The sequence below is a fragment of the Gavia stellata genome, chromosome 3 (assembly GCF_030936135.1).
Source record: "Gavia stellata isolate bGavSte3 chromosome 3, bGavSte3.hap2, whole genome shotgun sequence".
NCBI classification, from domain to species: domain Eukaryota; kingdom Metazoa; phylum Chordata; class Aves; order Gaviiformes; family Gaviidae; genus Gavia; species Gavia stellata.
Window position 1 is genome coordinate 34,198,241 of NC_082596.1, and position 72,089 is coordinate 34,270,329.

Consider the following 72,089-nt stretch of genomic DNA (forward strand, 5'->3'; position numbering starts at 1 on the left):
AAGCTGTTCCCAGAATGAAAGAATATCCCCTAAGCATGTTCCCCTAAAAGAAGTTTTAAGGAAGTTAACAGTCAAACATTCCCAAACCCCATAGAAGGTCTTCAACTTCGTCTTAAAAGAGAGAATTTTTGAGACTTTATTCTTACTAAGCACTTTCTGCATTTACAGTTTTACCTCATTTAGCCTAATTTCTTAGAGGCATCTCTGTTTAAATGTTGTCATATCAAGCCCAATACTGAACTAACAAGCACATACAAATAAATGTTCTGCAAACTAAAAAAAAAAAAAAACAAAAAACCCCGAACAAGTTAATATTTAGTCAAACTACCAACAGTTTTCCACAGTAGCTCTAAATCGGTAATTATGTTGACCTGAAAAAAAGGAGAGCCTATTTAATATGCATACACACAAATAATTATTCACACTGCATTTGATTTACATACGTACAAAAGAACTACTTCCCACTTTCAAAAGTGGCTCAACACTTATGGTATTTTAACTGCCCTAATTACTGTTGAGAGAACATAATTAGAAGCACTGATCACATTGTCAACAGCTAACCAGTTGCAGCCCTGTCTGGGGGCCTGATCCTGCTCCGGTTGAAGTCAGTGGGGGCTAGCACTGACTGCAGGAGGAGGCCGGGGCCCTTCTTGCCACCTGAATCTACTGGAATCCAAATGTGTTAAACCACCTGAGTACGCTGATGCAGCCACGCCGAAAGCCCCGCTCCTCACATGCCTGTATCAATTTCTATTTCGGGAAGCTCTCTTTATTTTCAAAGCCGAACGAAGAGAGTAATTTTTTCCCCAGCAAGGTTTCTAGACCACTTAAACACTTAGCACTGAGTCAGTATTCATAACTTTTTCCAAAAGAGAAATAGTTTAATAATTAAAACAGATATTGACTAAAGGCCGCTTCCTTGAATACCAAACTTTATTAGATTATTATGCATTGACGCCTGATTTCCATTGGCAACTTTGAAAATAGCTCCTTCCCTCCCTGCCAGCCCCCCTCCTCCCTCTTTCTTTCCCCCAGGCAAAGTGCTGGGAATCCTCGATACCCAATAGTCAATATTTGGTTTGCCTGTCATGTTCCTGGAGCTCTCCTCCCTACAAACCTGTGTTTCTCATCCTTCCGCTGCACTACTCCCATACATATTACTTCACATGACGATGGAAACTCGGGGCATCTTAGCAAGTTGCTGAAATCTGAGCTTCTGCTTGTTTTCTCAAGTCTTGGACAAACATAACTTTAGGGAGAGCTGAACATAGGCATAAAGAAAGAGGAGCCTGCATTTTCATCTTCCTTTCATCTCAGTCATTCAGTCAACCATTCAGTGCCCTATTCAACAGAGCTTTTCATTATGCAAAAAAATGCTAATCCTTTTCCGATGCTTTCACACTTGTATAAACCCCCATTCCTTCGACTGAAAAGCAATTATATCAGTTTACCTTTCTGTCAAAAACAGGATTAATATTCCAATACCAGAATCTCCTTTATTTTCCTATCTTTTGCTTTAGGAAACTAGAGCTTATTAGTGGAGGTATTCCTTAGAGCAAGAATACATTATTTTAAATATGATTATTTTAGCCAAAGCAAGAGGGGGGAGGGGGAGGGAGAGAAAAAACTCCAGTTGCTGCGGAAACTCTTTTCAGTGACAGAACTGACCTTCCCTTTGCAGAGGCCTGAATAGAATGAGCCTCACTCTGGTCTATTAATCAGAAACAAATTATGAAAGAATGTGGCTGGACTGGTTGACACTATCCTGTCTTGGGAGACTCAGTAACAGCCTAGTAACAATGTCCTCTTCATGGGTAATGAACAGCCATGACAAATGGGGCAGAGAAACTATTTATTTGCATATGCAAATTCTCACACAAGGGAAACATGTACAAACAAGTGTCATTGTAAGGTGGATTAGGCAAACAACGCTTTCTTTTTAGGACATTCTGCAGCCCAGAACATTAGTCAGCACAATTAAACCAGTCTCCATGGAGACTAATGAAATTTCACCATGGTATGAGTTAAATTAGATAGCTAGTTATGTGTTTTCACAATCCAACTTGAAATCCATTATTGTTTCAGAACAATACAGCAATTGTGCCTGGCTGATCTTTGCCAGCTCAACAAGCTCCTAAGTTGACAATTTGCATATGTTAATATAATTAAGCACTAATTACATGAAACTTGTACATATTCACATGCACTTTCCCTGGGCGCTTCTCAGTTTGAACCTTGGCCAAGTCTTTAACCCTTTGAATGAATTTGGAGCAGCAAAGCTCTGCCTTCTGGGTACAGCCCCAAGGCAGATGCAGAAAAGCTCTTCATTTGTAAACACAAAGCTTAACCTGGCTTCTCATATTTCTATCAACAAGGTTAGAAAACATTTTTGTACACGTTGGGGTAGGAGAAAGGGCCGGGGGGCGGGGGGGGGAAGCTGCATTGGAAGTTCTTTAGAGACCCAGCTCTGGTACCCTTTTTGCATATGAAAACACAAATATTTACCCACATAACAGGTCAGGAACACATGTATTGCCATTGTCACAGGTTCTTCAAGACCCAAATTGTCAAAAACTAGACTGGGTTTTACGCCAGTGCTCTCAGAACCACAAAAATGGGAACGAGAAAAGGAAAAAAGAGCAAGCAGTAACTAATGAGCTTTACATAAATATATGCAGAGGCAATTAAGCAGTGTTAATTACTATGACAGCAGTTAATTGAATATAATTAGATATTTTAAGCTACTGACTAAGGCATAGTTAAGATTAATTTTATTGAGATTAATTGTAAATAAGAATAGATTAACTCTGTGTTTTGACAGGCATAAAAAGTAGTTCTGCAAATTAACTAGGAGAGGAGAAACTAGCACAAAAATCATATATTATTTTAATGTCACACCTCAGAATCATCTGCTCAATAAACATGACTTTTCAAACCCAAACAGACAGGAATCTTGAAGAAAAACAAACAGCTTGCAGAGATTAAAGAGCCTTTTGTCCTTTTTCATGTGCATTTCTTTTAGCAGACTAAATTAAGCGAGTCTGGTGTACGTTTTTAGGAAGGAACATTTCACACTGAATGGAAAAAATGTTCTATCACATATGAAATTCATGCAGCTGTGCGGAACTTGGTCCAGATGGTCTAAGACTATAAAACAACACTAAATGATAGACAGTAGGGCCTTCCCAAGATTATGTGATAAAGTCACAACCTCATATTTTGACCTAAATTTTCTGTCACGTATTGTTTCCTTCCAGATCAGATAGCTCCATTTTAATTTTTCACTGATCATGAATATTCAATGGAAACTCTTAATAAACATTGCTGATAAACATCTGAGCAGAAATCATAAAATATTTACAAAACGCCCCTTAGCTTCATTAAAACAATGCTGAATCCGAAGTGCAGAAAACAGTGCCCTGGCTCTCCCCACAAAACTAAACTGTTCACACCACTCAGCTTAAATAGGTAGAAATGCCTGGTTTTAAATATTCTTCAAAGAAAATGCAAAACACACTCTACCAGCAGATTAATTCATGCATGCTGTTTAAGAAAATTAACAACAAGGCTGAAGAATGCTGAACAAATCACTAATAAGAAAGGAGCTTCAATTGATTTTGAAATAAATCAATAGGTGATTAACACAATATTTTTAAAGCAGTAGAATGTATGTATATTATATAAACATATATATTATATTTTCAATACCTTTTTAGCTCTTAATCGAACAAGGGCTTTACAACAGTGAGCATGTCCCTATATTGACTATCAACTTCTTTGGAATGCCTTTAGTCTTTTATAACGAAAATCCAAAAACGGTCTGTGAAACAAGGCTACGACAAGCCATTCTGCAGTGAAAGATTTTAAATCATCCAGCCTCTTCTAATAGACTTGAGACTTATTGAGGTAGAAACCATAAAAAATGAAGAAGGGAAATTTAATCCCTGAAATATTGATTTGCACATTAATATCATATAGGCAGAGGGCAATTTGGCTTCATGGAAATGACACATTGTCGACCCTTGGTGAAGTCAGAGCCAATCTAACTGCTGAACATGTCTGAATCTCAAGAGTTATTAAGGGCTTCCCTTCTTGCCTTTATGACTTTTCTTCAGCCTACCAATGCAATCTTAAATGTATTATCTTTAAGAAATAATTGTAAAACCTCAGGGGTTTTCCAGTTAATGGAAGGGAGGCTAAACCACATCAGATTCTGAAATGCAACATTAAACCCTTGCAATCAACAAAACCACCTCAATTCTCATCCATCCAGTGCAGGATCTAATATTGTTATTAGAGATAATCAAATTTCATTGTGTAAATTTAGGCTCATGGTCAGAATGGAAGCAGTAAATTCTGCAATATTAAACAGTGATTTTTCTCGGCCCCCTTTATACGTTCTTTGCTGGTGCACCATCTTCACAAATAAACCTAAACTACTCAAAAATTGAGGAACAAAACCATCTCCCTGTTCTGAAAGATGCACGCAATGCCATTTATCATCTACACAGCTTTCCTTCAGTTTTAACTTGATCTAGCGGATAAGTTTCATTTTAGAGAATAATAAAGCAGTATCACTGCATAAACCAAAGAGCAGGTACTGTTACTGTGACTTACACAGATGGTTTACCTGACCTTTCTTTGTTCCTTGGGTAGGTTTCACTTTTGCAGATTTACGACTTTTCCCTCTATATTTCATTGACCCTCTATGTTCATTACCATAAAAATGAAAACTATTGAATACATGTTTATGTTGACGAAGTCCAACAAGCCCACGACTAAAGGATAAAGAGATGCTACAATGCACTGCGTGGATCTCTAGATCGTACACTATAAATATTCAAGCACAGATAGCACGAATAACTGAATAATCCTAGTGAGCCCCAGCTCTGGAGCCAGGTGCAAGAGGTTAAAACAGCTGGCTAGCCATCTTTTATTCTGTGTGCCTTCCTACCGGCTGAAACCGCAAACCCTGAAAACTAGCAGATAGATATTCCCTCTAGGTTGATTGTCTGATTTTTTTCATTTCAACCAGTTTAGTAGGATCCCCCGGTCGAGAAAAGAGAGAAACTCCTTAAATACAGTCAGTTGAATAGGAAGTGGAGCAACGATGATTAAGGCTCTCCCCCCACACACCCCCCAACCTTCAACCCCCCGTTTGTTTCCACAGTCTTCTTTGTGCACCTTCCCATCCAAATGTTTGTATTCCTTGTTTCAAAGAAAAGCACTCCGGATCGTTCTGTCAGTTTTGCCAGTAAATATAAAGTAAAACAAGTGTTGATGGCACTGAGAGTGTTACATACCCAGGCTGTGTTTTTGCATTGCTCTCAATGGAAGCGATCGATGCCCATGTCACAGTCGCGTCCCAATCGCAGCCAAGTCTCTGCCTCAATCTAACCAACAACAGGCAGGGCTGCAAAGGCTTCTCACTACCTCTTCCATCCATCCACCACCAAACTAAAAATATAATGCTACATATGATCTTTTTAAACACTCCACCACCGCTCCTAAGGATCGAGCCACTGCAAATCCAGGGGAAACACAATTGGAAAAAAAAAAATACACCATCAAAAAAAAAAAAACAACCCTCACAGCAACCACCCCAAAAGCACTCGAGCCCTCTCTTTCCACTCTCTTTCTCGACCTCCTCCTGCCAACTACATAATCCTTGATTAAAAACGGAACAAGGCTAATAGAAAGAAAAATTTAAAAAAAATAGGAGGACGGAATGGAGCCGAGGAAATGCAACTGTCAGAAAACGGGATGGTCAGACTTCCTGAGTGAACCTGCCTGTGTCTGGCTTAATGTAAATCCACCATCTTCAGCCTGGCAAGTTGTCTTTTGGTTGGGCTTTTTTTTTTTTTTTTTTTTTTTTTGGTGGGGAGGGGGTGTTATGTTTGCGATCTCTGCCTTGGTACCTAAGGAGGAAGAGGAGGAGGAGGGTGTGTTATTGAATGGTGGCTAAAGCCTCCTCGGGACGGCGCTGAGGTGAAACAGGCTGAACCCGACTGATGTGCCTCCTCTCTCGGTTGGACCCAGTGCCCTAAGCAGCCGATGAGAGACCCCCGGCCGCCCGGCTCGCAGGTAACAAAAGAAATACCAACCCGTGCATTTTCTGCTGCCGCTGCTGGAGAGGCTGGGGGGGGGGGGGCGTTGGGGGGGGAAGAAGATGCAGGAAGGGAGGAGTGGAGGGGAACCGCTGTAAGTTGGCATCGGATGGGGGGAAAGTTTATTAGCATTTTTGCAGGAAATTTCATGTAAGGCAAGAGGGGGAAGCAGGGACGCGTCTGCCATTAGCCGCCGTGATGGGAAGGGATGCACTTGATTCTGGCACGAGCAGTTAGATAGAGCAGGAACCGAACTGCCTTCTCGCTGTTTATGAGCTTTTTTTTTTTTTTGGTTGGCTGGGTTTTTTGCGGTTTTTTTTTTTTTAACACCTTAGTCCTCGGTTCAAAAAAAGAATAGACGCCTGTCCCGCAAAACAACCGCCTCCCCCCCCCCCCCCCCCCCCTTTTAAAAATCTGGGAAAGGCTGCCCGCGAGGAGCCTTTCCTACGGCGCGGAGCGGCTCGACCCGGCCCGGCCCGGCCCGGCGCGGCGGGGATGCCGGGGGCTCTGCCGGCGCCCGGCCGGCAGCCGCCCGCAGGCAGCGGCAGCCGCGCATCCCCCCCGACGGGGCCGCGCCGAGCCGCGCCGCGCTGAGCCGAGCCGAGCCGGGCCGGGCCGGGCCGGGCCGCCTCCCCGCGCCGCGCGGCGAAACTGACAGCGAGGCAGGGCGCGCTCCTAACGGGCTCCTCTTCCTCCTGCTGCCAGAGACGGCAGCCAGCAGCGCGGTCCCCCTGCGCGCACACACACACACATACACACACCCGCACAGCCACCCCTGCCTCTGCTCCTGAGAAACCTACCTGCAAAATAAAAAAAAAAGGGGGGGGGAGAGGGGAAAAAGCACCCCACACCTTCTCCTGTACACACGCACGCAGTCAGGGTCCCCATTGCCCTGCTGGCACCCCCCCCCCCCCCCCCGCCCGAAAGCGAAAGTTTGGGAGGCCGAGGGGGGTGGAGATGGGGAGGAGAGGGAAGGAGGGTGGGAGAGAGGAATGCGCCTTCAAAAAGCACCTCAAAGTTTTGGGGGGACCGAGCTGCGAAACAAGAGTGCGAGCTCTGAAGGGGCTGGCAAGCGATGACTTCTGACAGCCGTAACGTCTTTCCTAATCTGACAGTGTTCCCCCCCTCCCCGAGCTCCCTACAGAAAAAGAGCGAAATAAAAAGTGGGGGGCACCCCCCGAACCTCTTCTGCAAACTGAGCAGGGTCCTCCACTTAATCCGAAAGTTACAGCCCGAAAGAGAAAAAAACCCCAACCCACAGCCCCAAACCAAAACAAAAAAAAATACACAAACAAAACGTAACCCCCGGAATAAAAGAGAAAGGGAGAGAGAGAAAGAAAGAAGGGAGAGAGAAAAAGCAGCCCCTCCTTCCCAAATGAGAGCAAATACTGTACCTAAAAATGGGGAAACAGGCAGAAAAAGGGGGGAGAGAGAGAGGGGAGAGATACATGGGATCTGGGGATGTGAGTGTGTGTGTGTATGTGAGAGAGAGAGAAAGAGGCACAGAGAGAGGGAGAGAGAGAGAGAGAGCGAGAGCGAAATATCAAAGATTGTGCAAGATCAGCCTGGAAAGATAATCGATACTCGACCTAAATTTAACACAAACTACTCAATAAAAGTTAAAGAAAAAACTTACTTTCCATTTCCCCTCGCAGTTCCTACTGGATCTTCGCCTCTTTTTTTTGTTTTGCTTTATTTACTTAACAGCTGATCACATCCAAGTAAACGAGAGAAGGTTCATTAAAAAAATAATAAAAAAAAATAATCCTCCAACTTTATTGGGTGAAAATAAAAATGATTGAGCAAGAAGTGGGGGGCATGGAGCGGTCCTTTGGGGTCCGGGAGTTGTTAAAGCATGTGCCGACCGCGGTCTCGCTGTTTGGTTGTGAAGGGGTTGGGAAAAGGAGGAAAGGAAATGAAAATCCGATATGTCTTTATTCTGCTAATTATTATCGTTTTAGCCCTGTTTAAAAAAATGGCTGATTAAGTTGAGTGCGCATGTCTTTGTGTGTCTATTCCCGATATGCACTCTGGGAATGAGAGAGAGAGAGAGAGAGAGGAGAGAGAGAGGAGAGAGAGCGAGAGAGAGGGAGAGAGAGGGAGAGGGAGAGGAGAGGGAAGAGGAGAGGGAGAGGTGTAATTAGTGAGGTGATCAACATTCTCCGGGCTGCAAATGACGCGCAGCCCCGGAGCCGGGGAAGCCGGAGCTGCCGCGGCTGCCGGGGGCTCGCCGGGGCTGCGGGAGCCACAGAGCCAGCCCAGAGAAGAAGGGGCAGCAGCACGGAGCTCATGGATACAAACACGAGTCTGCAAACTTCATTAGTAACACAGACACACACGCACAGGCACACAAAGTAGATGGCTAGGGAAAATTAAAAAAAAAAAAAAAAAAAAAAAAAAGAGGAGAGGGGGCGGCAGACTTGCTCTTTTAACTGTTCGGGAACTTAAAAGAAACGGGTCCAAATTAATTATTCCATCAGGGGGATATTTCTTTCTGTCCGTCTGTCTTTCTGACTTTCTTTCTCTTCCCTTTTTTCTCTTTTAATGGGGATTTAATGAAAAATATATGTTTGCAATGGGATAAGGAATGTACGACACCTCTGTTAAAGGAGAGATAATATATCTTAAGATAGGGAATAACTGCCCACACAGAGATAAAGGTGGATTTATTTACACATGCACATACACACACATGCACGCGCTCACATCCTATATCGTATTTACACATATGCACATACATTCCACATACACACAGTCACACAAAACATAACACACTTTATTTGGTGGCTGCCATGTAATTGCTTGGAGAAATCAACAAAGTAAAAAGCAAAGCCTTCCGGAATATACAGTATCAACTGTAAACAGCCTTATCAAAATGAAGTAAATATCAGCCCAGGGAAAGAGTCTCTTTGCATACAATACAGGTTTCATGCATATACATGCATCGCCTTCCACTTTCCCTACATGTATTGATATTTTATTAATATTTTATCTACTATATTTTACCAGACACATTTCATTCTTGGGGGGGGGGGGGGGGGGGATTATTATGATGAAAACTAGGGTAAAATGTACAGATGTCATTATAAATCGGAATCTTCTACAAATATTTTCCTGTGTGGGATTTAAGAAGATTGCTTCTCATTTGAAAATCTAATTATCTTAACCTAATACTGCAGATGTGAATATGACTGACACTTTCATTAAAAGATAATTAACTAAAACTAGGAATAGACATACTTTAAAACCCCCCCTACTGAAGATAAAAACATGACTATTCAAAGAGCATCCGAATACACCGCAGAAACACGTGCAGATTTTTGATAATGCTATTCCAGAAATGGTTATACCAGAAATGGTCACTAAGTCACAGTTACATGCAAGAGATATTTACAGTACCAAGGACCCCGCGCAGGTGAACCGTAACCTTAGAGCTGACATGCCTTTGAAGTTCGTGATTCCTGCGATACACGTCAAAACCTTGTCTTAGGCCTTAAACACCAAAAACCAGCAGGAAGGTTTTATCACAGCCTTCCATTAAAAGGGCGCACGCACAACATCAAACCAGCAGAAAACTGGATGGCAGAAATATGCACCTCTCTGGGCCCGAAACCTTCTACTCCAGGAGAACATTTTGCAAGTACTGGAACTAACGCTAATAGGAAAATCCCCACCTGATGATGAATTAAGGCTGCCCTTAAGGAAGCACAGGCCAGTGTCAGGGAACTGAGTTGCTAAAAGCAGATGTTTAAGGTCAGAATGAAGGTCCTGATAGTTTTGGAGGGGGGGAAAAAAAAAGTCTTCGGAAAGGAGAGGAAAAAAAAGACAAGTAAAAAAATCGCCAGCCTGAAGGTACAGCTATGCCAAAAATCGGAGCCTGCCAATAAAGCGGGGAACATAGAAGAAGCCCTAACCCAATCCAGAGAAACCTTACTTCAAACTTCAGGAAAATGTCCAAGACTCAAACTTAAGGAAAAGTCAGGGGCACTTGAGGGTTCGTGAGAGCAACTTTATTCTTTTTTCAAACCTCACCTAAGCATTACACCAGCTCATCAATGAAAAAAAAAGTGAGCATATGTATGCAGATTTCCACAGGCACTGCACCCTGTGAATGAAGGTAATAAGGAAACTAGTGATACTCTGCACCGTTGTTTACAAGGTGGAAAAAAAAATGCAAACAAAGAGTGAAAATGAAATCCCTGAAACACGTTTACAGTTATCAGATTGAGGGGGTATGATGGAAAGAGGGCTTTTAGGCTTAAATTGTAGACGAAACGGGACTCTGAGCTAGAAGGATGCATTGTCCATTCAAGTGCATGCCTGAAGGATGGTAACACATTTCCGAAGACTGAAGACAATTAAATACAATGTGATGAAGAAACACCTGAGAACAATACATCTATTTCAAATTCAAGTGAAGAAACACGTATACTTAATGTCACAGAAGAATAAGGAAACGAAGATAATTTAGTTTTAAAGGCGTCCCCCCGCACCTCCCCCACCACCTCCTTTATTCCTGGTGCTTTTTTCCTGGTGAAACATCAATATCATTAATGTCATTAATGTCAAAACACCAAACGTCAGAACAGTCAGGTCATTCTTTTCTGGCTGTAGATTTTTTCCCCTTCTCTCTTCTTGGAGGGGGATATAGGTTTATGGTGTTCTTGAGTTACAGCTAAAGGAACAAAGGAGGGGGGGGGGGGGGGGGATAGAGGCAGGAATTGCGAGAGGAGAGTCCACATTTTTCAGGGTTTCTTCTGCCACTGTTTACTGCCCTTCCTAACGTTTTAAATCTCCTCTCTCTCTCTCTCTCTTTCTCTCTCCCTAAAAATAGTAGCTACCGGGGGTGGGGGTGTAGGGGAAAAAAAGGCACTACGGGATGTTAACAGTTTAGAAGAAACCCGGGGATCGCCACGTAGCTAGGAAAAATCGAAGAAGGTTAATTCCGGGAGGCAGCAGCAGCAGGTTTGTGGGATGTGATAAGAGCGGAGCGCGGCGCGGGCTGGGGGAGGCAGGAGGACCCGGGGCCGGCCGGCGCGGCTGCGGTGCGGCTGCGGTGCGGCTGCGGCTGCGGTGCGAGCCGGCGGGCGGCGGGCGGGCTCCCCGGCGGCGCGGCCCGGCCCGGCCCGGCCCGGCTCCCACTCCCGCTCCCCTCTCTCCTCCCTCTCTCGCTCAGCTGATCGCCCCCGAAGACTCTCGCCTAACCTCTCAGCTCCTCTCCTCTGGTCTCGGCGGACCCCCCGCCCACCTCCTCCGAACTTCTCCTGCAGGCACCGTTACACATTTTGGGATTTTTTCGAGCCTCCTGTTGAAACCACAAAAAGCTCTTGATAGTGACGTTACATTGCAAAGAGAGGGAAGGGAAAAAAAAAATAAAAACCCCGCAGCCTTTTCTGTCCTCCACCACCTCCAGCCTCAGCCCCAAGGAGAACTTATTGGCCTGGGCGAGACGGATCTGGTGGGGGCCAGAGCCCGAGACTGACCATTCTTCAATAGACAAAGAAATCCCAGCCCAAACCGGGCTCTGTTACACCACGTCTCTCCGCCAAGCTCATTTCACTCCCTAAATCTGCGCTGCGGACACACAGGGGCACAAGGATCTGCATAATTACAGCCACAGCCGCTCCCCTTTTTAATAAACCGACATAATTCCCTAATAAACGTCCCCTTCCCCCACCTTGTCCTCTCCCCAGACCCCAACCCAAGGGAAAGGGGATCCGCGTCTTTTTACTGCGTTCCCTAAGTCTATAGATGAGCTCAGTTTGAAACGAGGTATTACAAGATTTCAGTGTTACAGACCCTTTATCTGAGCTACAGACACTTTCAGATCCCCAGCCCCCACCTCCTCTCCTTTTTGTTGTCTCTTCTTCTCCCGGGGGCTATTTGACAAAGGCAGTGTGTTAACTAACATTTTTGTTTAACTCAGCAACTTCTTTTCAAAACATACTTAAACCTGATAGCAATCTCTTGTACTTTTTTTTTTTCCTCGAGATGAAATTGACTCTGAACCCAAAGCGTTTAGCTATTATAAATTATTTCTTTCTATGCAGGTATCACGTATACGAATCTATTGTTAATTTACAACGCCCCCCCCCCCCATCAAACACATTCCAGTACACACTAAAAAGGGCTGGGGGGGGGGGGGGGGGGTGGGGGGGGGGGAGAGAGAGGAAGGGAAACAACAAAAATCTCCGATCTGATTCCTGGAAAGTTTTGTTCGAAAAAGAAATAAAACAACAATAACATATTGCATTTCAATTCCGCCCTCACTGCCCCAGATTTGGCATTCACCTACTGAAAGTGCGTCTAACAAGCAGTGACCTAAGAGAAAAATCACAGCCGAATAGTATAGACATCTCGCTGAGATTTTGAGCTAAATAGTGCCGTTCCCGATTGGCTTTTTTTGTTGTTGCTGTTATTTTTGCTGGAGCCGCACAAAAACGCGCACCCGGACGTTACTATAAATAAAAGCCTTCCAGGTCTAAGTCTGCTGCCGGCGTTTCCTCCGGAGCCTTAACAGCCCTTTTTCAGCTCCTTTCTTGGGCAGATCGCGGGGATTAAATGCCCTGAACCTGAGCTCCTGGCCTTGGATGGGAAGGGAAAGAAAAAGGGAGAGGGAGAGAGAGAAAGGAGAGGGTGAAGGAGCCAGGCGCCCTCTGGGCTTTCAGAGGTCAGCGCTTTGACAGTGCTCTGACCTCCCTCCCCTCCCGGCAACCACCCCAGTGTTTATAAACAAAAACAGTCAGGACTAGCCCCAAACAATAGCAATTCACCAACTTCACAGGCACTTCACTAGCTCTTATGCAAATCAAGGAAAACGACCGCTTACCACCGCTCTCCCCCCCCATCCCCTCCAGAAAGCCCAAGAGCATATTTCCAGCAGTGATATATCCAAGGGAAAAATTTTACATTCTATCCTGGAAAAGGACAAAAAGGGACTTCAGAAATAAAACGGTTCTGGTAGAAAGACAGACAAAAAGGGAGAAAAAGCCAATAAAACTACCGATCTGACTGCAGAAAGAGGAAAGTTATGAAATATTTATACCTAAATCCAACAATCCACACTGCCAATAAACCAGGAATCTTTGTTGTGTAGACAATATGCTAAACTACCTCTGCGACAAACAGCTATTATAAAGCAACCAGGAAAAGTTATTTTCGCCCAAGGAGCCAAGTTTTCAAAGAAAACGTGTGGATTTTACAGCTAAATAAAAGCCACCACCTCTGTGTTATCCGTAAAAACTACACATAAATTAAAAGCACCGTTAAAAGGAAAAAAAAACCTTCCAGCAAGCAAGCAGCACATCTGATCTGACTTACAAAAAAGTATAATTAAAACCATCTTTAATTACAAAAAGCAGCAAGCGAAAGCTAAATGAATCAATGCTTTCTCCCCAAAATGTTGTCCGCCAAGGTATAGAAATGATAGTTCTATAGTCCTGCATTAAAGCGTAACTGAAACTCCACAGTTCAGGAATTGATTACGCGATAAGGAAAAAAAAAAAAAACGTAAAAGAAAAAAAAAAGAAAGGTCCTAATGATTTTCAAACTTTTGTTTAAAAATGATGACGATCAGAAAAGGTTGGAGGAAAAGTTAAAGGAAATATACCTCAAGAGAAAAAAGACCATCTCCTTTTCTTCTTTGTCTATCAGTCTCCAGTTAAAGCATATGGAAAATGTTTTCAAAATGCCTAGATTTGGCACATTGTCATTGCAAAGAGAGGAGCGCAGTGATGCTGTTATAGAAAATGGGAAATAAATTCAGGATTGGGTGCTGCCTCCTTCAATGCGGATTTATCTAAGTTTAATTTAATATTCCGCAATCACTGTATGATCGCATATAATTCACCAAGATTTTTAAGAGCTTTGCCTAAATATGTTGACCACAGGCACAAAGTCATTTAATCAGATTATTTCCTTCTTTTATTTGTGTTTATTTTTCTCATTAGAAACACTTTAAATTGCAATTGTAAATAATAGAAATGATGGAATATTAGGTTTGGGGTGAACAAACGCTCAGAGAAGGCATTAGCTTTATTAAAATCATTCTGAACGTAAAATCAAAAAGCACAAAATGGTTGTTTGTAAAACACTAAACCTTTAATCGATTTATTGGCATTCCGATCGATTAGATAAACGGAAATCTATAGTAAACATAAAAGCATTTAAAATATTTTTCTCTCATTTATAAACAAAACTTTTCTTTTCAGTAGAAAAAAAATGATTATCAAACGACTAACAGGAAATTCTTCAGATATCAAATTACGATAATAAAATTATTTCCACATGGAAAGGGATAATGACAATGATGATAGTAATTATAATAATGAATAATTCAACAGCCCTTTGACATATATGGAAGAGTCTGGTTCAAAAACAGCTTTTGAAGGGGGCTACTTTTAGGGGATTTTTTAAATAAAATTGAATTTTGAGGCTGGAATGCTTAGATCAAGTGACAGTTTAGGTGCAAGTGCGAAAGTTGCGTTAATTTTTTCCTGCATTTTTCAGACGGGAGAGTTCACGTTGACATCGCCCTTTAAATTAAGTTACCACTTATTAGCAGGAAATAAGTATGTAGATATAGACGCTACCCCTGAAATTGTGGGGGAAAAAATTGTGTCTTCGCGCCAGGGCGATGGGGATGGGAACCCTTTACCTTATAATTTAAACGATTTGCCTAGCTCGCAGTGTACCTTCCAGATTACAGAAAAATTCTGCAAGCAATAATGTATTTGACCATTTAAGTGAAAGAACACAATTTGTTTAGGGGTGGAGGGTGGGGAACTGCAAGCCGGAGAAATGCAGCAATCAGAGCTTGTGGCATTCTGGCTGCGCGAAGAGGAAGTGTTGCTGTAACGGGTATTATGTTTATTTGATAAAGAAAATCAATGAAAGTGGCTGTAAAGTAGTTAGTGAGGCGTGTGTTTGGGACTCGGGTTGAATAGTGACTCCAGCGGGCTGGTCGATGAGCTCTAAGAGCTCTGGAAATCTAACCTAACCCTCAGAGTGAGCTCTCTCTCACTCAGTGCTGCACCTTCCCTAGGCTGGGAGACTTCGGTCCTTGTCTCCTCCCTCTGCCTCCTTCCTTCTCTCCCCACATCCCTCCCTCTGTCCCTCCTTCCTTCTCTCCTTCTAGTTTTCCGCTCCTGCCTTCCTTCTTCCCATCCGCTCCAACCATTCCCTCTCCCTCTGCCAGGTTTATTTGCTCTCCCTAATCTATCCCATTCTCTCTCACTTTCATTCTCTCTTCCCATCTCTGCCGTAGCTGTTTCCTCCCTGTCCAGCTGGTCCTCTAAGTTTTCCTGTACTCCTGGAGCCTTCCTCCCCCTTTAATTCTCTTCCTCTCCTCTCAGGTCTCTCTATTCCTAAGTTTTCTTCCAGCCTCTTTCGTATCTGTCTTCACCAGCCAAATTTATCTCTTCTTTTGGATTGGTTCCTCCGGACATGTGCTATATTAGTAATTATCCCTACTCATTTCCCTTTCACACACCCATGACGAAGACATGAGCGCACCACTCTCTTTCCTCAGTTGGGATATTTTAAACATTGGCTAATCTTCAGTGGTGCTTTATTTTAGACCTTCTGCAGCTATTTCCCCCTTTTCTCACGCTAATCTTCATTCCCTCTAAATTACAACAGAAATGTTTCTCCTCCTCCTTTTCATTTCCTACTTTACAATTTCCTTTGGGGTTTCTAAATAGTAGTATGTCCTTTGCATTTCCCTACCCCCATGTCTTTCGCTGTTTCTCTCCAGCTATTTTATTTACCCGGTTGCTAGAGGAATATTTCTTTCCTTAACAAGTTTATCTCCCTGTCTTTCAGCCCCAGCCTATAAAAAAGAAGGAGGGCGAAAAAAAAAAAAAAAAGAAAAAAAAAGTTGAGCTTGTGGCTCTTTTCTGCGAAGTAACTTGGTTTCAAACTTCTGGTTTGGATTATGTGTCATTATCTATTTTCCCTTATCGCATCCCCCGTTGCCCTCCCCACCCCCTCTTCGCTAATAACATCTTTAGTGTGGTCAATGTTAAATATGGCAGATCTCTGAAAAATGCTTCCTCTCCAGCTCTCTGCTGGAATTCATTACCCGCCCCGCTCTTCCCACCGCGCGGTGTCTGCGGGGCCCGGCGCGACCCGGTGCGCGGAGCCCCGCGGGAGCCCCGCGGAACCCCCGCACCGCCGCTGCAGCCGCTGCGGCCGCGGGGATGCGCAGCGGCCGCTTTCCGCTGCCGCCCCCCCCGTCCGCAGCCGCCGGGCAGCGCCCCCGAGCCGCGGAGCCAGCGCTATGGCAACTCCGGCGACCGCGCGGGGACCGGCCGCGGGCGCTGCGCTCCCGCGGGGCCCCGCCGCCCGGCGCGGAGGAGCAGCGACGCCTCCGGCGGGGGCCCGGGGCAGGCAACCCGCGGGGCGGGGGGGGGGGCGGGGGCCGAGGGGACCGTCCCCCCCGCGGGCCCGGCAGGTGCGAGGGCTCCGCGCTGGGAGCAGCGCGTCCCCCGCCGCTCCGCGCTGAAGGACGCAAACCCCCACCGCACTGCGCGTCCTCCGCTGGCGAAGGCAGCATCCCCTCCGCGGAGAGGAGGTCAGCTTTCCCAGCTGGTCTACCTGCCCTCGTTTGTCTGGGGGGGGGGCAGAAGGTGGGGTTTGGGGTCTGCTGCTTCTTACTTCCCCCCCCCCCCCCCCCCTTTTTTTTTCCTTCCTTTCTTTTTTTTTGGCCTTTTTCCTTATTGTGCCCTGATTGTCTGGAGTGGGATCTAGATGAGGCATCCCCCCGGCGAAGTCACTCGTGTGCTGCTGGCTGTGACACATGCTATGTGTGTCGCCTTTGTATGGTCCTGGTTGGGCCACATGCACTTAGCCTGCAGGATTTGCTTTTCGCGTGTGTAGTGAGTGCTGGAATAAAAAAGCATTTCAAAGGGTACCACTAGAGTTGACGTTTCAGGCCTGCTCTGGATTTTGAATAAACCTTAACGCGAGGAAATGATTGTTCCAGGTTAAATGGCCCTACCCTGTCCTTTGTTTCATTATTTGGGTTCTCCTGTTTTGTTCTTGGGACACTTCTTTTTAAGAAGCTGGAGGAAGAAATCTACTTTATTAATTTCATCCATGTTGACTGAAACATTTTCACTGTTTTACATATGGCTGGAGTTATGTTTAGACTTACTTTTTCTCTATAGGTTACACACACGAAGTGAATGGAATGGGCCCAATCCTGCCAGTCCCTTCTTGAGTGAGTAAACGTAGATCTGGCCCATTGTCAGAAACTCTCGCTATCGTCAGGGCCTCCGTTTGAAGTCTGATAAAATGGCTTTACCTGCTGTTCCAGGCACCTATAAGGCTACCCAATACAAATGTTGTCACCTAGCTCATATAATTCTGGTTTGCTAAAAGCATACTATATGTTTTTTGAACTAAGAGTCTAATAGCTATAACTTTCTGCTTTGCTTAAATGTGCTTCAGGGAGGAATGATAGCTTTTACTTTAAACATTTCACAGTACTGACGCAGGCACAAATGGAAATGAATATTTTAGACAGTTTCAGACAAAATACAAACCACAAATAAGGCAAACAATATAATCCAAAAGACTTATTAACTAAAACCCAATGTAGAAGTGTACATTTTACAAATATTTTCCCAGGAACTTAGACTGTTAAATTCTGTCAATATCTCCATCACCCCTGAAATTATTGCTCACCTATATCCACAGTGACCCCAAATTGTCAGAGAGAAAGCCTGCCAGTTGTAAATCCACACGGGGCTACAACAGGATTGCAATTTATTATAAAGCAGAAATGTTACTGAAGGGAAAATTGGTGCCTATTCCCAAGTCCGCACCTGAAAGGAGCACACTTTCCAGAAATAAAGATCTTACAGAGGATTGTTTAACATTTCTTGTGAGATAACATCATCATATTAGGTAGATTGCATTTATTCTGAATTCTTTTTAACCCACTATGAATGCTTTCTAAAAAAATTATTTAAAAATAAAAGGCACCACTGAAATTCAGCAGCACCTTGAAAAAAATAAAATATATACTTAACGTTGCAGAATTATGCATGACAGTACATTATAGATATATTTTTCCCTTCTTTCTCCAAAATGATCTAGCTTGGAATAATATTCTTGCTTCCCTCTGAAATTATTTTAATGAGTGCAGAAATATTTTTGATATAATTTAAAAAAGGAAATGAAGGATTACTATAAAACTAAATTTCAAAGTTTGTTTTAATACTCTGAAAGACAGATATGGAATATATGTATTTTGGGGGAGATCTTGTATACCATGTGGAAAGAGCTTGTTTTAAACAAGTGTGTAAGTACATTCCTTCAGATGACATTGTGCACACTGTAGTTAGAGACACAGGATTTTTGATCTTTTGATCTACTTATTTTTAACAGAAAATGATTGTAATGTAAGATATGCATAAACAAATTCAAAGAGAATCTGAAATTTATTCATAAAGATAAAATCAATTTAAAAATCTAAATGCTGTTGATTATGAAGAATTGTTTGTAAAACACCTAATTCTAAAAAGGTGATCACATGATTTTTTTAATATTTACTCCCTAAATAAACTTGTGAATCTAAAAAGATGCCAACCTGCATACACAATATGGACAACTTTCCCCTTTCAGTTCATTTCTGGTGTCAGTAATAATAATGAACACAGGAGACATATACCACTTTTTTGTCCTAAAACTCCGTTAAAATTAACTCTTCACAGAGACAGCCTTAGAAATTAGAAGTACCCTAGGATTCAGTATTTCTACCAAATAATTATTTTAACACCGAATATATGTGCCATTTTCCTTTCTTTTTCAGTAGATGGTTGTGAGTATTGACTGATAAGATAATCATCATTAAAAAGAAGGAACTAAAAACTAAAACATGCTGTAAGGCAACAAATTGATATTTTTACATTTATGCTAAAACATTTGGATTTTCTTTTAATAGGAAGCCTTCATAAATTATTAAATTGCACCTGATCCAGTTAATAATGAAGTTAACTACTGGCAGGTAAAACGCTGTTTTCTGTGTAAGATTTATCCTTTAGCCCCGCGGACACTTCATATCCCCGATCCACGTTTCTTTTGTTAACATAACATTATTCAAACTTTTATTTTGGGACTATTGTAATATGTAAAACATACGTGTCTGTGTGTGTGCATGCACAAACACACAGAAACAATAGATCTGTCCCTTTTTCACACAAAAATATTTGTGTGTAGCTATATATTTAGGTGCATACGAAGGTCTGCTCAGTTTTTGGATTTGGTACAGTAATTAAGGTAGCAGGATTCAGATATGGTTTAACGCTGAACTTTCAGAATTTAACGTTAGAGTTCCTGGTTCATCTACAACAGGATGGATACTGTGTTTATAGAGTTCATTCTTGACCTTACCTGAGTAAGTACTTTAAGTTAAAGTATGAGATGCACCTAGAGGGGTAATACATTGAGTTTAATAGGAAGACAGTTAATAACCTTTTTTCATCCTCATGCACTATCAATCATGGCTGTCACCAGTCTGCTGAATCAAAGCAAAAGTGTTCTTCACAGATGACTGATTAGAAACGCAAAATCACAAGATCCATCTTCATGGTCACTTTTATTATAGTCATTTTTAAACTGACAGCAACCTGCTCAGTTTCAGCAGACTGGGCATCACAAATAGTGTCACTCAGTGCAGCTAAGCATGAGAAGATGTTGGCTGGATTATACTTAAAAATAATTAGGCCCAAAGCCTTTTGTGGAAGCAAGAAAAAGGATTTTCTTGGTTCCAGCCCCATCTTTTCAACACCAGCAGTAGCCCACGTTTTTACAGTGAGTTACTATTGGAAAATATTTTCATTCTTCCACTTCTAGTGAATTAATCAGTTTTAGGTGGCCCTTGGATACTTTTTAAAAACAGTAGCTTTGCTGGTAATGTGACCAGTCAGTTTTGATAGAATCATTCTTAAGCATAGGCTTAACATTACATACTGCTGTTTGTATAGCGCAGTGATGAACTGTTGGTTTCCAGCCTTCTGAGGAATATTGCAAAAGCTAATTACCTTGTTAACTAGATTTGTTTCAATAACATTGTCTCCTCTTCAAATAAACTAGTGAACAGTTCAACAGTTTAAGGTTATTTATAAACTAAATAGGCTCCAGCAAATTTAAAATCAAAATGGTATAGGCGAGACATAGAGGGAGAGAGAGGGAGAGAGGGAACACTGACTCTGCAAGTTGTGCTCTGTTCTGGTGTGTTTCCGAAACACAGTGAAATCTAATATAAGAAAAGGTATTCAGTAACGTTGAAAAATAAAACTTTTTTTTTTTTTTTGGTAGAAATATGGTAAATTTTGAATTTACATTGTGTCTTACAGTCTTTAAGCTTTGTACATACTAAGATAAATTGCATAAATTGCTATTGACTCCAAAGGGTGTTTTCCCTGTGTGAAAACTGTAGGATTGGTTCCTTAATGTAAATAAAAGCCTTTCACTCTACTTAACGCTGCTTAACATGGGTAAGAAGATAATAGATTCTGATTTGGAATTTTGATTCAAGGGTTGATGGAGTGAGAAGACAACCAAGACTAATTTTTAAATTAGGTGGACGCTAAATAGGCCTCCCTCAAAACTCTTCAAAACCTTTTCCCCTTTTTAAAATTTAAATTCCACTTCATCTTGTGGACACAAAATAACATATTACACCAGCTGAGCATCATTTTAGAATTATCTTTAGAATTCCAGTGAAATGGTGCATCTGGTTTGCCACTTAACTTTAAACCCCAAAAGGTAGTCTTATTAGTAAGCCTGATTTGTGGGGCTGTGATTCCGTTAATATGGCTCAAAGGACTTTAAGCACTGTATATGTAAAACTTTCCTTTAAAACGCGCTTGCTTACTACAAGTGACTTCAGTGGGCTGCAGTATCGGATCTTTCTTGCAGCGCCCCTTGTAATGCCCCTTCCCACCCTCCTCTCTCAAACTGGAGGGCAGGACTTTGGTCAAGTAGGGATCTATCTTTCAAAAGGCAATGCTGGTCATTTCCACTCTCAGACCTTACTCTGACTTTTCTCACTAGGCTATACACACACACTCTCTCAGTGGTGATGAAATGAGGTATATGCAAACAAATTCTCTCATAAACACACGCATACACAAAAAGCATGCTACATACGTGTTTTTAAAACTATACATGAGTTGGCACACAACCACTGGTTCCTGGATAGTTATGCTGACGTATTTATCCCAAGCTAGTCATGCCAGGAGAATATCTTTAATTAAAGTATCTTCTTTAATAGTTTTATAAAATTGCCATGTACTGTGTAAACTGCTGTGAGCCTGAAGAAGGAAAGCAGGAAGCAAAGTAGGCAGTTTTATGTCCAGTTGAGATTCACATGCTCTGTAAACAGTGTGATTTTTTTTTTCCCCAGTTAATGCTTATCTTAAGGATATAATTAGCATTTGATAATATGGTCCCATGTAGAGACTCCATGTTTGTTAAAGTGGTTTTAACGTGCATCTCTATTTTCTGATGAAAAATTGATACACTAATGCTGACTGACATCTGTCTAAAAATCAAAGAGGCTAAGTATGTCTGAATTTGAATTTATGAGCATTAATCAAAAGCTAATCAAGCAGAGAAACTAACAATGTCTTCTGATAAATAACAATCATATTTTAATAATGATGCTTTTGGGGGCAAGATGATGTTATTTGATTATTTTTTTTTTCCATTAGGTATTTTTAATAATATATTCGCAACATAAATAGCTAAGAAAACTTGGCTGTAAATTATTCATGTGCACCTTTGTGTGTAGTGGGACCTATTTTAAAGAAAACCTGAGATCTGAAAGTATAAATATCTGCATTAAAGAAATGAAATAATACATTTGTTTGGGCTACAAATACTTTCAAGTTTCAAATAGAAAAGTTGTCCTTTCTCCCAAATATTAAATAGTACTAATCTACTTCCTAGGAATTTTTTCCAAGCCCAGTTACCATTTTAAGACAGTATGGAAAAGGTGACCAGTATAGCTTAACTTAAGCGCATAGTAAATCCACGTATCTCTAATAATGAGCATAAATAGGATGAGCAATGGTGAGAAATTTTGTGGGTTTTTTTTCCTGTCACAATGAAGGTAAACACAGGTAATAATAATTAAAAATATTTGTAGTTCCTTAAGAAAACAGCTATATTGACCTGACTTTGTAAACTTTTAGAATGTATATGTTGTTTTACTGTACATGCTGTATCTTCCTAAAAATGCTGTATTGCTCATTTTGTGCTTATTTTCTATATCATTACACTTTCTTACACAGAATATATATTAGATATTGGTATATAACACAGAGTTAACTTTAAAAGACTAGGATTTTTCGAAATAAACTTCGAATTAACCATATGCCCAACTACAGTTCTGTCAATTCTTGTAAGACATGACTGAAGTAAGTACTAACATACTATCGGTTCATACTACCTTTTCACAGGAAATGTTACAGTAGAACTATTATAACATATTTAAGTACTGAATGAGTATAAACATTTTGTAAGATTTCCCAAGATATGATTTATGTAATAAATAAGTAAAAGAATTTTCATCTACTTTAGTAATTACTACTGTAATTGGAAGAGAATAATAGCTAAAGGCTAGGTACATGCACAGAAGACAGCAGCTGAAAGACAGAGCAACTTTTTTTTTTAAATAAGCAGATCTACCCAAGTAAATGGACCAAACAGTATCTGGAAGATTTCTCTTTCCAAGTCCACTTAGCCTAAACATATTTAGACCCATGGAAAAGAGCTCTCAAATCCTTCAACAGCAAACACAGAGCAGCAGACACAAACAGTAGGAATTCCCATACCACACCTGCCTTTTTGCTGCCTGAATATGCAGCTATTTCTTCCCTCCCTGCATTTTTTTCCTTTTGTTTCTGAAATGTTCCTTGTAGAAGCTTAGAGAAGGGAAAAGGCTTTTCTGTGAGCATCAGGTTGCGATAAATGTGTGTATGTGAGTGAGAGAGAGTGTGTGTGTGTGCATATGAAGATGTATTAGCAAGGCTAGACTGATCATCTTTCAGCATCTCTCTCCTACCTGCGGTTCAGAACCTCAGCTACCACTCACTGAGCTTTAAAGGGAAAAAAGCAGGGAGCAGAGGTCATGCAAAATGCTTCTATTTTTATATGCAAATTACCAACATTTAGAATAAAGCCTATTGCCCAATATCAATATTCCCAGTGGCTAACTAGTTACATAATTTTTACCTTCCCTCGAAAGCATTTAGTTGTGTCTTGGTAAGTCCAGACAACTGCCCATCAAGACTAAGAAAGGATTCTGCATTTTTCCTTTTGCATTTTCCAAAATATCGATCACAAATTATACAGCAGGGATTTCTGTTTTGTTGTCTTGTGGGTTTTGGGGTTTTTTTGTCTTTATACTCCCAGACCTCTTTTTTGCCTCCTGCAAAAGATAATAGTCATGAACTCTTGCAGGTTGTCTATGCATTTTTGCTTTATAAAGGCAACACATTACAGGAAAGGTATAAACATTTCCTTGCCAAATGCAGCAAGACCAGGTACTTTTCTTCAAAAAATTAGGAATGACACCTATTTTTATCCTGCTGCCGAAGGATGCATATGGAAATTGTAATATAAACATCATGGATATGCTAAATGCACTAAAACATGTGAGTCTAATACAGATTGAAAACAACAGAAGAGCTATCATTTCTCAAATAACAGATTCAGGGATAAGCACATACACCTTGTTTTTCTTCCATCTTTTACAAGTAGTCTACATTATAGTTTAGATCATAGTCTGGTAGACTATGAAAATATTATTTTCATATAAATGTCCAACTAGGGTTTTAGAGCCCTGAGGTGGAATGCAAAAGGGGTAAAAAAATTCCCCAAATTTCCTTGTCCTGATGATAAAAGAATAGTTTAGGTGCTACAAGTTTGAGTTTTTTTAATATTTGGTCTTTCTTTGTAGTTTTTATTCTAACTTAACTGTATTTAGTCCCTGTTTTCATCTTTATAAAGCACTAGGTTTTCCTTCTTTGTAAGCTATTCTCCCATAGTGCATCTTAGTTTAATTCATTTTTAGCAAAAGAAACACCCAGGTTCAATCTGGAGACCTCCTTCCAACATAATTTAGCTAGACCTTTTCTTAGTAAAGGTTTTCTGGTTTTCATTTTCACTTCATATTCTCAAATAAAAGATCCTTTGTTGTCTACCATTTGATTGGACTTAATGAAAAACACTCCATTTTAACTTAACAGTATTTCCCTTTGAATTTATTATATTTAAGGACACTGTCAAAAATCAAGCATTTAATCTCAGGTTTTTATACTTAAAATTATATTACTATCATATGGTTCAATGAGGTGATGTAAAAAGTATATTGAATATATTTCAAAAAGAAAAGTGAAAAACTAGCCTCATTTTAATATGAAACTAAATACTATGGCTAATGTGCAGATTGGGTATGGTAGTTGACTTTAAAGACTAACATGTGACAGGGTGCCAACAGCTGAATTGTGCAGTATTGACTAAATGAGGTTCACTGATTTGTATTGAGGCTAATATCTTCTTTAAACAATTCCGTGTAAATTGTGCGTATAAAGTCATTGGAAGCTATTTCTCAGGACAGCCTCGCTGGCTAGCTACCTGCTGGAGTGAGGAAGATAATCAATAGAAAGAAATAGAGTTGAGCATGAGACTAGGAAGCTTCAGAGCAGTTAGTGCTGATAAAAGTAGATGATGTCAATATTTGGGAATAACACAACTCTAGGATAACAGACAAAAGAGAAGTGCATATGTTGTAGAGTGTTCAAACAGGGGCAGAATTAATGCATAAGTGGCAGATGTTGCCCCAGGCTGCAAAAGACATTATTTATTCCAGGTATTGTTAAATTCCTAATGAAACACCGCTTGCTTAATATAGTATATTAAAATTATATCTAGCAATGAGAGAGTCAGAATACTTTTTACATGAGTAGACATTCTCAGATATAAAGAAGCTGGTGCACTCTATTGATACAGAGCATTTTCCACACGTCTCCTTGACCTCATAAGAAAGAGCCTCTGTCAGAAATGAATACTGCAGAGACAGTGCTCAGTGCTCTCTAGTTAAATGAATACTTAGCACTAATGTTTAAAATATTAACAAAACCAAAAAAAACCGACATAGTTTGGCAGAAATCAATTCTTTACTTGTAAAGATGTAGACATTCTCGAGTCCACCCTCTTCCCCCCCTTTTTTGTGTTTAAAGATTATTGAAACAAAAAATTCCCAATGCTGATTCAGGATTATAATATGGTGAATGCTTTTAGCTGTGGTGTCCTTATTGGTAGTGAAATATTGGTATATTTTTGCTAATTTAATAGTAGAAATCAGTTTTCCTCTTGCTGTCAGGCGATGAATTTTTGTTCTTCTATGCTGATCTTTCTGTTGATGTATTATGACATAGTCTGTCAACATGAACAGATATGTGAAAGGGAGATTGGGTGACTGAGACATACAACCTGAATATGGCTCCTCTTGAATTTTAAGCATATTATCATGTTTGGATACAGTCAGTAGAAATGTAGGATTTTTTTTTTTCCTCTAAAGAAAGCTATTATTTTGATGTAATTTAAGCAAAAGCAAAACAGGTGGACTATGACAAGGTCCTAAAAGCAGAATGAATGAGGTAACTCAAAAACATATGCATGAGAGCTTAAAAAGCTTTCACGTCTAACTTAATAGCCCTTTAAAACTAGCATTTGCAAAGGGCAAAAGTTTTTGTGTAAGAAGAACTGATCCAGGCTTATCTGATTATTAAATATTGCTATCATTTTTAAAAAAATTAAATAATTCCACAAGCTTTACATGGTTTTGTTGTCACAGATGTTTTTATTGTTTGGTGTTAGATATCTGGATTATATCAAGTAGGTGATTACTATGTCAGCTAAAGAGGTCAAGTTCCATACTTTTTATTTCAAACCATCATAAAGAAACCTTTCTATAATGACACACATGTCTATACTGTAGATCTCTCCATACTCGCTTTAAAAAAAGCTTCTATCTGACACATGGCTTAACAAGAAAGTATTTCATATTTTGGTAGTTAATACATCGTCAATATTCATGTATAAGAGAAATACTTGTGTACTGAAATAATTAACTTTCCCACAGATTTAATCACTAAATATAAAATTTATAGCACTAAAAGTTGTTATTATTAGATTGATGTGCCATAAAAGCCGCCTTACACATTCTTTTTTGGATTGCTGTTCTTTAGTTGTCATATGTGCCATCTCCTGTCTTAAAATTACAGGAATATATAAAATTCCTGTTTAATACTTAGCTCTAAAGAAATCTTCATCTCAAATAAAGCATGCATTTTGATTTGGGACATAGTAAAAAAATCTTTAAAGATATATACATCAACTAATTTGTTAATCTTGTGCCACTTTTAGCATTTGTCACACATATAGACCAGGAAATTGGCTCCATCTCATTCTAGCTCTGTGTTGAATTAAAAACCTCTACTGCAAAGAAGAGCATGATGTGGGGAAAGAATAAATTTAGTTCTTTCTTTAGTAATGCACATATATTTCCATACATTTCACATCCTAAGGGAGCCTGTGAACGCATTCAATAAATACAAAACTGTAATTCCAGGAAAGGGGAATTTTTATATTATAAATTTCACGTAGTACCTTATTCTTAAAAGATCTGAAATTATAAATGTCATTATGTTTTTATTCTTTTATAAAATACAGGATATAGAAAAAAATGAAGGCATTGAATTTTAGGGTCATTGGTATTTCTGAGAGTATTAGATGGTTTAAAACAAAAAAAAAAAAAATTCAACAATGGCACTTGAAAATTGAGAAAATATTAGCTATGCCCAGCCAAACTAGTTCTGCCTTACATATCCTAAAATCAAAATCATATATGTAAGCATGTATATGGAATGATTGCCTATCTTCACCTTATATATTAAGGTCAGTGAAAAGAGCAGTTTATGGATAAAGGGCAATAATAAAGAGGTAGCCTTTAAACATGATTAGTTGGTGTCTATTAAAGATGTGTTAAAATGAAATATATACTCCAGGTGAAGGAAATTACTAACTCCTACTAGGATGATAGACTTGCTATATGTGTATTTCACTATACTTTTAAAGTATTTGTGAATTTGACTGCATTCTGAGGAGACAGAGCAGTGTGGTAGATTTATGAGGGTCTGATGGAAACAGGGCTAGGAAAGATTATGGCATACTTGTTTAGAAAAACTGAGAACTGAAGGTTCCTGATTTACACTGACATATATCTAGATGAAACTATAGTTTGCAAATGGCCTAGAGGAGCTATCTTTTATTAAGCGCTTGATGGGTACAGAAATATACATATCTATTCTAAAACAGTCCAGGAATACTGATGCTGTATTTGCAAATACACTTTTAACATTTTTAGATTTTCTTAAATCTTTTCATCTTTATGGTCACCTCACCCAATCCTGTTCTGATCGCCCGTGCCTACTGAACAAGCCATATGGTTAGAGAAGTTTTGTTGCATTACTTTGAATTCTTGGGATAAGCGGTATGATGAAATGCTCTCTGCACTGCAGGACTAGGAGAGATCAAATTGTAAATTAGGCACTTTTTACCTTTTTCAACAGCCTACCAACATACTTGACACATTCTACACCTTCCCAGTTAGAAAAGGGAAAGGGTGTTATAATTCCCAACTTTCACAATTAATGCATTTCCAAAGGCTTTCAACTTTGATACTATGTCGTGATGCCATTACATAAGTTTATTTTGAAATTAGACAAGGAGTAACAGATAAGGCATGCAAGCACTGTAAGATTTCTTGCAAAAAAAGCCAGAAAGACCGGTACGTTCCCTACTCAGGTCAACTTCGCATGTTTTATTCCAACTGATACAAGGTAGATGACTTGTCTAGGGTGGGGGAGCAGGCTGGCTTTGCACTATTATTTTCGGTACATTAACTTCCTCTTTCTTTAGGAGCTGTTACTGTTTAATCTTATTTTAAATCATTATTATCATAGTAAAAATCTGTATTAGTCAGTACAACTCCACTTTCATAATTCACATTTTATTAATGCAATTAAAATTGGTATTTACTGATGTTTCAGGAACAAAATTATGAATTTAATATCAATTTAACAATGGATGATGTCATGCATTCTAGTTCTGTCAGCATATTTTCAAGCCAGGTGAATGCATTATACAAATATTAGGCAATATTTTACATAATAATCTTCCTATTAGGTGGGAAGTTTTGTCAGGCTCATAGGTACACTTGGTCACCAATTACATATAGAAAATGTTTTTTTTCCACACGTAGATGTGGAAACAGGATTAAAATATCAACACTTTTAAAGATTTCACTGGCTTCTGGTAATAACATAATAAGCACTATCTGTTAGTGTAAACTTTTGGTTGGCAACAGAGAAAACAAAGTTTATGATCAGACAACTATTTATACTTTCATTATGAATAGATGTTCCATGTATTGATAACTTTGCCAAAGGCTTTCTGGGTTATAATTTTATATGAAGACTTGTACACCTGTGATAAGCAACATGCATCGAGCAATTTTTGTCACTAGCTAGCATAGTTTTCTTAAATCATTAACTCATCAGATCAGGGCAGGGCTGCCTGGATCTTTCTGGATGTTTGGATAGTGCCTAGCATAATATAATGTGTACTAGAATACAAGGAAATAATTGGCACTTGTTAGTTATAAGCAGCACTTGTTAGCATAGGCTTTCTAGCATGCCAACAAGCAATTAACCTCAGCATCAGTCAATCACCTTTTCCTAGTTAACTCACATTATACTTTGAGGACAGCTGCCATCTTCTTGTGGAAAAATACGTGTAACTATGCCCCTAACTGTCATGTGAGTTTTAGACCAGTGTAACTTTACTCTATTCAAAAGAGTTAGAGCTTTCTAAATAGGAGGGTAATCAAGAAAATTATTTTTCTTCCATGACTGTAAATTAGGAGTAAGTGCACTCAATTAATTGGAACTACGTCTGTGTAAAACTGTAGCACTGAAATCGGAATCAATATTTTCTTTCTGTACCTAAGAGGTGAAAGGGTAGTGCAGTACATAAGTCAATCAAAGTAATGTTGTTGCTTAGCAATGTAAATGCAAAAGAGCAGATTGTTGGTGCCAAGAGATTTGCACCCATGCATTGCACCTGTCAGTGAAAGGGAGGTTGCACTGCCACTGCAGTGCAGTGTGGAATTAATGCCCTAATTAGATACTTCTTCATCTCTATTAGATATGCCTGACAAGACAATATGGTGAGGTTATTTATCAGGTCATCATTGCTATGGGTGGCAGGAGTAGCTGGTTTTGTCCTTTTTCATTCTGTTTTTCTAAGATGGAGTAAATACTTTCAGTCCATTTTTGATAGGAATAGACGACCAGAAGAGACTTTATGTGTGTTATTTGTGTAGATCAGATAGGTTGATGGTGGGTTAATGCAACTGTGTTTTCCCATTTCCCTACATGTAAGAGTGATTTTCATGGAAGAAAGGTATGGATGAACTGAACTGTGATTTAAAGCAGTTAATTTTATTTCAATAGTGGGGAGCAACTTCCATAAATGACAACTTTTTTCTTTTGATAATTCAAGTGAAATACAGAGATGACACCTGTATGAAGCATTATTTTTAGAAAGAGGGACTGGGACACTTCTTCCCTGACTATTAAAATGACGTATAAATATAATTTCTTTTATTTTTTCTGTGAGTTTTGTGACTTGTGCCTTGGTGTGTGACTGCGATGTGCATTTTTTGTTGACAGATGCGAATGAGGTATAGAGAGTACTAAATAAAAGTGTGCCTGGTCCAAGTAGGGAGCAATATGCAGGATAACTTAGGGAAAAAAGAAAGGGAAAAAAAAAAGTGGATTCACTGTAAACTTGTTTCTTCCTGGTCAGTCCATTTGGGAATAAATAGGTCACCATGGAGTGTTTTTATTGTGAGTGATGGAAACAAAAAAGGAGAAAGTTGAGGCCTGTAAGGTGTTTTCACACTGGTCTTAAAAGTTTTACATACGTAATTCCGAATAAATAAATCTTTCAATTATGAATTGGAGTCTATCCAGCAAAGGTACGAAAACCACAAAATAGGAGTTTCTTTTTTGTTTCACAGAAGTTCAGTTATTATTGCTTAAAATCCTCCATCTTTCACAGTCAGAAATTCTTTTGGGAATGTTTAAAGAATGGACTTCTTAGTGGATTTTTTGGGGTGTTCTTTTCAAATCACTGTGGAAATAAACCTGAGGCATATTCTGATCTCAAGTCACTTCACACTGGATTAAGTCATCCTGTAAAGTTCTTATTACTAGTTGGGCATTACCTTAGTGATGTCAGTCACTTCTCAAATATAAAATCATCTATTTGTGAAACAGTCCTATGAAAGCAAGATATGACTATGTTTAATCTGATCCTTGCTAATATGTTTTCTTCCAACTATATCTGTGGTAGCTAAAAATTACAATTTTCATCCTGCCCTAAGCTTCTGGCCACTTTTCTTTGTACCAGAATTTACATTCCCTGAGCTGCTCATGAGTGCAATCCCTAGCCTCTTTGCTGAGTTACTGTTTAAATTAGTTGGGTTCACCCTGATTGAGTTGGGTTAGAGAGTGACTATATGAGCAGCTTCACTCGCAGCTTTGGAGGAGCAGCAACCTCCATCTGGGGTGTGACATTTAACTAGAACAGACTGAAACGGCTTCCTTTGCAGCTAGCACAGTTACGGTCAGAAAGCATAGTTAAGCTATAAGAATATGAAGCACTCCCCCATGCCAATGCAGAAATAGAAGAAGATACTGTACTTACTGCAGAATAATGATACAACTTTTTTTGTCTTTTTAAAATGTTAATTAAACTCCATGGTGCAAATGCAGTAGAATAGGAAGGTATATGAAGCTCGTTGCTGTGTATAACTATTACATGCCTCAAGATAGCAAATTTGTTTGGGTTTTATTTCTGCTTAAACTATTAAGCACACTATTCAAAACAGTTCTTGAAGGGAAACTGGATTATTTGGGTTAAAATATTTTTCAGTAGTGTGATTAATTATGTAAGAACATGAAGAAAATTGAGAGGAAGTAGAACCACGTGAAGCAGAAGGGAGTGTCCTCAGTGGTAAAGACAAGGAGAGAAAATGTTGTGTTTTGGTATAAAACATGTTTCCCGGTAGTACCTCTGCTGAAATCAGCATTATGGAGGAGATCTATGATGATCTTTAGTTATATAAACTCATAATGCAAACTTGTAGTGTGTTGTGAGCCTGGCAAATTTGTTAACTTTGTTTTTTTAGACTAACTCATGCTTTTACTCACATTTAAAGATGGTTGATATACAGACAGAATAGGATAGTTCTTTCTTTTTTCTGCCTCAATAACAGTTCTATTGCATTTTTGCCTAGGGAGCTGGAGAGTAGTCTTGGTCATTTAACTTGTATCTTCAGCATGTCCATGCAGTGCAACACATTTTTGCCTCTTGGTTATTAAGACTGGCCATAAAAATCCATTTTAAATGGTGACTTAAGAAATGCATCCTTGTCAATAAACATGAATTTGTAGCCTTAGTCATCTTTGATGGTTGCATATGGTTGCATAACATAAAATGGTATTAATTATTCAGTCTAAGTGCTCTATTCTGATTTTTTTGTACTTATACACACGTTTTCTTTTCCTAGGTACCTTTTTAATACTGAAATGGGCAATTTCATACTGAAATTGCCATTGGACAAGGTACAGAAAGGAGCTGGTGACCTGCGATGGGACGAGAGACCTTGCTTACCAGGATTTGCTCACGGTTATGCTTCTGGCAACTGACATTTCCATTTTAGTCAAAGCTTCTACATCTGTGTCATCAGACAAAGCCCCATGAGTGGTGGCAGAGCAAACTGTAGCCTTCATTTTCAAGTTCAAAGAGAAAAAAATATTTACATGTCTAAAATCCAGAACCTGCTGTTCAGAGGTCACTCTTTGTTATCCACTGCTTTAAACCATTAAGGTTTCCAAAAGCTCTATAAAGAAATGGGACATAGTTTGGGGCAGAAAAGTCTTATTGTTTTCATTCTGTTTAGTTTCTTTTTTATGGTATCATCTGATTATTGTCCTACTAGAGAAACATGGAAGATAGGATGTTTCTGTCATTGATTACAATGAATGACTACTTAAAGGGACTGTGAGAGATTGCAAGATAAATCTCTGACCCTCCTTAAGATTGCTATAATCTGAAGAAGAATGTCTTCTGATTAGTTAGGATATCAGAGTTTATTTTGCAAGAAAAATTATTGATACATGCGATGACTACTCCTTTACTGTTCTATCACACTTCCAGCTCAGTATTTCTTATATTCTTTTGGTTATGAATTTAGGCAAATGTTTAGATATGTGTTTTAATGTTGCACTGGCTTTTTTTCTCCTGTTTTAGACATGTTTTCCTGAATCAGATCCTTGATTTTAGTGACAATTAGTACAATTTCCAGAAACGTATTGTCATCAGTAAGAGTGCTGTGTACCAATATGTGTGAATATAGATGTTAAGGGGGAGCACAAATAATGACTTTTTTTTTTCCATTCACAGAGGAAAGACTAAGGTGTCAAGGTTATTCAACAGAAATTAATAAATGCAGACTGGAAAGTTCTTCATTTTCCAAACTGCAAGGCGATCTCAGAAACAATAAGGTTAACATAAAAACAAAAACCTAAAGAAATTGCTTAATTTTAATAAATAACAATTATTATAATAATTACAAAAATTATTAAAATAATTGGAATGAAAAAAAGTGCCTTTCATAATGAAGAAAATCTTCAGGCAGGGAAAAAAAGAGTTTTCTGACACAGTGTTTAGGGTGCACTGAAAGAGTCGTTTGGGGGGCTGTTCTTTGCTACTATTGCAAAAGTGTGTAGGGCATTTAGTTTGTGAGAGTTGCCCTATCTGTAAACAGAAGATGATATTGTCCACTTCTGTCTAGTTTTGTGCAATCTTTAGATGTTTCACAGTGTGACAGAAAAGTGTTTTTCAGTGTACTTAAAAATTGCCTGTTGGACTTCATGCTTTCGAGATAAAAGACAGTTTGGGCTACACATCCTGTAAGAGCTGGTTCCTTGAGGTGGTGGTGGCAACTTCAAGTTTTTGTGCTGTGTTGTAATATGCAGGTCTCTGGAGACTGATAGAAGGGAGGGTGCTGTGAATAAAAAAGCCCCCTTTAGGTGATCCCATGATCAGCAGAATTCTGTCATCCTCACAAAAACATACTTAGCATTAGCATGGACCATATTTCTTATTTCAGCTACTAAACTTTCAGGGACATGTTTGTCTGGCTAAAATCTCAAGGCTGTTTCTTAAAAGATATCACTAGAAGACCCTTTACCTTTAAACCAATTCAGATTGGGTCATACCACAGCATGAAAAGTAATATGCAAATGTCATGGCTTTTCCCATTAAATAAGGAGGCTGATTTCATTAGTATTTCTTGAAAGAACAAGACAAAAAAAGACTTGGATTATTGTGAATCTCCTGTAGAGAATTCTGGTGACAGAACTGTCACCATACGGTTGTACGTATTTTGTGCTACATGAAAGGAAATTAGCCGGAAATTAGTGGAACTTGTAGAAAACCTATATAAAAGTAAAATATAACAAGCAAACAGTCTCTCCACAGATTATGCTGGCAGTACTGATGATGTCTACTCTGACAATAGGCCTGGAGTGAGCTCAGCGTGGTGTGTCTTCTGACTCCTGCTCCGTGTTGCCATCTTTTAGCTCTTCTCAAGACTGAGCTGTTGGGTCTGCCGACAGCCTGGATTGCTTAACCGATCCGTCTTAGCAACATGTGATCTCAGGGCTGTCCTAGGACGTGTGTCATATTGCCAGAAAGGCGAGTGGCTGGTGGTCACTGCAGAGCTATGTAAGGCGACTGTGTGAACCTGAGATTTCTTCTCTTGCATATCCTAAACTACGCCCTCGGCTTCACCCTGAGTGTAGCGTTATGCTCTCACAACCTGCCTTGAAATGTGTTCTGGCCTGGAACAGAGGTCCAAGTTTATAAGGTCAGAGTCAAAAAAAAATTTGCATTCCTGTTTGAAACTTTCAGCATTTGGGGTAGGAAAGACGATTAACCAATCAAATACAGAACCAAAATGGCTTATCAAAACATCAAAATTAGGAATGCAACGTTTTGTTTTTTTGATTATCAATCAAGTGACAAAGGTGTCGTCTCTTACCTGCTGCTTTGCCAGTGGTAGGCGCCAGCTCACAGCTGAAGTGCAGGTGTGTGAAATGCCTGTCATATCACTGACACATGCTCACCAGATGCCACCAAAGGTATCAGGCCCTACTGAAAAATAAGAAACCATAATTACTATATGATGCAAAGGGATGTGTTAGGAGTGTTGGTAAATTAAAGATTAAAATAGAGATTAACCCTTGAGAATAACCTTTCATTTATTATCTGTCTTTAATTACATCCGGAGTGGTTTAAATATATAAGGGCATCTTTTGGGCTTATGTTTTAATTGTGAAAATGGCTAATTCGTGTATAGTTTATTCATGTTGCTATTTCATGTTACTTTAATTGCAGTACTTATGTAAGTTCAGGAAGCAGAATTTAATTCCATCTGGTGATTACTTATTTACTTACATTAATACTACAGTCAGAAAACACAATTAAAAAAAATAACTACTGAAAACTTGATTGAACATACTAGAGAAATTAATGTGACTAAATGTGTCCATATGGAGCCTGAAAATTTCAACACAGTTCAAAAAATTAGTGTAGAAAACAAAGAGGGAGTTACAAATGCTGATTTCCCCAAGAAACCTATTTTTCCTACTATTTCAACTGGCTTATATATCAAGAGTAGATGTATAGAAAACCGCTTTTGAAGATATTTAAATTTTATTATTTTTTTGAATTCATGTATTGTATGCACTTACTGAGATTGAAGCTGTTTACTTTTACTCCACGGTGAATCTCTAACTCAAGTCAAATACTCAGGGAGACCTAGTATGTTAACTTGGCGATCAAAAAATATGTTTCCACTTGGTCATATTAGGTCCGGCAGTAAAATATTTTCAGACTTAAACAGACGCATGACTCACCTGAGGAAGAGGTATGTTAAACTGTTCACAAGCTTGGCACTTTCCAGATCATGAGTCCTATCATTCTGATATCTTTAAAATCCACTAAGGTGACCTACAGACCATTACCCTCTAGCAGATAATTACTCAGGAGCCTCTCCTAAACCAACAGCAAGCCTCCAAGTGGACCTCTATACAGTGTGACATGACCATCCTGTCTCCTGTCCCAGACATAGAAGCCATTTTGAATTCTTAATAATGTAGTTTACCTCTAATATACTGAAATTCAGAGTGACTTATACTGGCACAATGTATCAGATTACATCACAAAAAAGTGGTTCTGCTGTATCGTTACGGATGTTTAGACTATGCAAACGACAGGTTGCAATGCTATTCTTTTAAAACTCTGGTGGTATGTGAATGTGCACATGTGCACAGCAGATCACTAGTTATTGCAGTAAAGGCAGTGTCTGCTTCTGCTATATATTTTCCCAACTGATATGCTCTTTTTTTTTTGAGGTTGTCATATGGTATAACACTTTTACTAGTTGACTCCTCCCACTTTTCTTCAAACCACATCCTGATTTTTGGCCTCAGAAACCAAACATATGCACAACTTGCAGAACAACACATGATATTGTTTCTGTATAACATCATACCAGCTGGGATATAAATTCTTACAGACAATTTTATGCGAATGAAAAATACCTACATTAAGACATTTTCCATAGTTATGCAATACATACCACAGTAGAGCATATGGTCTAGAGTCAGAGATCCTCACTTAGAACTATACCAAAAGCCCCAAGTCAGGCCTCAGATCTTCAGACAATGTAATTTTTAATAGATCATTCTAATTTCTCTCTATTTTGTTTCTTCTTTTTTCTATTCTGTTTTGGATTTCTGGAATTGAACATCAGCTAGTTTGCTGGTATGTCGAAGACCCTTAATTTTTATCTATCATTTGATTTATTGGGTGTTGAGTCCAATAAAATTATTATTTAACTAAAGAACAGTTAATATTTGGTGAAATTCTAACTTGCATCATGATTTGATGATATACCAATAGGAAGAATTAATCATTTTCGGGCAATTTATTTCAACATTTATTTTCATTATTAGAAAATGGTTTTGTTTCTGATTTTTCAGTCTTTAGGTTCCAGATTTTTTTTCCCCTTTTGGGGGGTGTTGTGGGGGGTGGGGTGGTTGTTATGTTGTTGTCCCTTCAGGATAAAGAGTCTTTGCACATGAGGGTTTTCTCATGATCATAAACTTTAACCAAGTCACCCTCAGCCCTCCTTTTTGATAATCAAACAGATTGAGCTTATACTTTCACAGCAAATAATTTTCTCCTGCTCTCAAATTAATTTTGAATGTAATTTTGTGAACTCTCCATTTTTTTCCATCATTCCCATTAAAATATGGACAGCAGATCTATGGGAACTATTCCAACAATTGCATCAGGATTCAAAGATTACATTAACTCTGTTCATGCAGGTTCACAGTGGGAGCTCATGTTGAGTTGCTGGTCCACTATGGCTCATAAATCCTTGCAGAGTCAAGGCATTCCAAGGCACTGTACCCCATTTTTTTGGGTGAAATTCCTTTGTATTGATGTAAAACTTTACATTCATCTCTCCTAAAATGCTCATTTTTTCAATGGGTCTAGTTCGTCAAGAGTTCTCTTCCTTGATCTCATCATTATGTACTACTCAAGTAATCTTTCTGTCATCCTCACATCCTTAACATGGTAATTTCAATATGCACCTCCAGATCACTGCTGGGAATACTGAATAGCATTGGGCCTAGTGCTGATCCCTGCTGGGTACCATTAGAAAAAATTCAGTAATAATTTTCTTTTCAAGGTATCTTTTTATGATCTGCTGAATGTTGATGCTATGTAGTAGATCTTTTTTTCTTAATAAAAATATCATGCAGCATTACAAACTTTCATTATTATTATCAATTAAATCAACAGAAGATAAGCACCCCATAGACAGGTGAAAAAAATTGGTTGACCATGTAGCAAACAAAATTTCCAGGATTAATATTCTTCAATTCTCTCTGCACATGTCACTTCATTTCACCTTTTCAAGACATTTCATATAAAAATAATACTGTTCCAGAACTGGAGGGATTCTGATTTGCCTGACGTATCTCTCTCAAAATGTGTAGGGGCCTTCTGAATTTATTGCAATCACCTTTGGGAAGCTTACAGAATTGATGCCAGACGCTGGTACATGCAGTTTCTTCAGTTGTTCTTAACACATTTTGCTAACAGTTTATCTCTCAGATTGGGTAATGCATGCTTTAGAATCTGCCGTAAAACATAAAATTCATAAAATTGGAAAAAAGATTCTTAACTAATTCTTAATCTGTGCTTCGGCAGACATACCTTGTATTCATTTCTGTCTGTAAAAGAGACAGCGTTGCATCTGTTATGTTGACGGATAAAGGTACATCCACAATCCTCTCAAAACTTTACTAATGTCATAGCTCCCCTCCTTCCCACCCCCCAGTATTTAAGGGAATTTGGTAATGTGCTTGAAAGGTGTTTGAGTTTTTCCAAGTAAAGGGGAAGAAGGGGATGAGCTTTGAGAGGAGGGGACTAATTTGAAATGTCTCCCCTTCTTTTCTTGGACCCTTCTCCCTTCGAAGAAAGTTCTGGTGAAGTTTGTTAAAAAGAAGTTTCCAAGCAGTTTATTCTTTTTAAAACAAATCTAAGGCTTTTGGATTTATTGGACTTTTCTGTCTTTGTATAGTTTGAATATCACAGCTAATAGCACAGTAATAATTACATGTCATTCTCTTTATCCTCTTTGTGCACTGCCAATCGGCAAAGGTGTCTCATTTCACACATCATTTGTGACGTCCTATGGTAATACCATGTATTTTGGGGAATAGCTCTTGAATGTAGTCATTAATCTCCATTTTGAGATTTGTAGTTCCAGATTCTGGACCCAATTCTGTAATTATTCGAAGCACAGAGTTCTTGCTGAAGTCAATGGGCTAGCAAGACTATGCTCAGATCCCAAGAGTTACAGGTAACTTTAAACTCAGCTACAGGACTGTAGGATTTCCCAGTCCTACAGCTGGGCTGCACTGGCCATAGCCCAGCATAGGGAGGCAAGCTACTCTATTTGTCTGCAATCAATGACCCATAGGGTCACTGCAACAGGTGGGAACTGGGGTTCACGGGGTATTCTGGACAGCCTTCCCACATTGTGGAGTGAAAGAAAGCTATTCTGACAGTCCTATTCCATTCAAGACAGCTAGCACAAAGGAACACTGTTAATTCTTACTGAGGCAAAGCAGCCTCAAGTCAACAGCGATCCAGACCCAACTTCAACGCAGAGACAGCTTGTGAAATTGAAAAACAGGAATGAAACAAAAAGTACTATACGTGTCTGAGAAATCTTATCAACCTTGGCAGAGATATTTATTGCTCACTGATGACTGAGAATCCCGTCTTGCCCAGGGACTAGTTGTGAGTTACTAATGGAGTAAAAATGTGGGGTGAGCAGAGAATGACAGTCTATGGCTGATTACTCTGATGTCACGCTTTGGGAATGGCAGCCAGAAATGTGCAACTCATTCTGCCTTTAGAATCAAAGGCACCTAATTACAATCTCATTTTGTTAAAATACAGCACTAATGACTTGCTTGTGCAGTAGCTGGATACCATATCAACTGCCATATAAGCTAAGTTTTTCCATTTTAACAGTCCTAGTTACAGTATCTGACTGCCTGTGCATAAACATTCACCAGTTGGTGCTGTGTGTCACTAGGGAGGAGAGATGCAGCAGTTTCCACTAGGCAGTGAAAGTGAGAGGAGTCACTGGCAGATAAACTTTGTGCTAAGATGTCCTACATCACTTTAGAAGAGCTGTTTTGAGTCATTCATAAAAACCGGTCTTTTAAAAATCCAACCATGCATGCTCAGGTCAAATTATTTTGTGGCACATCAACAGAGGTTAAGCTCTGTTCTCTCTTGTAACGTCCTCCTCCCAGTTTTTTTTAATTTTTGTAATCTGTCTCTGTTTGCTGGTACTCAGCTGTTTGTAACTTTGAATTCTTTTTATACCTAGGTTGCTTCTGTATGTTTGATACAAGTTATACATTGTCGTCCAAAACTTTATTGCCAAATGTATATATACACATTTTCAGAGCTCTCACTACTTGCAAAATCTTATTTTCTGTTAAGGGTTACTTCTATTATCTTCCAAGTACCCTGCTGACAGCAGATGTGTTGTTAAATATCAAGGCTACCTTGTTTTGTTCCCTACGTATGCCTTTCCTTCAACAGATCCCAAATTAAGCACGTGCATGGGTGACATGCATTGACATTTGCTATTATTTGATCTTATTCCATGAAATCCTCTTCAGCAAATTCTGCACATTTTAATATGTTAATTATAGCAAACTCTATACTATTAAATATTTATCTGAAAGAAGTTCTCTGAAAGTACAGAAATGAGGATAGCTTTCTAAGTAACTGTGTTTTGGCACACAACAAGGACAAACATTATACTAAGCCACGTTTTTCTCATGGCATTAGATGGCTCCAGAGTTTGATATGTTTGGTTTTCTCCTACATGTCTGATGCAACCTATTACATGTGTAATTCTATTTCTGATTACGTTCGTTCTTCAAATGTGAATTGCAAAAATTCTTTCACTGTGGTTGGTACTGTGACAGTGCCCATCCCTCTAAATCTATGTAACTGGCATTTTCTTCGAGTGCGTATCTCTTGTCTCCCCAGGTCTCTGCCGGTTGTTTTCAACAGCCTTTCATATGAAGTAGTGTTACTATAGGCTGTTGTGTCAAAAATCAGATAGGATCTTAAAGAAAGCAATGTGTGTATCAAGCTATTCACACTCGAGTGGTATTCAGAGTCCATCAAGAAGAGAACAAGGTCTGTAATTATTGTTTTTAAGAAGCATGGAGGGCAGCCAGAAGAGTTGAAGTAGGAACCCTTCCAAGTATATATCCTGAAGAAGCAAAAGGGGCAGCAATAAAACTAAACTTCCCCCTGTAAAGAGAAAGATTTTTGGAAGGATGGACTCATTAGCTAGGTGCTGGGGGCCAAGTCATTCTCTATTTCCTTCTCATTACTTCCAGGCCACGACTGTGTTGTAACTGTATCCCAGATCAGAACACTACCTGGGAATATTAGTAAGCTGCAAAAGAAACCAGTAAAACAGTTATAGTCCCAATGTCAGTATGAAAATCAGGACCATGATCTTTTAACTGCTCCAGTAAAAAGTTATGTCAGTTGTAATTTCTGCTTCTTGGAGATGCCCAGCATTCAAAGAGCTCTCCACAAGTTCACATGCAGTTCTGCTGGATGAAAAAATCAGGAAAAAGCTCTGATGAGCTCAGTTTCCATAGGCTGCTTGGAGAGAGAGAGTCAAGAAGCCAGCCCACTCCCCCAATCTCTGCTAAGTCCTGATCTGGGTGCAGGTTTACTCATACAAGTTGGCACCAGTCCTTAAGCTGTTTGCCAGCTGTGTGTAGTCAGGGTATTGGGTATCGTTGCTGTCTCCTTCCCTATCCCTCCAGAAAAGCGTCTTCTGGTGACAGACTGAGGGATTCTCTAGCTTCTGTCCTCAGGAGCGGTGCAACAGAAGAAGGGCAAGCTATAACAGACTGCTGCTCTTACTCCTCCCAATGTTACAAATTAAAACAAGAATATGAAAACCCCATATGACTTCATCCTTCAGACCACAAGTGAAGCTGAGTCAGCAAGTGGTGAAGAAAACTACATTTATTTATAGTGAATGAGCAATTATTTCTTTTTCATGAAACGTTTGTAGCTAATCAACTCAAATAGCTGCCTATCTAATAAATATAAGCTGCATAAAATCCTGCCAAAAAAATGCACGTGGATGGTATATTTGGCAGTGCTGAACAACTCTCAAAGCATATTAGATGTTCACTGAGTCAATAGGCTAAGATCAGAGAAAGATTAAAAAAATTATTTTGATCTTTTTTTTCATAGTATATGCTGCTTTTATTCACACCCAAGTTTAGTTCCATTGATTTCTATAGAGCTAATGGTGGCAGGAACTGAACCCAAAGCTAGCACTTTCTTTTAGTATGTCCTAATTATGTTCCTAAGCTTTTCATTGTCTTTCTTTTTTCCTTCCCTCACACTTTTTTAGGCATACCAAATGGGTTCAGCTTGAATCCATTTCAGTTTGAAATTCACAGACATCCAGCAACTGTATTTATACATGTAAGTTAAACTCTAGGTACAACCTCTGAGTATTTTTGTGTTGTTTATTGTATAAATGAGCATCCATTTGATACACTTCACTGAAGTGTCAGACTTCAATATCAATATATATTTCTTACACGATTTTAAAAAAAATTATGTATCATGTGCAAAACACACTGTGATTAAGGAGATTATGCTTTCAAAGGAGATTTTAAGGGGAGTATAATTTCAAGACTAGCTTTTCTCCCATTTGATATTGATTACTTATTTCCTACCTTTGAACACATACCATAGGCCTTTCAAACTCTGAATGCCTTTGCTTTAATCACTTTATACTGCTCTGTCCTCTCCTCCCCCCTCAGGACCTTTACAGAGGTGCAGGTAGCCAGGCACAAAGGTTCAGAGAGCAAAGTTAGGAACAGTAAATTCTATTGACATTAACTTCTCATGAATTTCAGCACACAGATTTATCCATGTAACTCCCGTTAAAATTAATGGGAATCATGTGACTCAAACCTCTGCATATTGAGCAGTTTTCTTAGCGTACTGAAGAGTCTGTGTCTAGTTTCTGAGTCCCTAAACAAAATGATGAAGGTGCAGTGACAATATATCATTTAAATGTCACATGAATTTAGTGTATTATAGAACTTTGAAGAAACATCTATAAAAGCAACCTTTGCATCAGAAGTCAAAAGTCCCAGGGGAAGTTTAATTTATATTGCAAATTTTGGTATGGTTTTCATCATAATGATAAAACAGACTACTGTGTTTGCGATTTACCCTCTAACTATACAATTTTAAACTTAAATAGGCACAAGGAATGCAATAAATGAAATATTTTTCAGAACAATGGTTTAAGCTTGGTCTTACTTTTTAATCATTTAAACTTATTTTAAATGACAGCCTATTAATAGACCACTAATATAAACATTATTTTAAAATGAGATTTCAAGGAAAGGTTAGACTTGAATAAGCTACAGTAAGTATAGGCAGAAGCTGATGAGATGACTTTCAAAGAAATAATGCTATAAACAATATTTATGATGTTATGCCCAAGCAATTTGAAAACAAAGGCTATAATTTACCTTTGAATTATAGATATATATCTAATTCTATGCCAATATTTAGAAGTCCACTGACTTAACAGGAAGCTATATAAGCATGAGGACATGTGCAGATAATATAGTGGAATAAATGGATTTTCTGAGTGTCTAAGTGGCACACGGAGACTCTCAAGATGTTCCAAATACTCTCTGAATTTGTAGAATATCCCAATTCCTTCCCTTCTTCCTCTTTCTTCCCTTTTCTCCAACCCCTCATGCCAGGGTGCCTTCTACCTTTACACACCACTCACAGCTAACTCTTGTGAAGTTGTGAATTTCCTCATGTGTCACTGATCTCTAGGAAAGCTCTCCAGTTGAATCCTCTTCAGGAAAGCTGTCTTCTTATTTATTAGGAAGAAGTAAGGAATTATGTTTCTTAAATTTATGTCACAAGACAAGCTGAAAAAGACAATCAACATTTTTCCAGTAAGGTGTAAGTGTTGCAGTACTGACCTTTGGGAAATTTAAATTTAGTGCCTTCATTTTTGCTCATACAACATGTCACTGAATGTAAAGAAGTTGGCAAGGATTAAGGTCCACCAGTGCCAAGCCATGTACTGTCCTCACAAAAGGTGTAATAAATAGTGCTTATAGGCTATAGCTGCCTGATAAGAATATTTATTCTAAGACTTTTATTCAAGTTCCTCAAGAGACCTTGCAGATATGAATTACACAACTTCAGTCCTCTTGTGTGGCAAAAACAGATAAGTAGGTAGATAAACAGGCATCATTTGACTTCCACTGTAATAATTTTCTCTGGATTTGGTGTGGGTGGCATAGCAGGAAGAACAGCAGTGTCACAGCTCTCTTAGTAGTGCATAGGAATATATACTGTGTTTTACTGGAGTAAGTGAAAGCTATGGTCTTCAACAGAAACTTCAGAAGAAACTTCTGCACAATAGATGCAATTTACATTAAATCAGAGTTGAGATGTCTCCTGGCCATAAAATCTCTTCCACAAAACACTAGCTCTTTCTTAGTAGCTAAAAAACAAATCAATTTTTCTCTTATTTAACAGATAATGGCATCAACTATACAGAACTTACTAAACCAAACTAGTTTGTTTATTTTTGTCTCAGGAAATGCTATCACTTCTTACCATGTTCAGCAATAGTTTTGTATTCATCCATAGCCTAATGGGCTGAATATAGGATCAACTGCTATGAACTGCTGCTCTCTCCATCACTCATATGAAATATACCCTTGGCTATTTCAACTTTGCCTCTGTTTCGTTATTACCATAAACAGCATGTACATGTTGGTTTATCAGTGGTGCTGAGAAGTAGTTGGTGCAGCTAATGGTTTCATAGTACTTTGACTAGACAAGCATAACAGAAATATTTTCTATTATTGCTTTCAATGATATCTTTACTGAGTGGGTTCTCTGCTTTGAGATGCAAATACACAGATGAATGGACTTATTTGGCTCTGCTATTCTTGAAATTACCTGGAAATATGAAGGAGATAGTATGGGTGGTTTATTTGTTAGATAACCTTTTTCCTGATATATTTTTCCTCCTACTGATTCCCAGATACTGTGCTATAGATTGTGGTTTGCAATGATCAGAAAGGATGCTGACATAAGGTATTATTGTTGAAAGCAGAAACAGAGATTTTACTCATCAGCTTGAGACACTTTACAAATAAATTCATTACCATCATAACAACAAAGTCGAACACAATCTTATTCATGTACCATAGAGGACAGCTCTGAGTTTTGTACTAACATGCCTTTAATTTTTGTTGCTAAAACTGATGAATTTTTTTTTTAAATCATCATATTTCTGAAAAAGTTCAAGATTTAAAAGTCTCTCTCAGTCTTCATGATCGTGAAAGCAAAATTAAAACTCAGATAAAAAGGAAAATATAATCATGGCTTTGAATCTAATATTTGGGCATTAGCTCCAAATGTTTACTAATTATGCCCTTAAGAAACACCTCAGGATCAGAGAAGCTAGATGAGGGAAAGAATGTGAAGAAAAAACCCCTATTCTTCTTTAAAAAATTAAAATTGTTCATTCAATTAAAAAACCCTTAATAAAAGTCCATACTTGAGTTCAAGTTGCCCACGGGAAGGTCTAATTCATGCTGGCCATTAATGAAAGCTTTATATGACCATTAAGGAAAAACTGACAAGTTACCACAGCAACCTTAGTAATGCTTGTTAACATATATAAGAAATAAAAGCTGGATACTTAGAATGCACCCAAATTCTTCTTTTATATGGTCAAACTTAGTAAAATGTTAATAGGTTTAAAAGAACTGTAATTTCAGCTACTGATACATTCCTATGTTTGTTTTTAAATGCTGTACTGAAATTTTTTTCTTTTGCAGATGACAAGTCTCCTGTTTGATTAAATGTGAACCAATGTCTGGCAGTAAGTTGGCCATTGTAATACTTCTTTGCTCAGTTCAGTTAGTATAGAGATAATATTTTCTAAACTGGAACTTGTATCAAGCATTTGTACAATATAAATCAAATTAATGTCTAGAACTGGTTCTTGAACAAATGAAAACGAGTAAACTCTATTTTTTAGAAAAGAGGTTGGTGAAAATTAATAATTTTGAGAACTTACATATTGCTTTTTGCTTTTATAACACTCCAGAGCCTCAGTTATAAAGACAAAGTAAACATCATAATTCCTATTTGGAAAAAAACCCCAGTTCTGAGACACTAATGCATTTTTTTCCGATATGTTCATTTCTGATGCCTCATTTTTTTTTCTTGCTGAAAATTTGCCAATAGGCATTCTGAATTGCATCCCATATCACTTAAAAAATGTAGATTTACATGTCTTAGTCAAAGTCGTATAACAGGATAGTACCAGAATGAGGGAGAAAAATAAGTTTTTTTAAATTTAGAACTCTATCTTAACCACTGGATCACAGTTATCTTCATATAAACCAAATCCAATGGCTTTCATATAAAAACATTTCCATTTTTGCCAGAAGATATTTGTAAAGGTTATGTAGGATGAACTGGTCTGCAGTGTTTCATGGATGTTTTCTTAGACTATAATAAAAAACAACTGTAGAGCAGAGTTTATTATACAATGCCACCAAATTAATGTAGTAGTTTAGAGCAATCACTGTAAACCATTGAAAAGTAACACAACCATCAATTTTTCCATTAGTGACTTAACTTTAGCAACACAGTTCGTAAAAGATTTATTAATTTTGGCTTTTTCACAACACTGGTAACATGTCCATTGATTTCATGTGGAGTTGTCAACACAACAAATATTACAAACTTCCCAAAGCACTTATTACAAATAAATTAAGATTTTAAACTGCATCACTGTCATCTTTAACTTATATCTTGGAAAACTCTGAAGTCAGAGTGAGATTAGAGCTTCTGGTCACAGGCAGTAATACTTCTACTGCTTTTAAAAATGATGTTATTTTTGCCTGTTAAGACCAAGGATGTGAACAAACTGAATATCTGTCAATGTCGAACATAGACATGTCTGTCCTTAGAATTAGGTGGTACTGACATATATATATATATTCATTCCACCCCAGTCTGTGTTCTGAGTGCTCTCTTTGTCTTATGCTCTCTTTGCCACTCACACTTCTTTCAAAAAAGTATCTGAACATCCCGTTTTAGACTTCAGAAGCTTCCTTCATTTTCTTTCTTTCCTGATGGTTTTTTCTAGGCTTCTTTTCTCCAGCAGTGTAGCTCTGCTTGCTGCCCATTTTCTTAGAGGAAGTCTTCCTGTTTTTCAGAAATATTTGTGGACAGTTTCTTAACTTCCTCTTCTCCCAGCACTGCTGTGTTCTTCATGTGCTTTGGTATAAGCAAACTCCACAAACTTTAAGCCTACTTCTGTTGTCACCTTTGCCACTGGTGGCGTACAGGGCTTCCACCTGGCTGATTTCTGCCAGTTTGACCACTTTCACTCTTGGCGTGGGGCTGCTGTTGGCAGTAGTGGGCATGCCTGGAGGCTGTTTGACTAAGACACCTCTGGGGTGGCTTTTTTGTCATCGTTTGTTTTTTGTTTGTTTGTCCATTTCAAATGTAACAATCCTATTCCCATGTGGACTTTCTTACTTTGGTGCCATTTTGGCTTGTTTTACTATGTATGGCTCTCCTGCCCAGCTCTGACGTCGTAGACACCGATCTACCTAGTTATCTTAACTCTTTATAGTCTATCTGTTCTACTTAGTCATCTATCCATTTAGGTGCCTATCTTGTTTTTAGGGCCTATTTTTCATCCTCACAATTTATTTTGTCTTATGCTGGCCTATCTTCATGGTGCTTACTAATCCAATTTGGTTTATACAAACCAGTACTCGGAATGATATTGCATTCTTCCTGCTATGGTTAAGAACAGGAGCCCTAATATCTTCTGGAAACACTGTACCTGCTGTTCATATTGCCACATGGATGCCAGCACTTTTATTTTGCCTCCATGCATTCAGTAGCAGCTATAATCCAAGATGTTGTCTGCAAGTTTGTGTTCTGAAATATATAACAAATCCATCATATTATTTTTTCATTTTGCAAGCTTTGTCACATCCAGGCAGCCAAGTCTTTGCAAAAGACAATGCTGCCTGATTCTTCCAGAAGTCACAACGTTGCCCTTAACTGTGCAGTGCCTGAGATGGCTGGCATAGCCCTACAAGCTCCCAGCAAACTACCTCATGTAGAGACAACAATAATTTGCTCCTTGCTAAAAGTTAAAAGTAAAATGTAGGAGTGGATGTTCATATTTATACACCACCTTCTATATTCCTGACTCTGTATTCCCTAACAGTGAGGTGACAGACTAAAGAAGAGAAAAAATTGCTCAAGGTCTTTATTTACTTTTTACAGTGGATTATAGGCAGATGGACTAGAGAGAAATGACATTATCTACTGGTAAGATTCAACTAAGATACAATTTCTTCTATAATCTGCCATGACAGCTTGAAAATTCTAGGTCTTAATTGCTTGCTATATATAATTTCACTTCTTCTCCCAGTCTAAAAATATACAGTCCAATAGTAGCAGAAAATACAGGACAGCAGAGGTGACACAGATTGAAATTATTCTATAATCATACAAGTATATTTTCCTAAAAAAAAAGTTAACATAAACCATGAAAAAAAGAAATATCCTAATTATATTTTTCTAAGATCTACCTGAATTTAGGAATTCAGGACTAAGACTGTGCTCCTTAATCAGAAAAACACAGCAACTGCTTAAAAGTAACTGTATTTGTACTTCAGAAAGAAAAATGGTGTTACGTGGACCTCTGCACATTTCTCATGGATTCTTTGAAATCATTATACAGTGTCCTTTTCTGCATGTTTTCCATACTTCATATTTTCTCATAAATCTAATACAAAAATGTCTTTATATACTGGAGTTAGACCTATAGTCCTATGGTTGAGGATTTAAAGAAAATGTGTGGGTTTTAAAATGTGTCTTTACATGCATTTTATTGCAGATCTTCTCGTCTACCATTTCCAAACAAAGCATGTTCAACTGGACTCTTCCCCCTTCAGAGCAGGGCCTTTTAATTTTCATTATTCCTTTATTCTGGCTTGAAATTTAGTTCTGCTTTTACATTTATTTTCCTTTTTGTTGGCTTACTTGCCTTTCCACACCCTCCCTATTCCTATAGTCATAAGTACAAAGAATGTTCTTATAATAGTATTGAAAAACCCTGAATTCCACTAGTTTGAATACTTCATTTCTGGCATAACATAAGGCACTGTCCCAGGAGCAAGAATTCTGTGCTGCTTCCAAACCTAGATCTTTTCTGTGGCAATGAAGTCTTCTCTGCATCCAAGATATCAAACTGTCAGGCTGTTGTTTTTTAAAGCCAGAATTGAAGAAATACATCTGATTTAAATAAATTAGATTGTTTGAACATGCCTGAAGCAATAGTACAAATGTGTCACTGTTTTCCTGTCTCTTAATGTGAGTCCAACAGAGTCCATTGGGCAAAGCATTTTCAAAGACATCTCTGCTCCATTCATTCATGCACAGTTAGAAAGACAGGGAATTATTGTAGGATATTCTCATTATAGTCTAGATGTGAAATTCTTTTTGAGGCTGCTGTACACCTTGAAATTGTTGCACTTTGCACAGTTTCATCATTTGTCATCCTCTTTGGTACACAGCTACCAAGACGAAAATATCAGAGAATTTTTCGTATTATCTTGGACTTGATTTCTTCAGTACTTTTAAGAAATTTTAATTGAAAGCATTTAGTTGGAGGTGTAGGGTTTTTAAAAAAAGCGCGTATTTTGCTGTTACTGCTGTCTTCTTCACAATATCTATACAAATAAATTCAACTAAAATGTTACTTAGACATTTACTAAAGTGCTTTTCCGTTGGCTGAAAATAATTGTATACTGCAGGATATTAACTGAACATGGCTGTCAGCATCAACTTTTCCCACTGAACAAGTTTTAAAAAAGTTTAACTGAAACCCTTCAATAGAGCATGATGGGACTGGCAATGGATTTGAGCCATCCATTTTATTAGTTTCAGTTTAAAGGGAGGCGTTAACCGCAAACATTTCTGGCAATAGCCATTTAAGATTTAGGGCAGTAGGAAAGGAAGAAATCCCTGACTGTTAGAGGCAAATTCAACATGTAATCTCTTTGTAAACATCTTGAGCTTGATGTCAAATGCAGATAGTTTTTAATTCTCATTAGTACTGTTGCAGAACTTTACACTCATCATATTTATAAGCTTTCTGCAAATTTCCACATCAATTAATTTATGTTTAGTTAGTTTTCCTTCTTCTTTAGCTTAAATAGCTCTCCTGCTGCTGTACAGTGTATTTACAAATTACATCTGTATCCTCTCAGCTTCCATTTTGGTAAGTTAAAGAAGTTAAGGTGCTTTTCAGGTGTCACCTGAGCTTCTTAACATCTCTTTTCTGTTTCTGTGAAGCACTTCTGGTTTGAATGCAACTGTCTTGCAACATAATTGTATGTGCTATTCCAGAGGTAGCCTTGCCAAGACCTTGTGGTACCAAGTGGTACTCTCTACCAGTACTAGAAAACATCCCAGCACATCCTAGGATTACACTGCTTTTTCACAGCAGATTCACACTGGTAGTGATAATCATCATGTGATTGACTGATTAAACCCAAGTCTTTCTCCTCCTGTACTATTTCCAACTGATGAGCTCCCAGCTTATAGCAGAAATTCTTGTTATTAGTCCCTGAGTGCATGACCTTACACTTTGTAGTATTAAATTTCATCTTGCTTCTATTACTACAGTTGTCAAGGTCATCTAATTCTTCCTGTATGATATTCCACTTCTCCTCGGTATTGGCAACTCTGCCAAACTTTTTGTTATCAGAAAAATTTCATTAGCACACTCCCAGTATTTGTATCAAAGCCATTAATGAAGATATCAAATAATACTGGTCCTAAGACCAATCCCTGAGGAACTCCACCAGTGATTCTCCAAACTGACAGTCTTCCTTTCAAGAGAAGTCATGTTTGTCTCTTGTTTAAGCCATTTTTTCAATGTTACAATTCTTGTGCTTATTACCCTGTTTAACTGGTGGTTCCCCATGTGATACTGCAGTGAAGTTAAGACAGACTAGAGCAGTTTTACTGTAGAGGAATAATTATAAACAAAATGTGAAAGTGTGACCTAGGGAAGGCAATTCAATCAAACCAGTCCTGTATATCACCCAAATTGTTTGGAATGTTGGACAGGAGAAGACAAAATCTAACTGATTATATAAGCATTTAATCTACTGAGAAACATTCAAGGGGAAGCAGAAAATTAGCAAGTAGAAATATCCCTAAAATACTGGTTTGCAAATAACAAACCCTTTGCATATAACAAGTAAGTACTAAGGTATTTCCGGACATAAGTATATTCCTACATCCAAACAATGCTGCTTTACATTCACTCAGTATAACATCATTATTTAAGCAATAATGATGCAATGGTCCATTATCAGTTGGTTGTTCAGCTAATGAAGTGCCTGAGGTGAAGGCCACTGCTTTACTTACCCAACACAAGGTTTTATTGAGAAACAAGCATTCATCTTGATCACGGCACCAATTCAGCATCTACTAAATTGACAGCTCTATCTGGGAATAAGTTTCTATCACAAAGAAAGTGGTATCTGCTGTCATCTGACAAGTGTACTTCGTTCCCTACCTAGATTTAACAACTGAGACTCCTCTACTGCACAGAGTATCAGCTCCCTTACTTTACAGCAGTAAAATATACTCATATTATCAGCAGTTATGTTTGTTGCCCAGAGAAATTTGGCTTATTGATGGCTACCATTCCCAAAGATTAAGCCCCTTCACTGATTGTTTCTTCTTATATATGAGTAATTTTTTATGTTAATTTTGATAACTGGGATAACTTTATTGATTTGGCTAAGATCATGGCCCCAAAAGCAGTAGTATCTCCACACAGGCCTGGAGCAGGGAGAGGTTGACTCTGGTTTGCTGTCTTTTCCCCTTCCACCACCCCAAAAAGAATTGTTAGAACCACTTTCTTAAATGTGGGTAACCCGGACGTTCATAAAACCCCTGTCTACTAAGAACAGAGTGCTGCACTCACAGGAGTGCAACACTGATGGAGCTCACCCTCCTGATGTGCTTGTGCTACCCAGATGGCTGAGATGAGAACTAAATGCAGAATGGTGTGTTGCAAAATCTCTGAAGTTTTCAAAGACTGGTTCCTCAAGTTTTTTAAAAGAAAATCCATGATGCAGGGGCCAGGCTACTTATTGTTTCTTATTTTTCCATCACGTTGGCCAGAAAGGGTTAGACAGGGATATCTTAGTTGGGTGAAGCTCTGGGGTTATCACCCACAAGTAACTCAAAAGTTAGGAATTTGCTGTTAGTGTGTAAGGGCCACTCAACAGTGATAGCTCCTGACCAAAGAAAACCAGGAGTAAAAGATATCTAGGTCTGCATTTCAGCCTGAAGATCCAGTGACAATGGTTAGATTCTACCCGGTACAGTTAGCTTGGAAGCTGAAGGGAATCAGCACCTGGGCCCAAGTTAAACACACTGGATAGTATATTTTGTAATAGGGATTGTGTGGTCCTTGGTAATTGCATTTACATTTTGCTTTATGCCACACATTTTCCTCCAGGTCTCCTTCACTTTTCCTTAGTATTTAGAAAATTCTTGCTTCTATAGCCTTGGTGGATATAATTTTATATTATGTTAGAAAGAATTGATTAAAAAATGGTGCGCGATAGGTCAAAAACATTGTAAATTTAAACTACAATAAGCCACAGAATTAAGTCAAATCCTGGGTGGAGTTAGGACAACTTTGCACTACTTCACTGATTGAAAGTTGGCTCTAACATTGATAATTTCTGAATCAATATTGTTAAATTTGATCAACTTCTGCATGAAAACCATGCCCTGTATTTGATTCATTGTAAGGAAAAAATGCCTTTCTTGCTCTTCACAATATTTATGAATAATCACATGTCCATAGTTGATTACTTCTCTTCTCTTCTGTTATCTCTTCTTAGAGAAAACACACATCATATACTGATGCTATTACCTTACCCTTTTCTGCTAATTTACCAACGGCTTAAAGCTTCTTTGTATCCGACAGAATAGCCCTACTCTTTTGCCTAATCCTTCAATCCAGCAGCTCCACAATGCATCAGTAGTTGCCCCAGTTGTAAAGCAGTGCATGTCCCTAACCCATCAGCTGAAAGCCTTTCTACAGTATGTCAAGTATATGTGCAATATTTGTTTAAATTGAAATTTAGATGATGCTCTCTTCACATGCATCAAGACATTTTATATTTCTGTGATTTGGAGTTAATGTTTTTTCCGATCCCAGACAGAAAGAGTTCTGATTATCTATGGAGGATGATCCACAATTCTGTTTCATTCATCCTGGAATAGCAAATGAGCATGTTTACTCTGTCATCTGAAAAGATGATACCCTGAAACCACACTATTGAGACTGTCACAGCTGTTAGAAGGAGGTGACTCATTTACTGACAGAAAAGACTAAAAATATAAAGCTAGGCTGAGTTTTTATTTAAACAAAACTAGCCCTGATATGAACTGCTTACTTGCTCAGACAATGGACTAAGTAATGATACCTTAACTGCTCACCTATTATGACAAGACTGCTACAACTGTGAACACCATTTTAATTATTAAAAATACTTTTTTGAATAAATTTTTCAAAAATAGATCTTTCAAAAATACATTTTTGAAAGACATTTTGCTACAGTGTTTTTTAAAAATTACTTGAAAATTTAGACCATCTCAGTCAGAAGCAGTATGAGGATTGGTCTTAGATATAACAAATGGCATTTGAGAATTGCACAATGAAGTTACTATTTAGGTATTTTTTTTCATAGAGGTTAACATCAGGAGAGGTCATTATATTATGCTATTGGCTTTCCACTATGGGCCTTCACATTTTATCCTGTTATTCTGTACTGAGGCCAATAACTTGTCTTTGGGTAAAGCATATCTTCCAGAAAGAGAATCTGTCTTGATCTGTGGACATTAAAAGATAGGGAAGTGATCATACCGTTTTATAACTTGTTCCAGTGGTTAACCACTCATGGTTAACATGTGGCTTAGTTCAGCTTCCAGCCATTAGTTCTTGTTATCCCTTTCTTTGCCTGATTAAAGAGCACTTTAGTACTCTGTGTTTTCTCCTTGTGAGAGTACTTATACTTTCACAGTTACTTCTCAATCAAGTCATCACTCAATCTTCTTTTCGATAGACTAAAAAACCAAGCTCTTAAAGTCTCTCACTGTAGGCATTTTATCCAAACTTGGATCATTTTGTGGCTCTTTTCTGCAACATCTCTAGATTTTAAAAAAACCCAACACACCAGAACTCTTCAAACTGTGGACAACAGAAATGGACAAAATATTCTCTTATCTGTCTCATTTTTGCCAAATAAAGATACAAAAATTCCAAATCCTGTTTCTCACTTTGTTTTTTGTAGGATTCCAATTGCTCTTTTTCAGAATTGTGCCTGTGTTTACCTCTCCACTATGATACTTAGAGCTTCCTCAGTCAGTGTATTCCCACACAAAGATGCCCATCCTGCTGGGCTGGCCTGGATCTTTTTCTTCCATGCATGGTTTTGCATTTGAGTGAGTTGCAACACAGGTTGTTTTTTTTTTTATTTTTTTTCGTGATCTCATTTTACCAGCAATTCAGAGCGCAATGTATGGCTCTGTTGTCCTCATTATTATTTACTGATTCTCTAGTCTTTCTGCCACCCACAAATTTTCTAAGAATGATTTATGTTTGTGTTTTAACTCATGGGTGAAAATGTTGTCTAATGTTGATCCCTGAGGAGCCTCCTAGGATCACTTCCATTTGATGATGATTTACCACTAACTCTTTTTTGAGATGATTCATTTAACAAGTTCCGCATTCATCTGCATTATGCTTTGATGAATTTGCATTGTGTTATCAGTGATCTGAAACCAGATTTTAAAAGTATGTTAGTGACAGTGGCAGGAGTTCTAAGCATTCATTGGGACAGAATAAAACACAGGTAGTTGTCCAGATTGTAACCAATGCATTCCCCTCATCTGTCAGCTGAAAATCTTTCTATAGTATGTTAAGTCTGGAAACTCATGCACCACACATTGCACAGCATGCCTTCTTTTCCTTCTATTCCAAGTGGTACATGTGTGGACACTAGACAAGAAGAACACTAGCTCATTTTAGGATATTAGGTCCAGAGCAGATTTTTCAAATACAAATGGGGCTAGAGTAATGTGATTAATTTAGGCAGACTAAGAATTAAGATTAGATGTGACTTTCATCTATTATCTGCACATACAGAACCTTCAAATTTTAATTATTTTAATTGCTAGTCCCTACCACTAAAGAATTTGCTTGGAATAGCATAGACATTCTTAAGGCATCTTAATAAAAAAAGACTTCAAAATGCCACAAAACTTGCTGAAAGACTGGGCATTTAGAACTGACTTTGTCACGTCACCAGGGCCATCTTGTATCCTGCAACCAATGCAGAGTCACCAGCGATAAGAAACACAGAATTGCCAATTTATGGTGATGAACTTTCTGTTAGGAAGCAGAAGCTGGTTACCAGCTGCATCATCTGCTGAGATAAAAGCAGTGAATAACAGAGGCACAAACAGAGGGAAGGTGAGGTGAAAAAGAATCGTATCATTTAGCTCCCATATTTTCTACAGAAAAAAAATGTCAAAACAGGCTAGCGCAAATAGTTTCTGAGGACAGAGTTCTCATTAGTGGCCCTTTAGTGACACAGCTATTGTGGCCCTTTACAACTTATCACAGACTTAAATATATGAGTGCATTATAAAGATATACCCATTTCCATTAGAGAGTATTCCCCCAGAGAACTGAAAATAAATGTGTATTTGCTTTTCTAAATGATCTACTGACAACCAAAAAAGTACAGGAGTTTCTGTATTGGGCTTTGCCAAAAGGGTGCCTTTATCAGGAGCCTTAAAGACCTTGATAGACTGATTGAAAGACATCCTAGCAAACTGATGTAGTTATTCACTGATTTTTCCTCCAGCCCAAACTTGCCTGAAGACAGCACTGATGTGCTCAAATGGACCAGCTACTATATTCCTAGGTCCTCCTCTAACTTTCTTCCCGTTACTTAAGATTGCATATTTGTACTTTAGGACCAGTGCAAAGAATGATAAACCCTTAAAAAAATTCACACAACTTAGCTTTCATCAGATTAAGGTACCTTAGCAACTAGGGTAGTATTTTATCTGTTTTCACTGGCATTTGGTTCTCTTTATAGCATCCTTGAACTGACCCTGATAGTTGGTGTTTCTATCTTTTATCAGCCCTGAGTCTTTTGAATCACCAGGTTATTGAGTTGTGAGACCCTGCCATCTTCACATGTGTACCTAAACTTGCTTATCCTTGCCACCCAATTTGGGTCTTTAATAAAGGGCCAGGAAAGGTGCATCTAGGTCCTATCTGCTATATTATGACATCGATCCCATAGGAGACTCATGGTCAAAATCTGATAATGTTAACTTTATTTTCAGCATGAATTTATGATAACTAAGAGCAATTTGTAGTCTACTTGCTGACATGGCAACCTTTTTTTTTTTTTTTCTTCCCCCCCCCCGAGATCTTTTTCAAAATACCTATAGCGTTCTCCATCCTTTCCTATTCACTATCTGGGATTTTTCCATATAAATGACTCATCATAGAGCAGAGTGGCACTTTTGCCCTTTGCGGCATACTCCTTCAGTGCAGTAGCTATGGATCTAAGTAAAAGGCAACATGTTTCCAAGCACTTTTCTCTCTCAGGGCTCACTTGCTAAAATAGAACCCCAAGTCCACATGGTGATCATATTTTTTACCTCAGGGACTAATTTTCTTTTACCTCCTTTCCTGTGTTCCAAAGCTTCGTTGCCATTATCCTCTTGCTCCCCATGCACTAACAAAAAGATTTTAATGTATTCATTATGCAAAATCTTGTCTTTTGTGACCTTTGCCAAGAGTGTCCCCAAAGGACTGTCTGGGCTTAATAAGCTCACAAATAAACTACGATGTCAGCCAAGGGCACTACTGGCCAATTGAGCCTGCACCATTGCCCTCTCCCCAAGCCCCCACTTCACACCTGAGATACCCCGAGGTGGGATTAGGGGGGTGTTGTCTGCCCTGGAAAACTGTTAATCCTTTCCGGCAGCTCCCAGCTAGGCAAACAAACCCCTTTGTGAAGGCTGGAACAATCACACAGGCAATATTGCCTTTTGCTGCTCCTGAGATAGGCTCTGCCTTCCTTTAAGTTCCTCTTTTTCCCCTCTTCTCGGCTACATTGTTTAATGCTTTCATTCTTCTTATTTCATTTATGTTATGTCCTGTAAAAGCTTTGTCATGGGCAAGCCAGCTGGGTCATTGGAGGAAAGGCACTCTTTCATCAGATCCTTGTGTTAGTCCATTTTCCTCCTGCCCAGAGTTATTGTCTAGGTTCTGTAGGGAAAACATCCGCTCCTCCATTCAGTCGTTGATGCTGTGGCAGATTACAGCAGTTTCTGTCTGTTAAGCAGTCAGGCAAAGAAAGGAGTAAGAGGGATATAGCAGCCTCTTCACTTCATATATAAAAGATGCAGATAAAGTATATAATGTCAGAGAATGACATAGCCAGTAAAAGTCTGAATTTATTGGGGAAGAATATAAACTTTCAAAACTCTAAAAGAGATCATGCTCATAAAAGATAGATATTACAAATGTTAATGCAAATTATTAGTAAATCTGACCCCTCTACCCCACTATGACACACATTTAAAATTTATTATGGAACACATTCAGGGGAATAGCTTTAGGGAATTCATTGCTCATCTTTCTCTTTCTTCCTCCATCTCACACACTAGCAGTCTCCAGACAGCTTCTCTGAATTCTTCAGAAATACTGCCACTTTGACCTCTGTACCATAGATCCATTGACTTACTTCATTTGACTGTCTGGAGTGACAGCTAAGGTACTAGTACAACATGTTCTCACAACTTCCATGGCAGTGTACACAGCTTCTTTCCAGTTCACCTCTATATTATGATGCAGAATATCATGACACAGATTGCTAAAATAAAATATTTTTTAACTTCTGATGTTTTAATATATAGTCCAAAGAAAATGCATGAACAAACCATGGACCTTAGTTAGTAGCAGAATTCATCTTATAACACTTACATAAGTTCTGTTCCTGAGATCATGTCAAACAGGGAAGACTTACAATATAATGAAAAATTTTAGGTATCCAGCTGCCATTAGCTGCAATGAGACCTACACATATAAAAAATATTTTTTTTCCTGGGTTTTTTTTTTGGCCAAAATTTCCAGTCTGTTCCAAAATTCCCTCTGGATTTATCTCAATTTAGAGATTAAAAAAAAAAAGAACACCCGGAAATGATGACACTGCTGTTTTCAGAAATCAGTTAGTAAACTTAAGGCCATGCTTTCATAGGTGCTGAAAATTTAGACAGTAGTGTGGGTGCTTATCACTGTGAAAACCTAGCTCTTGAGCTTAAAATTGCCTTGATAATGATCTTGTACAACTCTTCCTAATGCCTCAGCAAGTTTGCAGGCGACACCAAGTTGGGTGGGAGTGTTGATCTGCTCGAGGGTAGGAAGGCTCTGCAGAGGGATCTGGACAGGCTGGATCGATGGGCCCAGGCCAATTGTATGAGGTTCAACAAGGCCAAGTGCCGGGTCCTGCACTTTGGTCACAATAACCCCATGCAATGCTACAGGCTTGGGTACGAGTGGCTGGAAAGCTCCCCCACAGAAAAGGACCTGGGGGTGTTGGTTGACAGCCGGCTGAAGATGAGCCAGCAGTGTGCCCAGGTGGCCAAGAAGGCCAACAGCATCCTGGCCTGTATCAGAAATGGTGTGGCCAGCAGGAGCAGGGAGGTGATCGTGCCCCTGTACTCGGCTCTGGTGAGGCCGCACCTCGAATACTGTGTTCAGTTTTGGGCCCCTCACTACAAGAAGGACATTGAGGTGCTGGAGTGTGTCCAGAGAAGGGCGACGAAGCTGGTGAGGGGTCTGGAGCACAAGTCTTGTGAGGAGCGGCTGAGGGAACTGGGTTTGTTCAGCCTGGAGAAGAGGAGGCTGAGGGGAGACCTCATCACTCTCTACAATTACCTGAAAGGAGGTTGCAGAGAGGTGGGTGCTGGTCTCTTCTCCCAAGTGACTAGCAACAGGACAAGAGGAAATGGCCTCAACTTGCGCCAGGGGAGGTTCAGGCTGGATATTAGGAAAAATTTCTTTACTGAGAGAGTGGTGAAACAGTGGAATAAGCTGCCCAGGGAGGTGGTGGAGTCACCCTCACTGGAGGTGTTCAAGGAACATGTGGACATGGCATTGTGGGACATGGTTTAGTGGGCATGGTGGTGTTTGGTTGATGGTTGGACTTGATGATCTTATAGGTCTTTTCCAACCTTAATGATTCTGTGATTCTGTGATAACACCAAAACACCTCCTCCAGCATTTTAAGGAAAAAAAAGAAACAAACAAAACCCTAAAACCTTTCCTCATTTTAACAGGACTTTTACCACGTCCTATTTGCAAACTTAAAGAAATATATATTCGTTAAACCTTTCCTCATTTTAACAGGACTTTTACCACGTTCTATTTGCAAACTTAAAGAAATATATATTTGTTAATCTGACAGGGTAAGGCAATATCAGGATAAAACATTTACCATATGTGGAACTGGAGTGTAGCCATTTATTCTTTTAATGTGTACTTCAGACACTCAGGCTGCACACAGTAGGTACAAATTATCTGTCCAGAAGCTCAGGAAGAAAAAAAGTACCTTTCTTTGGCATCTCTGTCTTGGGATAGGAAGAGGCCTCCAAATGCCTTAATAAAATGAAATGAAAGCAAGGAAGCTAGAAAGGCTAGAATGTTCATCAAGATCTGGGGAGAGCAAAAAAAGAAAGGAAAACAAAAGGCACCTGTCAATAAATACAATAAACACCCACCCTGTATTACTGCGGTTACTAAGTGCTAACAATGAGCCTCTGGCAGGCAGCGAGGTGTGCAGACAAAAGGCCCTTGAGAAGTTGTACTGCTGCATCCTGTATAATAGTTGAAATCTGTGAGTGTTTTTCAAGGTTAGGCACAAATAAAGCAAAATTTCTTTATTAAGGTTCCAAATTACTCATCTTCTCCTACATTTCAGTCCATTGTGGGGCTCTGAGTACTGTAACTGACCTTTGATAAACAGTCATTTCACGACAGTGATGAGACTACATAAAAACTGGCCTGCACAATATAATGCAGATTAACTGAGGGGCATTCCAGCTTTTCTTAAAAATAAGCCAGAATCACACCAGAGAATTTGCTCATAATTTAGCCAGTTGCATGTGCACATATTCTTTGTGCGTGAAATTTCTTTCCAATGAGATAATTTAAACAATGAAGAAATTCATGTATCAGGCAATTCTACAATATTTCCTTCAAAGGAGAGTCTAGTTAATGCTTTGTTACAGGTGTGAAAGAACTGATGATTCAGTCTTCATATGCTTCACTATATAATGAGGCTCAGCACTGATGTTTAAAATACAGGAAAAAAAACCTGCAAATGTGAAGTTGTTACAGGTTGTGTCATGAACAAGCTTCACCCTTCTGCGTGAAGCCAGTGAGTAAGCTGGTACTGTAAAGCTTGCACAGTTATCTAAAGCTAAAACCAAGTATCTGTTTTGATCAAGAAATCTTTCATCAATAGTTTGTCTAACCTCAGAGATCATTAAAAATATCCTTAAAATTCAAAACTAAAGAGTTAGCATACTCTGTGGCATGAAAGATCAAACTGAGTGATCGTGTCATGCTGAAGGTAGTCTGAAATATTGACAAGAGACCCCGCTGAATTAATTAGGCTATAAAGTTTCATAAGCAAAGCTGTGTTAACAGTGTGGTATTGTTTACTATTTATATGAAAAAATTATCAATATCAATTTGCACACTGATAAGAAAAGAAAGGGGAATAAGATGAAAAGATTGCCACAAGAACTAGCACTACCACTTTGTTGTGTTGCACTATCCAGTTTCTGTCATTATAGCTGCTCCCAATTTATCCTGTTCTCATTTTACAGGAAAAAATCGTAAAAGGCACTAGAGATGAAATGATCAGTATTATTGTCAAGGCATTTTAAACAAGAATGCAGAGTCCTTGGGCCAGAGCTCCAGCAGTTCAAGGCAATCTTTAATCCAGCTTTGTTTCTCTTCCCTGTGTTCTCAATTTGTGTGTCTTAATGCCCATTCGCAATGAAGTTTCTAAATTACATCACAAAAGGCAGTTGCCTTTTCAGAGGAGAAGCTGTAAAACTGAACTAGAATAATACCAGACATTATTACTGAAATGGCAAAATCCAAAAGTCCATGAAAATAAAATCTGCACTTGAGGATGCAGATAATTGATTCACCTAAACAAAATGCTGTGGTCTATAAATAGCCCTGTAAAAGGCCAAAGTACTGTTCTTGCAGAAAACAAATTTTCGAATTCCACTTTTAATCTTCAGAACTCTTGAATTGCACTTGATGAGGAACAAAACCATTTTTAAGAGCTAAATGACTTTATTTCCAGAATTTCTGAGCATTTACAGCACCTGATAGCTTCCATGGAAACTGGTGGTGCTCAGGACCACTGGAAAATCCACCCATATACACATATCTATTATTTATATTAATATATTAATTATATTATCTTTATACATAGTCATTAGTATTTCCAACTCTGTGTTTGATGTATCGGAAAAACATTTATTTTAAAGGCAATATAAAAGTACAACTATTCTGCCAATGCACATACTAACTAGAATTCTCTGGTGTGGGCTTGAACAACAATGGGCAGTACAATAAAATAAAATAAAATAAAATAAAATAAAATAAAATAAAATAAAATAAAATAAAATGTAACCAGCAGATTAGAGAAGCTTTATCGGTATCATCTTGCCATCAGGGTTTTCTCTACTGATTTCAGTGGGAGTAAACCCTAAATACAAAGTGTATAGTGATTCAACCTTTTTTTTTTTCCCCTTACTTGGGATAACAGAACAATTAAGGGACATGGAAGAAAATATTAAGGAAAATAAAAATACCACTTTAATTGCCTTAGGCCACATTAGGAAAATTGAGGAACTAGTTTGTGGATTGCCAGTGTAACTAGTATGCTGTTAATTTCTGAAGTTGCTTCCTCTGCTAAGAATAAGCCCCAGAAAACATTCATAGCAATTGCAATTTCTGAGGCATGCAGTACAATTTATTTAGTCAGTCAAATTTATGCAGTTTAACAGATTCCTTGATTCTTTTCTTGCTTTTTCATTAAGCCCTTTAAACTGGACTTCTTGTCAATAAATAAAACTATTGACGTTAAAAGGTCACATCGCTGACCTTTCACATGTTTCTCCTGCTCTGTATCTATATACACTGTATACTTTACCTCGAGAAGAGATTCTTTTATTTAAGAGAGCTTAAACTGTTCAAATTTGTAATGTACCGGGGATTTTGGAATATCTAGAGGGCTTAGTGGATAAAGAACTGACCTTTCATCTCTGAACCCAGTTCCCATCCAACCTAAGATAAGTGGAAGAGTTTTGTGTCAGCTGCCCATGTGATAAAACTAGCTTTACCTTCTATCATTCAACACAATTTGGCATGACTGGCAGTTTTTTCCTCTCAAGAGAAGCACACTGAATATGGAAAATTAATTGCTTCTGTCTCTAGAGAGGGTGGTCCTCCAGGTTAGGCTTTGAAGTTATAAATGGGAAGTGCTGGAAAGCTCGTATTATTGCTGGTTGCCAGCTCCACATCAAATGCATGGATAAACAGCGGGTCACAGTTTTAGATCAGTGATGGAAGATGATTTACAAATACAGATATGTAACCACTTACATGACTTTTCCTCACCCGAATGGAAACTATGCAATGTAGCCCAAAGTCGATGCAAGTAATTCTAAGGTCTACGCTTACTCCTATAGGTAGTAAATTTCAACACTGATCACAAGACAATATGTTTATGTATTTTCCCCAAGGGAAAAAACTTCTCCAGACTTCCGAAGAACTACAACTCCCTTATTTCCCTCTACGTAAGCCTGCACTTCACAGCAGCCGATACGCTGGTGGGAGACTGGGGGAGCCCACCTCCGCCTGCACTAGAGCTGCTTCCAAGTAAGTGGCTCCGAGAGGCCGCGCTCCCCAAAGCTGCAGAGCTACTCTCTTCTCACAAGCTGAGTGTCGCAGCCTCTGCAGAGAATGCTCGTCTACGAGCAGAGCATTAGACCCAGTAATCAAAGACAGGTCCCTAGCACGGCACAGCAGCACCCAAACCACAGTGCTGGGTATGGTGCTCTTTCACTGGGAATACTTTTTAAAAAGAAGTTTTGATTTGTTTTGATTAGAATTATGTACTACGTCTTTGTGACAAACTTTAAAAAGAAATCAACAACCTGAAATGTGAATTCGGTTCATTTTGTTACTGAAACTTGGAACCTGCAATCAGTTAACATGCACCCAGTAATTAACTGGATTTTTTCTGTCTAGTGAATGTATTAATTATCTGCAATATAACATAATGCTCCATTTTCTCTTGCAGTCCTTGGAACTAAGTTTGTTTCATCTGATACTTTTTATGACTCTTTAGTAATATAAAACCATTTTTTAAAATAGCAATAGAAAACTGCTCTGCAAGTATTTCTGGAGACAAGATATTTTTACAAACAAGAAAACCCACCTCAGTGGCATTCATTGATTAGTTTTATCTTTATGATTTATCTATACATCACATAGACGGAATTTTTCAGAAATGCCGTAAACTGCAATTTGAAACCATGTCCACCTATTACATGTCTCACGGCTCATGTTAAAAAATCAAGAGAATAAATTTCCTTTAAAGATAACGACATCTTTGGAATGTTAATAGTACAAAACTTTCAAAAGGTAAAACTATTTCTTAGCTGAACTAGCAAAGAAGCAGGTTGGCTTAGTCCATTTTGCACCTTTGTGCTAGAGAATGACTGGGTTTAAATTACAGCAGCTTCAGTCTTTGCGTTTCAATCCCTTAATCCTTAAGGAGCAGAGGTTTCAGTGCAAGACAACTTCACACAGAACATAGAAAAGATTCTGTGAGCCTACCTCAAGTATGATGATCATTTTTTCAGCTGTAATCTTTCACTTGCATCCCATAGCAAAAAAAATGTCTGAGGAAAACCAGTGTCAAATAATTAATGCATTTTCAATGAAGGGCTCTTTTCCACTACGGTTTAATACACACGCATGAAAAGCGATAAATGCTTTCATGTGAGCCACTTGCAGATATTCATACCTATGGTTTTCATCACTGTTTTACTGGTATCCCCTCACATTAGAGAGCCTTTGTGACATGCCCGAGCTCAAATGGAAAAGGAAGCTAGCCTGTGAGGTTTTACATCTGGTAGCCAACACTATTACTTAAACAAGCTACGTCAGTTTTTAAAAAAAGCTACATAGGTCGAATCAGGGCAATTATGTTCTGATCTAAGTCGCATACATTTGTCAATTATTTCCAGGTGTTTTTGGGCACACATATTTTCCTTATCTATAATTAATATTTTGCTAATAGAACTGAAGTGAAATGTCAGGGGCCTCTCCACTTGTCTTGATTTTATAAAAAAACCAGTCATGACAGTAATCATTTGGCAATGCTTAGGTTTTAAAGCATTATGCTGTTTTGTGTTACAGCTTTTATTTAAAGTATAGTTTGCAGGTAACTGCGTGCATTACATCTCTATGTCTCTCTCTCTCTCTTTGCATATATACATACAGATGTATATATCTCAAAGAGGATAGGAAAAACTTACTTGAAAATTAAACAGTAAATGGTTAGAGTGGACAATGCAATTACAGAACAATTCTGGAAACTATCATGAAAACCTTTATTTAAAATTCTACCTATTATTTTGAACCTGTTGTTATTTCTTAACTTATGGAGGGTTACAGTTGGGCATTCTGAAAACTGTATAACTCATCAGTGTATGAATAAGTATTATTTACTAATACAAAACATTCAGACTAACCTCAAAGGTCCAGAAGCCATTGTGGTTGGCACAAACAAACCATAAAAAATGTTAAAAAAAAAAAAAGCCAAGTTTTGCAAATCACAAAGACAGACATTTATGGAGAAACCAAAGTGACAAGTAGTTTTTTTTGGTGACTGTTTCCTCTGAATTATAGGGGATGCCATATGACATTAGATTCATAATTTTAGGTGAAATTTTTCTTTTTATCTTTCATAAGTTTATGCTAAGAAGTGCTGACATCTCAGAATTGCAGAACTCAGTTCACAGTCTCTTCTGTTTCAGCCGGCTAAAGTAACGCATGACACTTCTTGAAGAATGCAAAATGTATGCAGCAACACAGAGTTAAAAATTTTATTTTTGATCTTCAAACATTGTTTGACCTTAATCAATGTCTTCCAACAAGCTTAATGTGACATAGCCCTGAAACAAAAACACACAGCTCTCGGGTCCGGCTCCAGAATGAAAAAGCTGTGATTATTAGTCCTCTGTGTGATCTTTTCAGATTGCACTGATGAGATGAAGTTTAATCTCGTTTCTCTCCTCTCCAGTACCACAAACCACAGGCAGTTTAAGGCAGCCTGGAAATCTCTTACATCTGGAAGAGCAATAATTCATGGGATTTCACTTGACAGCCATGACAGGCAGCAGGGCAGCCAGAAACAACTGTCTCTTATGTTGTGCTATTTGCAAAAAGTCAGAAGAGGAGGAGCAGGCACAGGACCACATCCTTCTTTAGCATATGTTAGAGGAGGAAACCCTTTTATTTTCTGCCAGATGCTCCATGAATAGGTCCTAAATATTACATAGACAGTAGCTATCACTTCCAAACAAAATTCCTTGGTGTCTGCTAAGCTGCAAAGCATATGAAGGCCTATTGTCTGGCAAAGGGTCATGGTTAAATTTGCACAGATTTTTTTTATAGATATTTCAGATTCTATGTTTTGATTTATAGGCATTTGCACACCCTGCTGTGCATGAATATGATACCATCTTCTGAGCAGGATTATTTCATGAAATGTATATGGGATTTAGCTACAGTAACTTTTACTGGGCAGCTTAGAATGGCCAGCAAAGTACTAGAATTTACTGCAGCACAGCTTGTGCTGTCAGGCTCATGGCTGGTGTTTATGATTTCTGCAGAAGCAGAAATAAACAACTTCTCCTTAATGGCTCTCTTTATGTGTAGGCAGCAGTAGCTCTATCTGGTCTCACAACAGTAGCTGGTGCAGTGGTCTGTCCCATTTCATGTGGAACCAATGTCTGAAAATTTGCATTTCTGCTTTTCTGAGTTTTCAGTGGAAGCGACCAGGAATGAATAAATCAACTGCAAATGTCTGAATGAGTAGCATTCCATTCTACTGCTTTTTCGTGCTATAAATACATCTGGTTGAAATAGCCAGGTTTCGGAGTAAGAGCAAAATGATCAGATTTAATCTTAGTTTGTCTTAGAGTCTATACCCACACTGTAAATACTCTGATATCAACCGAGACTTACTTAAATTACTGTCTTAAGGAAGGAGGCCTGTTTTCTGAGTGTCTGTGGTCAACTAGCTTAATCGACATTTTTATAGGCATTTGCATACGTATTTAAGTAAACACTAAAAGCTGGATGAGTTACACCAGCCAGTACACAGATGAATTAAATATCAATTTCCATCATTTATATCTGCATATATATAAAAAACAAAATAGCCAGAATCTAATTGTCTAAGTAAAGCTTTTTTGATGTAACAATTGTTTTTAAAGTTCAAAAGAATGTCGACACACACTGTACGTATAAGCAGGCAGAAAATACTTTTTTTTAAAAGAAATGAGACAACTGCTCTATGCCAAAGAAAAACAATTCCTTTGCCAAACTACACATTGTTAACTTGAAATGTATTCCATGTGGAAGTAGGAAGACTGATCTGATGGAAAGGCTAGTGATTTAAACTCAGCTGGCTCTGTGCCTGTCAAATACACATTCTGGCTTCCAGTTTTACAGATAGAATTGGAAATCTTTATTTTTTTTTTTTTTTTTTATTTTTTATTTTTGAGGGAGGGGGATGGCATAGTTTTTTCTCCTTTTCTGGTGATGCAATGAATTTACCATTAAACTTGCATGTATAATCTTCCAGACTTTAAACAAAGAGGATATAATTTTGGATCACGTGTACAAATCTCATTCTGTGTTTTACAGACTTCGTTTTATATTGGACTCATTTTCCAAAGTGAATTTCCAACTGCTTTTGTATACTTATTGCATTTTTTCTAGGAAGAAATCGTATTACCCTATCTTTTCAGTATGGAAAAGTATAAAGACAAGTTTACTCTATATTCTGAGGGAAGTACAATATCTTACAGGTTACAGTATTCCAGCTTTCATACTGGCAGTATTAACTATGTTGATCAAGCCTTTAATCTTTACCCCCTCTCCTGCACATAAGGCACACAGTACTGTCTCTATACGTGGCCTAAAGGACATTGCAAACACAAAATGTTCAGATAGACATGAATGAAACAGCTACACTACACCTGGTAATATCTTAAAAAGAGGCTATCATCCCATGGTATTTTCTAAAGGATTCTCCAAACTTCATTTGTTATTCACATTAAAATTACATCCATCATCCTATTTTAGTACATATTTTCCAGCACATGCTGCATAGTAATTATGAATACAGAAGGTTCTATTCATTGTGGAGTTTTTTTACATTCTTTAGATACACTGAGCACTATGAGGTTGAATTTTGATTGCTGTACTAGATTTCTGGGCACACAAAATGCACTTAGAGCACATTTGGTCTTATTTTTAGTTTTAAAATATTCCTGAAATATCTAGCAAGTCTGGAGATACTTAAATGGCAGAATTTCACACAGAATTCAGCCAGAGCTGTTTACTGCAAATATGATTGTAGAAAGGTTCTTTTTTTTTTTCTTTTCGCTAGAATACCCACGTTTTATTTATGATTTTGGATTTTATTTCACAGCATTCCAGCTTAGTTTAGCACGATGTATTTAATAACCATGTCTACTGTCTTAATTACCCTATAAAGCAGGGTTCCATTGGCATTTGACCCTCCACAGCATTCCAGAGAAACTGCAGGACCATGATAATTACCAACTGCCTGTGAGAAAATTAAACAAAAAAGGCCTAACTTTTAAACCACCATTTTAAACGACCTATTACATCTCAGGAATAAATCATTGATGAAATAGCCTGCTTAACAGGAAAATAGCTATTCCATAGCAAAGAATTTCCCCTTGCGTGATCATGAAGAGAATATTAAGTATTCTTCAGCTCAAAAGGTTAGGTTTTATGTCTGTCCAATGCTTTTTAATGACACATTTTTGTGTAATTTTACTGTAATCAAAGCCTTTTCCTATGTAGGTTGTAGACTATGACTATTTTGTCAGTCTTAAACACTTTACTACTCAAAGAATAGAAAATCTATTTAAATATATACCAAGAAAAACAGTGTTTATAAACATTGTATCTTTCACCATTAAAAGAACCTGCATTAATGCAGCTTGATTTCCTTTTGATTAACATAGTCATTTGCTATATTTTTTTTAAAAAAAGCGCTAATCAATTTAAACTTATAATAGTACAGTGTATTAATTGGTAACACAGTTAAAAAATTTTAATAAATTTTGAAAATCTAAATCATGTCTTGATTAATTTGATCACACTGTCTTTATTCTGTATCTAATGGCAATTACTATACTTATTTCTATTACCATCCTATGCTTCATTTCTTATTGCTATACTTAACAAGAGTTCTATTTCATCTGTCTTTTTCTAAATGTCAGTTTGTATTTTTTCTAAATAATTAATCTGGACTGAACATTGACACTCACTTCCAGATCAGATCAGATCAGATCAGACCAGATCAGCACTCCACATAGATAGTATAACATTAGGACCATAATCAGAAAAAAATTAATTTATTAATTCTACAATTAAAAGCATTATTTTTCACTTTTATGTGTACAATACAAGGATATAAATCAAGGGAATATCCTTCACTTTTAAAATTCATTCCAGAACATTTTCTAAACCTCCTTAAAACTTTTCACTTGAAAGCATCTCTGTTTTCAACAGAAGCAACCAGAAGTTTAATGAACAAAGAGTTTATGGGAGAGCCAAGCCACAAATGAAACTTAAATGGTTTTAGAAAGGGAGTTTGAAAAATAATTCTGTGTTCAATCAAAAATAGCGCAACCCATCTACTTTGTGCTTTGTGGCTCAAAAGGAGCCTTGTGACATCTATCAGCATGGTTAAAGGCCTCTGGCCACAACTTTTATTTAAATTCCAGTTTAATTTATAATCCAAAGCAGAGATTAAATGCATAGCAGGCAACTGAATCCTAGTGGTATATTATAAACTTCTGGGTTTGATGATCCCAGTGCAGTTGTTCCCAGCCCAAATTTGACACTGCTATACTATTGTTCCCATACTACTGTCTACTGAAGTACCACCTGTGTAATCACTTAGACTAGAGTTGGAGTTACTATTGCAGCCTGGGAATTTCTGGAATAACATGCAGTTTAAAATCATAAGAAAATAAAAACAGCCATAATGGTTCAAACCAAAGGTCTAGCTAGTCTCATATTCTGTCTCTGACAATGTCCTGTAGCAGATGTCGGGGGAGAGGATAAGAACCAGGCAAGCATGTAATACTCTTTCCCATATTCATCCGGCTTCTAGCAGTCTGTAATTCAGAATTCTTGAATGAGAGGGTTTTTTTGTTTTTTCCCCTCAATAAATTGGAACACATGACATTTTTCAACATCCACAGTGTACAGCGATGAGTTTCCCATATTAGCTATATGTTGTATAAAGAAGTATGTCCTTTTTGTTTGTTTGAACTTGTCAGATGCTTCTTTCTCCTGGTAGCCCATATTCTTGTATGGGAAAGCACAGGGATCAATAATTCTCTATGTGCATTCTCAAGGGTGGTTAAAGATTTTGTAGACTCTTATCACTTGCTCCCTTAACTCTTCTTTTTTATTTTATTTTATTATTTTATTTTATTATTTTATTTTATTTTATTTTATTTTATTTTATTTTATTTTATAATATTTATTTATCTTCCCCATACTGCAGTGCCCTGATCTATTTGATAATTTTTAATGTGTGGAAGCATTTCCACACCTCTGATCATTTTTATTGCTCTTCTCTGTCCTTTTTTCAGTTCCACTGTATGTGTTTTAGATAGAAGAGCCAGAAATGCCTATTTCGTTGAGAGAAGCCTTGTTTCATATAGTAATTAAATGTAGTTATATACCATACTGTGCTGCAGGGATGTGTACAAGAATCCAAAATCACAGTCAGTTTAACTTGTCTGACACCAAATGCCAGTGTGGTAGGTTCAAGCCCTAGAAGAAACCAAAAGCTACAACAATAGAGTGCTTACCAAGTACTAAGTAGCTTAATCTTTTTGGAGCCTAAACTCTCACGCTGTAACTAATGCTTCCATAAGGCACTTGTCTGAGCATCTGGCACACACCAAGCCCCCGTTCATTTCTGGTACAAAGCCTTATCACAAAATCCTTCACAGCCAGTACTTCACTTTATTATCTAGAGCACCAGTTTGCTCTCCAACTCAGCTCCACAAGTATGTGGTTCATTCACATGTCAGACCCATCCCTATACCCAGATGCTGTTGCAGCAAACTGAGTCTTCATCCTTGAGGATATTCAAAAGTGGTCTGGACATGGTCCTGGGCAACCAGCTCCAGGTGGTCCTGCTCGAGCAGCAGGGTTGGACCAATGACCTCCAGAGGACCATGCCTACCTCAACCATTCTGTGATTCTATGACCTTGCCAGGCAGTTCCTGATGACCTCAGCTTCACCTAAGTTAGCTCGTCACACACAAGCTGATTTCAGGAAATATTTGTTACCAATAAAGATGAGGTAAACACCAAAGAATGAGACAGGGAAAGCCTTGATTTCCTCTTTTCTGTGATGCCTTAGTGTCAGATCATCAGGGCAGTAGTAGTGGGTAGCAGAGGTAAGGGCCAAATAAAGTATGCAGCTAAATAAAGGATGAGTTCTAGAAACTTAATTTTAATTTTGAATAGAAAAAAGAGTTGATATTTTCAAACATTTGCTTGCATGAATCTGCAAGTTGCTTGCATTTTACTGAAAATAAAAGCAAAGAAAGAACAGCAAATGAAGAAGAAACAGCAAATGGAGAAGAAATACAAACTGGTATCATCTTTGATGCTGTATGATGTATGAGGACAGAAGGCTGTCAGAATTCAAAGGTCTTGTTCTTCAGGGTGAAACATGCTCCCTTCCATCAAGCTCCAGTACTATCGTTGTGGAATAAGATGGAGTAGGGGTAGACCTATTGCTTAAAATAAATAAAACAGCACGCATACAAAAACCCAAAAGCAAGACCAAGAGAAAACCCCTACCAAGCTGTATCTAAGCACAAGAATGAAAACTGTTATTTTCATTGTAACAATATGAGGTGGTAGAATTGTTTGATGATCGTTATGAAGGGATCATATATCTCCTTACAATATCTCCATACATGGAAGAAGTCAGATGATAGCCTTCTACATGCCAAAGCCTGAAGAACTGTATAAGGGGTGAGGGGAGAGATGAGAAGTGCATTATAGAAGACTTGGGGTTATGAAGAATGGATGAAGTTTCAGCATATGTAGCATCAAGACATTGTACAGTTATGTAATATATGACAGCAGTGACAGGCATCTCTTCAGAAACAGAAGATTTAGGAGGGGGAGCAGCACAAGAGGTATTTTTAGTTGCTTTTTAAATAAAACCAAATACTATATGGAAGTGAAGATTTATAAGGACACTTGTAGGCACTAGCAGTAGTGGGAAGGCACACCACCAGCTTCTCAGAGTACTCAGGGAAACACAAATTTCACAAGTAGTCAGGATAGTAGTATGGGTATATTAAACAATATGGTAAATTTGACTAAAATGTCATAGAAAATACTTTGGTCAATCTAGCTATACTAGTAGGGAAATAATGAGGCGAGTGCAGTAATCCTTCAGCTGTAGTTGAAGCTAAAGGCTGCAGCAGTTTACTACTTATCAAGAATAATTAATATTAGCCATATATTGCATGGTCACTTATTTAGGCTTCAGGCTTACATCTTTCTTCTGCTTGATCTGAGGCAAGAACTTGAACACAGGAGCCACTTCTCAAGATTAAATGGTATAATCATTTCAGTCTTTCTTGCCATAGCTACCCCACTGTATAATTCATTTAAAATTTGCAGGTAGAGAAGGAGGGAGAATTGGAGGAAGAGACTCTATACCTTTGCACCTAGTTCACCTAGAAGGGGCATGAGTATTCCTGTGAACATAAGTATTTAAGTGTTAAATTTCTTTACATCACTTTCAACTAGAAATCTTAAATTCAGCCACTCAAAGACTGTCTTTCTGGATGACAGTCCCTGAGATTCCTGTGTCACCACAGCAGCCCCAACTGCTTTCTGCACCAGAAAACAGTCTTGCCCTCTATATCTATGTTCAAATGCTAAATAAAAATATGTTTTTATGGACATGCCTTGCAGTTCCATGATTGTTTCCTTCTTCTGAGGACAAAGAAATGTATCTGAATCATACTGGTAATGGTGCACTAAACCCGTCTGTATGGCTACCAGATTTTCAGTGCTTATCGACAGCTTTGCACTTAGGTGAAATGTGCAGTGCTATGTTATGCCCAGTCAGGTAAGTCTATACTGATAAGCAGAGAAATCACTAAAAAGGTCTATGACTATTTTACCCCATCAATCTCCTAAAACAATTCAAGCAACTGGTTCTCCAGACCCTTAGCTAATCTTTAAAAGACATCTTTCCCTTCTGTTCTTTCTTAAATGCTGTAAGTTAATTTTTATGTTATATTCTCAGAGATCTCTGTTGATCAGATGTTAGCAAGCATGCTATGCCTCCAGAAGGCATATCAGGAGGTCAAAGGGAACAAAATTCTTGTTGTCCCATGAATTTACTTGCTGATATAGTAAGACCTCTTCTTCAGTATATGACGTCTTATATGCTTGTCCACTTT